This window comes from Lepidochelys kempii, chromosome 3 (assembly GCF_965140265.1).
Source record: "Lepidochelys kempii isolate rLepKem1 chromosome 3, rLepKem1.hap2, whole genome shotgun sequence".
NCBI classification, from domain to species: domain Eukaryota; kingdom Metazoa; phylum Chordata; order Testudines; family Cheloniidae; genus Lepidochelys; species Lepidochelys kempii.
Window position 1 is genome coordinate 29657180 of NC_133258.1, and position 72089 is coordinate 29729268.

A 72089-nucleotide genomic window follows, 5' to 3' on the forward strand; every position below is an offset into this window, starting at 1 on the left:
TGGTAGGACTGCAAGCTTCCGCAGACTATCCCATCATATCTCAGCCATGGCTTAGAGGGATCACAGTGTGGATACCAGAATGAGAGAACAGTTCATTCTTCAGGCCAATTCAACATTTGGCTTTACTGTGAAGAAGGCCACCAAGGGTGCCCATTGTGATGCAGATACCTGCCCACTAGGAACATCACTGACACTGCTAACTTGTTAGCCATGTGATTTGGATACTGGAGTTATGTCTTAAGCCCATGTGCTAGGCTGATACCTTTCAGATTTATACCCCAACTGAATTTATCACCAGGCTCAAGCTGTCATTTAGCGCTAATCCTGCCCTCACCCCTCATCTACCAAGCAGATTCTATATCTTTTTACTGGAGCCTCCCTTGCAGTGGACTGGCAAACAGGCACCATCTCCAGTTTCCTTTCCCTTCTGCCATACCCTGGCAGAGTTACTAAGAGTCATCTCTATTCTTTCTGTTCAAGCTCCCTCTCCTGTTCTGGCTTTATCTCCCCCCCCCCCACTTGTTTTTTTCTGATTATTTTTAGTTGACTTTCTATTACTGGTGTGTTTTGGCTCGTATCCTTTTTGCTCCCCGTATTTCTCTAGCTGGCCACGTGGTGCTTGGGGTTAAGAATGTCCATTGGTGGTGTAGGATGCATGCTCTGTCCCCCGAGCTGAGTGTTGGGAGACCAGAGACAAAGATTTGGCTGCCAGGCTCTTCCTCCTGAGCCTGTAGATCTGGACATGTGAGCTAGTCCTGCCTGTCTGTATAAGAGGGCTCCACAGGTGCAAGAAAGGAAGGCAGGTCTCTCAATGGGCTGTCCACTGAATTACCCATAGCAGCACACATGTAGTAAGTCAGAGTAGATCCAGTGCCGTGATACAGCTCTCCTTACCACCACTGTTTATCTCCTTTCCCTCAACCCCCCATCCCAGCCTAGTCTGGCACCCCAGCCTTAATTCAGTATAGCAGTGTCTGAGCTCAGAAGCTCTAGACTAAAATCACAAGTACCAAGAGCCTGAGAAAGGGGTTTCAATTTTTTAATTTGAGTCTGTGGGGTTGAGAACAGCTAAAATTAATTAAGTAGGTAAAGATAAGGAGACAGTCACACAAGGAGTTTATGAGAAATAACACTACGTGGCTCACTTTTTTTTTTTTTTCTTTTTTAAATCATCACCAAGGCAGCACTTCAATCTTAAAACAAATAAGGATTTAAGTAGATGGATTTAAATCATAGAATCATAGAATATCAGGGTTGGAAGGGACCCCAGAAGGTCATCTAGTCCAACCCCCTGCTCAAAGCAGGACCAATTCCCAGTTAAATCATCCCAGCCAGGGCTTTGTCAAGCCTGACCTTAAAAACCTCTAAGGAAGGAGATTCTACCACCTCCCTAGGTAACGCATTCCAGTGTTTCACCACCCTCTTAGTGAAAAAGTTTTTCCTAATATCCAATCTAAACCTCCCCCACTGCAACTTGAGACCATTACTCCTCGTTCTGTCATCTGCTACCATTGAGAACAGTCTAGAGCCATCCTCTTTGGAACCCCCTTTCAGGTAGTTGAAAGCAGCTATCAAATCCCCCCTCATTCTTCTCTTCTGCAGGCTAAACAATCCCAGCTCCCTCAGCCTCTCCTCATAACTCATGTGTTCCAGTCCCCTAATCATTTTTGTTGCCCTTCGCTGGACTCTCTCCAATTTATCCACATCCTTCTTGAAGTGTGGGGCCCAAAACTGGACACAGTACTCCAGATGAGGCCTCACCATCCAATAAATGGATGCTCACTTATGGAGGACATTTAAATAGCAATATATTCTATTTCATCGTTGTTTTGTGATTCTGCAGCTTCCTTCTTAGCACTTTTGTATCATTTCCCATCTGGGGAATCTCAAAGCACTTTACAAGCATTAAACAACTAATCCTCACATGTCCCCTGATAGCTAAATGTTATTTCCATTTCACAGATGGGGAAACGGAGATACAATGAAGTTAAATGATTCACTCAAGATCACACACCTAGGCAATGAGAAAAAGCCAGGAATACATCCCCAAACCCAAGCCTCTGAATTAATTGACAGGGACATGAAACCTCTAAATAAATTGGTATTGTGATTATTGATTATTACTGTGCTATGGGGCATGGCATTTACATAAATAAACATTGTAGAGTGAAATCATTTCACTTAGGATCTAGTTATTAGGTTTAATTTGTGCTGAAAATACAAAGGATTGTTAACATGGATGTAGAAAGCAATAAAAGATAAGTAGTGATAGTATGTGTCAAGGTTCCTCCCCCACTCTGAACTCTAGGGTACAGATGTGGGGACCTGCATGAAAAACCTCCTAAGCTTATCTTTACCAGCTTAGGTCAAAACTTCCCCAAGGTACAAAATATTCCCCCCGTTGTCCTTGGACTGGCCGCTACCACCACCAAACTCATACTGGTTACTGGAGAAGAGCTGTTTGGACGCGTCCTTCCCCCCAAAATACTTCCCAAAAACCTTGCACCCCACTTCCTGGACAAGGTTTGGTAAAAAGCCTCACCAATTTGCCTAGGTGACTACAGACCCAGACCCTTGGATCTTAAGAACAATGAACAATTCTCCCAACACTTGCACCCCCCCTTTCCTGGGAAATGTTGGATAAAAAGCCTCACCAATTTGCATAAGTGACCACAGACCCAAACCCTTGGATCTGAGAACAATGAAAAAGCATTCAGTTTTCTTACAAGAAGACTTTTAATAAAAATAGAAGTAAATAGAAATAAAGAAATCCCCCCTGTAAAATCAGGATGGTAGATATCTTACAGGGTAATTAGATTCAAAAACATAGAGAACCCCTCTAGGCAAAACCTTAAGTTACCAAAAAGATACACAGACAGAAGGGTAAACCCTCCCCTTTATATTTATGACAGTATGCAAGAGATTGCCTTGTGTGTGATGCATGGGAAATAAGACCCCAAACTAATAAAAGGTTCATACAGCTGATTGCTGAAAATAATGAACGTCAAAAATCTAATGTAGGGCAAATGTGCAGTAAAACTACAGACTGTAATAAAGCCCAAGCGAGGAAAAATAAAAGCTTTACAGTAGTTTTAAACTATAATGTGTCCATATTAATGTAGAAAATAACTTGTTTCTGACTTCCATAATTCTTTATTTAAGACATGGGACTATGAATCGGGACAGTTGGGTCCTCCTCCTCGTTCTGTCACAAGCTTTCTGTGGGACCTTGATTTAGTAAGTCACTTAGTCTGGTTTTCAAAAAGACAGGTGCAAAATTATACACACACAAAATATGTGCCAGTTCCATGCCTAATTTTTGAATGCAATTACTAGGCTCAAGTACACAAATCAAGCAACTGTGTATGCAAATTAAGATTTATAAGTGTCAGTGGCCATTTGCATGTACAAATACCCAGTTTTCAAGCACAATTAGTGACTGTGTGCACAGATTAAGCTCGTGGTGTGCATGCAATCAGGCTCTTAAAAGTGTTGAACCTCATCTGTACACATTCTGTGTCTCCCAGGCATCCTATGAGACCAAATAAACTCATGTAAAGTGCACAGATCTTAGAATGGAAAGTGCAAAATTAAATGCAAAGTAGTAGTATAATTTAAAAGTAACTGACAATCTTTAGGTAATATAATAAGATGTAACCTTCATGACTAATGAAAACACGGTGAATTCTGAATACTTGCAATGAACTGTTCATGAGAAAATGACAACCAAGAAATTATTTCAGAAATTATTCAGAGAATTACATTGAATAACAAATACATCTGAGAAAATTGTGATCTGCTCATGGAACTAACAGGAAAAGAGGTGGAATTAATCAACTAATTATCCTTTACAAATTATTCACCCAGCTCTGCTAGAAAACTCAAAATAGAACTGTGCTTAAGCAGTGTTTGTCTATTATAACATTCACTAGCCTTGCAGTAATTTGAGTTGAGAGATTGTGACATTCTGTTCTCCATTCTCACATAAAATTGTCTTTCAGCAGTACATGTATATCCTCTGCAGGCTTCTCAATGCTTCTCAATGAATGCTGCCTTGGAATTCCTGATTCTCAGACAGTCATAGACTTTTTGTTTTTTACTGTGTAAACAGGGGGAAAAAAGAAAGAGGAAAAAGAGCCTGATCCTTGCTGCTGTTCACTAAATCCTATAGAACTAACAGGGAAGGGAATTCCAGCAGAAGAGTCCGGGGGGAAATTAGCTTACATAAAGGCTTCCTTCTTGGCAGAGAAGCCACCCTGCTCTGTGACTTCTCAGAGGGCTCCCAGCACTGCCAGCAGGAATGTCAGTTTTTCTCTGATTCTGGGACAAGGCAACATTGCAGTTGAGGCAGCAGCTGAAGTGGTTAAAAGGGGTGTAAACAAACAAAAAATCCTCTCATTAGCTCTCTTGGAAATTTCCTGTGAAGTCTTTCAACTGATTTTATTTAATTGCATTGGGCCAAATTTTGTTCTCCGTTATTTCCAGTTTACACAGATGTAACTGAGAGCAGAATTTGATCTACTCTATTTGACTACGCCTAAGAGCTTTTCATGGAAGTATTTGGGATTGTTTATAAAGAAAATCTCTTTTCTCCTTCTATAAGGATCCAGATAGCCGGCTATCTGAGTGATAGAGGGAAGCCTCTAATGTGAAGAAAAGGGGTTCTATGTTTTTCTATGAGCTAGATCCTGTAAGTTCCCTCTATGCTGCGTGGCCGTGTGCAGCTGCCTATTAAGCCCCATGCAGGGACTCAGGGCTGTGGCATGGAGAGATGCCTCTCCCCCAGCACAGACCTGCCATGCCAGGGAGAGGCGCCCCTCCCCACCGGCCCCAGCGCGGACTTGTCCTGGACTTGCCGCCGCCTGGGGAGAGGAGCTCCTCTCTCGGCCCAGCTCAGCCCCGCCGGTGCTGCTGCTGGGGAGAAGCACCTCTCCCCCGGCCCCAAGCTGCTGTGGTGAGAGAGGGCTGGGGGGAGAGTCCTCTCTCCCCGCCACAGCCCCAGGACAGCGTGAACCCCTGAACTCCTCATCCCCAGCCCCACCCCAGAGCCTTCACCCCTAGCCGGAGTCCTCACCCCCTGCACCTAATCCTCTGCCCCAGCCCTGAGCCCCTCCCACACTCCAAACTACTCGGCCCCCCGCCCACCACATGAATTTTATGTGCACCAATATGGAGGTGATGTGTGACACATCACCTCCATATTAGTACCCATAACAAAATTCATTCCGCACATGGACATAAAAAATTAGAGGGAACACTGCGGTGTCACCCTTCCTTATATTTAGTACCTTACTCCACAAGTAGTCCCAGGGAAATCCTTGAAATGGAACACACACACACACACACACACACAATATTTAAGACACTAGACAGAGTTCAATACCATTAAGTTGACGGGCAGAAAGAATAAAAAATTGTCTCTGTTGAAAAATTGAGAGCCAAGCAATAGGCACAGCCAATAGCATCCACGGCTTGGGAGATGGAGCAAGTAACACTAGTGGCCTGTTGCTTGGTGCCTCGTCTGTAAGAATATGTCTACGCTGCAATTAAAAACCCACAGCTGGCACATGCCAGCTGACTCAGGGTTGTGGGGCTCGGGCTCAGGGGTTTTTTAGTTGCAATGTAGATGTTTGGACTCGGCCTGGAGCCTAGCACTGGACTCTTTGGGGTGGGTGTGTCCCAGAGGTCAGGCTGCAGCCCAAGCTGAATCTCTACACTGCAATTATAACAGCCTCTTAGCCTGAGCCCTGCAAGCCCAAGTCAGCTGGCACAGGCCAGCCGTGGATGTCTAAGTGTAGTGTAGATATACTCTAACTGGCAGCTCTGCTCCTTTGTTACAAGACTGGAGTAGTTTGGTAGGGTTATTTGTGCAAATATAGTTTATTTTTGCAAATCAAGCATACATTTTCATTCACTTTTAACATGTTAACCCTTCTGCCTATAGCTGTTGAATGTAAGGGCTGTCACAGAACTGAGCACAAGTCTCTAATATTTATAGGTCTTCACCTACACGAGTGCAGCCCCACTGCTGTTTTGGGAATTGGGACAGACAGAATTTAGCCCCAAAAGCAGTTAAGAAATCCATGACAATGACACAGAGTTTAGAAAGCCTGGGTGTAAGGTGTTCCCTTCACTCTACTAATCTTTCAGAACAGCCCAAACATATGAAAGCTTAATTCTTCAGATATATAAAATGCAGCTGTCAATGGTAAAAGCCAATATTTCCTGTGTTATAATAAAGTCCCTTTCATTTTGACATTCAGCTAGATTTTCCACTTTGTACTGTAGTAAATCTGAGCAAAACTTTCATACAATCAGTCCATTTAGCAACTGGCATGTGCTGAACTTGAAACTCCAGGATTTGAAACCCCTTATCTAACATTAAAAATCTAAGAGAATATTCAAGCATAGCTTCTGCAAACCCATCTACACTGGTACATGTTGGTTCCCAGTTTCTTTGGGCTAATGCTTACAAAACTAGGACTTTGTCGTTACCAGGCCTTCCTCCTTCCTCCTTTTCAGTTGCAGAAGTTCCAGTCCACAATAGCGCTTGGTCTTCTTCAGATGCCATGATCCAAACTGGGCTCTGGAGCAGGCCGATAAAGTGCTCATCGTTGTCACAATGAAGTGCTGTGTATATCGTTTCTCAGTTACAGAACTTCAGAGTAATTTACAAACACATTCCTAGTAATTATTGCAACATAGTAATTTCTAACATTGATCTATGCATATTCATTAAAAGGGGGAGATAAACAGTGGCTTGGTGAGTTGGTGAAAAACCAAACAGCTGGGTTTTTCAATCAGATTTATATCCAGAGTGCCACTAAAGATATGAAAATATAAAATATGATAAAGTCATAATCCATATCCTGAAGGGTTTCTTCAGGTATGTTGGCAACAAGAAGAAAGCCAAGGAAAGTGTGGGCCCCTTACTGAATGAAGGAGGCAACCTAGTGACAGAGGATGTGGAAAAAGCTAATGTACTCAATGCTTTTTTTGCCTCTGTTTTCACTAACAAGGTCAGCTCCCAGACTGCTGCGCTGGGCATCACAAAATGGGGAAGAGATGGCCAGCCCTCTGTGGAGATAGAGGCGGTTAGGGACTATTTAGAAAAGCTGGACGTGCACAAGTCCATGGGGCCGGACGAGTTGCATCCGAGAGTGCTGAAGGAATTGGCGGCTGTGATTGCAGAGCCACTGGCCATTATCTTTGAAAACTCGTGGCGAACCGGGGAAGTCCCGGATGACTGGAAAAAGGCTAATGTAGTGCCAATCTTTAAAAAAGGGAAGAAGGAAGATCCTGGGAACTACAGGCCAGTCAGCCTCACCTCAGTCCCTGGAAAAATCATGGAGCAGGTCCTCAAAGAATCAATCCTGAAGCACTTGCATGAGAGGAAAGTGATCAGGAACAGCCAGCATGGATTCACCCAGGGAAGGTCATGCCTGACTAATCTAATCGCCTTTTATGATGAGATTACTGGTTCTGTGGATGAAGGGAAAGCAGTGGATGTATTGTTTCTTGACTTTAGCAAAGCTTTTGACACGGTCTCCCATAGTATTCTTGTCAGCAAGTTAAGGAAGTATGGGCTGGATGAATGCACTATAAGGTGGGTAGAAAGCTGCCTAGATTGTCGGGCTCAATGGGTAGTGATCAATGGCTCCATGTCTAGTTGGCAGCCGGTATCAAGTGGAGTGCCCCAAGGGTCGGTCCTGGGGCCGGTTTTATTCAATATCTTCATAAATGATCTGGAGGATGGTGTGGATTGCACTCTCAGCAAATTTGCAGATGATACTAAACTGGGAGGAGTGGTAGATACGCTGGAGGGGAGGGATAGGATACAGAAGGACCTAGACCAATTGGAAGATTGGGCCAAAAGGAATCTGATGAGGTTCAATAAGGATAAGTGCAGGGTCCTGCACTTAGGACGGAAGAACCCAATGCACAGCTACAGACTAGGGACCGAATGGCTAGGCAGCAGTTCTGCGGAAAAGGACCTAGGGGTGACAGTGGACAAGAAGCTGGATATGAGTCAGCAGTGTGCCCTTGTTGCCAAGAATGCCAATGGCTTTTTGGGATGTATAAGTAGGGGCATAGCGAGCAGATCGAGGGACGTGATCGTTCCCCTCTATTCGACATTGGTGAGGCCTCATCTGGAGTACTGTGTCCAGTTTTGGGCCCCACACTTCAGGAAGGATGTGGATAAATTGGAGAGAGTCCAGCGAAGGGCAACAAAAATGATGAGGGGACTGGAACACATGAGTTATGAGGAGAGGCTGAGGGAGCTGGGATTGTTTAGTCTGCAGAAGAGAAGAATGAGGGGGGATTTGATAGCTGCTTTCAACTACCTGAAAGGGGGTTCCAAAGAGGATGGCTCTAGACTGTTCTCAATGGTAGCAGATGACAGAACGAGGAGTAATGGTCTCAAGTTGCAGTGGGGGAGGTTTAGATTGGATATTAGGAAAAACTTTTTCACTAAGAGGGTGGTGAAACACTGGAATGCGTTACCTAGGGAGGTGGTAGAATCTCCTTCCTTAGAGGTTTTTAAGGTCAGGCTTGACAAAGCCCTGGCTGGGATGATTTAACTGGGAATTGGTCCTGCTTTGAGCAGGGGGTTGGACTAGATGACCTTCTGGGGTCCCTTCCAACCCTGATATTCTATGATTCTATGATTCATATCCAGCTGTACTTTGCTGTCAGCTGTGTCTGAGGCCAGGTCTACACTATAAACTTATGTAACTTTAGTGCCTTCATGGCCAAGATGGAGTCTGCTTTGCAGGCAGCTCTGGTCAAGAGAAGGCATGGGCAGGAATGCAGCAGGGAAAGACCCTTCCACACCAGGGGCACCTGTTCCAAAGCCCCCGGAGTGAACACACACACACCGGAAGAGTACAATGAATATAGGACAGGGAAATATTTATTGGCAGAGGGATGAAAGGAGAAAAGCAACAGGAAAATATAGGGGTAGTGATAAAACAGGGTTGCATTCAACACAAGGCCCCACAGGCTCAGTGGTACCACAGTCTGAAAGGGCAGACACCAAGCAATGTGTCTGCACACAGAGTTCAGGAATCCTGGGCAAAGATCCAGTCCAGTGGTGAGTCTTGGTTGCTCCTGGTCGTTATTGGCGCCAGTGAACTTTCCCCCAACAAACCTCTCCAGTGCCCTCTTCTGCCACTCTCTGCAAAGCCACACAGTGCGACCACCTCCCCACTTAACTAGCTAACAGCCTCCCTCCTTATTCCCAATGCAAAGTCACAACTCCCAGTTCTCACGGCCCCATGCAGCTCTGGGCATCAGTGATACTGGGTCCAACTCCGGTTTGTCCTTCTCTGGCAATTCCTCCTTGGCACAGTGCTCCTGGCTTTTGTCCTGGGGTGTCCCCGGTGAGCTGCTCTGTCCCTCCCAGGCTTCAGGCAGGTTCTTGGCTCCTTCACTCTGTGAGGTGAGGTCTGTCTGTCTGGAGGTCCAGACACACATACCCTGTTGCTCTCCCATCTCTTTCTGCTCCCCCCCCCCAGCACTTCCTCCTTCTGGAACAATCAGCACTTCCCCCCTTTAGGAAAAAAATTTAAACGGGCATGCTCTTTAAACCCCAAAGGGCTTACACTTCCATGGGGAAAAAATCCACACCCCTAAGTGACTAGTCATAGGCAGAACGAGGTGGGAAGAGGCGGGGTGGGGTGGAGCAGGGGCGGGGCCTTGGCAGAAGGGGTGGAGTGGGAGTGGGGCCTGGGGCAGAGCCGGGGGTCGAGCACCCCCCGGCACATTGGAAAGTCAGCACCGGTAGACACAGTTATACCGATCTAACCCCCCAAGTGTAGACAGCAGTATGTCAATGGTGCGGCTTCCCCTGTCAACACAGATACAGCCTCTTGTGGAGGAGGATTAACTATGCCAACGAGAAAAGCTCTCCCATTGTTGTAGTAGCAGAACAGTGGCGCAGCTGCAGCATTTTAAGCGTAGACCTACCCTAACATTGTGAAGCTTTCATCAAACTAAAGGTGTTCTAGAGAGCCGTTTATATTTAAAAGTATTTGTTCTTTCATATTAAAAAGTGGAAGGCATGATGTTTTCTTTTGAAAAGCAAAAGAAGGAAGTGCTGAGTGAAGTTTGTGCATATATCTGTTCCCAACTTTAAGTCTTGAAAGTACCACATGGTTTTCCTCTTCCTGTAGCTGTCAAGGCAAGCTGTGTATATCACACTGTGTATATTATCCAGATTCCTCAATATGCTGTATGAGCTGTAGGTTGTTTTTCATTTAAATTGCAAATGTACTGTATATAGTAAACTAATATATGTAATGGGAGCTTTCAGATATATGATTTGTGATTCATTCAATTCACAGCATTCAGCAAAGTGACTAATAGCAAGTAGATATGAGACAACAGATCCTACTGTTTTTTTTTTTTTAAAAAAAAAGTTAACCAATGGACTCAGAATTCTAAAGCTTACTTGTCTTCATATGTAGAATATTTAAAGTCCGTAATAGACAATGCATCAAATTCAGCCCTGTTAACACTATTGACTTCAGTGGACTTCTGTCAGGGATGAATTTGCCCCAAATGGACTATAGAAAAGACAAGGCAGATACATTAGTCTAGGTTCTTTCTTGGGTTCCTCAAAGCAGTTCCTTCCAAACACTGTACAATCAGAGTTCTAGCACCAGTCTACAGTCACTGTGGGTAAATCCTTTAACCCTTCTTTATCTCAGTTTCCCAACCTGTAAAATGGTTACAGTATTACTTACCACACCTACATGTGTGAAATGGAATTAAGGTTTCTTGTGATGTGTTTTGACATACTTGGGTGGAAAGTGCTATATAAATGCTACAATTTGTAAGCAATACGGAACTCAGAAAATAATTAATTGGACATCACTTAAGAGCTTTTTTCTTTTGATTCACTAGTTTAATGTTGTTGTCTTTTATGTGAAGTATCTTTTACCCATAAATGAGAGACAAAGTACTGTAACATTATTAAACCATTTTCTTTTCTGAGACTCCCTTGGAAATATTGGCTAAAACCAAGACCTCAAATCAAAGTCTCTTCAAAATTCAGGACCTTTATCTGTGCCCGTACCTACAGTTTGAGTTCTGAGTTAGATTCAAAGCTCAAAAGGGTCTGTTTCTGAATTTCAGTTTGTAAACAACCAAAATATTTCTTTTTATTGTAAAACACTAGCATCTAGGAAACCAATCAAGGATCAGGGCTCCATTGTGCTAGACTCTGTACAGACACGTAACAGAGGGGACAGTCCCTGCTCAAGATTGCTCACAGTCTAAATATCATATAAGATTCATTGTTCTTGTAAAATGCCATTCTAAGAGCAGCTCATCTCATTAAATTGCCTCCATGAAAGATGGTAGAAAACTTGGAGGATGAATTCTCTGCCATTTTAGTCTGAATCTCATGAGAACATCTTTCAGTCCCATTTTCCGGCACACAAGATTTCAGCACCATCAAATCCAGCCTTGAGCCCTATTTCTGATTTGGCCTCAGATCCAAATCTTGATGTAAAGTATGGTCTCCTCCATGAACCTGACTCATTACAGCTGCGTTTTCCAGGATAATGCAGGAGATGTATCCAGTGATTCCACAGGAACAAAAGGAGATCTGGTATCTTGAAGAGTTTGGTATCTGAATTACAATAGAGACTAGTGATGCCAGTGCAGTATGCTAAAAGGTACGTTGAGTGGCAACATGCATTCTTTGAACGTCAAGTGTCTTTGTAAATACATTCAGGTTTTGTTTCACAACCTTGAGCAATTTTTTTTCAGATGATTCACTTGAGCTCATTCAGTGTCATAAATGTTTTGACAATGTGCTTCCCAGCTCTACTGTAGATATCAATCAGATTTGCCAATCATTTCCACGAATACTAAGCTCATTTGATTTAAAAAAAAAATCACAAACTTCCAGCAATAGATGATGATAGAAAATAGCAGTATGACTAGAAATCAGACAGGAGACAAAAATGGGCGAACACAACAGAGGTATATAGAATAAGTGGTTCAGAGGAAGTCATATGGGGAGCTCCTTTTTACCCTTTCTCATACTAGTAGAACAAGGAGACTCTCAATGAAATTGAAAAGCAACGAGTTTAAAACTGATAGAAGGTGCCTGATAATTAGCCTTTGGAACTCACTGCAACAAGACTTTTTTTTTTGCTCCCCTTCCCCCTACCCACTGTCCAGTCATTTGTAGATGTTTAGATTTTATGCTCCTCAGGGCAGAGATCATGCCTTCTTCATTTGGAAAGTAGGTAGCATACTGTAGGCACTACTGGAAATGGATAAAGAATATAATGAGTGAGGTAAAGAAGTTATTTGGATTCAAAAACATATATATGAATAATAAAAATATACACAATTCAGGGTGTGAGGCAACCACTAAATAGGGCTAGAAGAAGCTTCCCCTACAGACATGTTATTGCTAACCAGTTCAGTGTGGGGCTTTATATTCTCAAAGCATCAGGTACTGGCCAGTGTCCGAGACAGACTAAAGCTATCATTTTCCAGATTCAAGATAGCAATTCCTAGGTTTCTATTCTCCATCCTTGCTCACAACCATACCAGGAACTAGTATACATACAGAAAATAAACAAAGACTAGGAGTAAAGTTTATCCTGAGTCTCTGGCCATTCATTTCTCTCTCAAGAAAGTAGTAGCCCATTCAGGGAGTCCTAAACTTTCCAGAGGGTTCAGAAGCTGTGATATTACTATAAACAATAATGATGGATCATTTGTTATGCCCTTGCCATGCATCAGTTTGTCTGTTTTCTGACAGTTAATGACAATCTTTGAGAATATCATTTTCGGTCTTTTTTGGATTAAAATTTAGAACGTCACCTGGGACTAGATACTGTGCACTCTTGCATGGGGGAGTAAGAGTAAGCAAAGAACCCTCCCTCTTGTACCTTTACCAAGACGACTGAGCTTCTGGCACACACAAATAAGCAGGTCTATCTTACCACTTGTCCATCCTCAGAGCAGGTGAGGAGAGGATGGCTGGGGAAAGGTGGGCAATGGGAAGAGCCTGGGCTCCATCTTCCCCCATCCCCGCTCAGTTGCAGGCCAGAGTAGCTGGGCCAGCGCAGGGGATAATTTACTGCTGGTATAGTTCCCTTGTGCCTAAAGTCAGAATGTAGCTCATAATTGCATTAGAACTCAGTGTGCAGATAGGTATAGTAGGAGTCACCTGAGAGTATAGTTGCCACCCCACCTCTAGTAAGAGTACTGGAGTATCATGAGGTAGGCAGTGCTAGTCTGTTAGGCCTTGTCTACTCTGGCAAGTTTCTGCGCAGTAAAGCAGATTTCTGCGTGTAACTCCTGAGGTGTACACACTGCCAAACCACTTAGTGCGCTGAAATTGCACAGTTGCAGCGCTGTAAAAAAACCCACCCCAACAAGAGGCGCAGAGCTTTCTGCACTGGGGCTACAGCACCGCAGTGCCAGTGTAGACACCCTGGTTGATTACAGCATTACGATTAGCCTCCGGGAGGTATCATTGGTCTCTGGTCATTGGTTTGAAATCTATTGCCCTGCACTCAGGTGACCAACCATCATCCCCACCCCATATAGTCCTTTGCAAATTTGAAAGTCACCTGCGTGTAGTGGTCTCAGCGCATCTTTCCAGGTGGCCACGCCTGTTCCACGCACCAGGCAATCCCCCGCTTGGAGCAATGCCGAGCTGCTGGACCTCATCAACATTTGGAGAGAGGAGGCTGTCCAGTCCCAGCTGCGCTCCAGCCGTAGGAATTATTATACCTACAGACAGATTTCAAGATGCATTGCAGAAAGGGGCCATGACCTGGACACACTACAGTGCAGGGTCAAAGTGATGGAGCTGTGGAATGCCTACCATGAGGTGCAGGAGGCAAGCCGCCTCTCCAGTGCTGCGCCCACGAACTGCCGGTTCTACAAAGAGCTGGACGCTATACTCGGTGGCGACCCCAGCTCCACTGCGAAGGCCACTCTAGATACTTCGGTGGCTTGTGTGGCAGTCGAGAGTGGACCGAGCCAGGAGGAGGAAATCTTGGACGAGGATGTGGAAGGGGACCCAGAGGCAGAGGACAACTCAGAGGTCAGAGCTGCATGCAGGCAGGAGCTCTTCTCTACCCCGGAGGGTAGTCACAACTGTCGGAGCTTGGCGAAGCACAAACAGGAGAGGAGGCCCCTGATAAGTGTCTTTGATTTTGGGAATTGCTAAAGCAAGTTGTTGGGGGCAGGAGTGTCACAGAAAGCAGGCTTGTGTCTGTATGATGCACGTACTACCACATGCCTAGTCTGAGCAGTGGAACAGGGTGTTGATCGACTCCCTCACCTCACGGGAATCTGCCTCAGACCTCCGCGAAACTCATGGAGATACTGGGCAATCCACTGCTGCAGGTTCTTTGGCAGAGCTGCTTTGTTTCTTGTCCCATTAAGGGTAACTTTCCCGCACCACTCTGCCATCACTGGGAGTGGGGGGACCATTCCTGCACACAGGTGAGCCACATAAGGGCCAGGGCGGAAGCCACAGTCTTGGAAAAGACCCTCCCTTGATTCCCTGCTCACCCTCAGCTGTGAGATCTTCCATAATGAACATAGCCTGTGGAAAATGTGGGGACAGTAATTATTATAACCCCCCCTGCCCCCAGTGCTGGCTCTCCCCAGAGCCATATGCCCAGTGTAGAAGTACGGTCCGGGAACACTGATTTCCATTGCCCCTGCAGTTATTCACCATTTTGGGAATCTTGTGGCTCATGCGTGCTTGCCTGGGGTCAGCCAATAAGTGACAGGTATGGGAATAGTGGCTGTGTTTTAAATCACTGGATCAGTGTTGTCTGTGTGTTGCAAACAATACTGCTTCTGTAAAATGTTGCATTTTGGCTTCACAGATATGACCTTGGGAGCCCAGCTTCCCTCTTTGTTGTTGCCGGCTGAACGGCTGAGCAGAATTAGAAAGCGGCCACAAAGAACTAAAGAGGATTTTCTGCGTGATGTTATGATGCACTCCGCTGCCTAAAAACAAGAATTGAAGGAGTGATGGGACACAAATCAGATGTCAAGAATTATAACATTCATAAACCAGTCGGAGAACACTTCAATCTCTCTGGTCACGCAATTACAGACATGAAAGTTGCTATATTACAACAAAAAAACTTCAAATCCAGACTCCAGCAAGAAACTGTTGAATTGGAATTCATTTGCAAATTGGATACAATTAACTTAGGCTTGAATAGAGACTGGGAGTGGCTAAGTCATTATGCAAGGTAACCTATTTCCCCTTGTTTTTTCCTACCCCCCCCTCCCCCAGACTTTATTGTTAAACCCTGGATTTGTGCTGGAAATGGCCCACCTTGATTATCATACACATTGTAAGGAGAGTGATCACTTTAGATAAGCTATTAGCAGCAGGAGAGTGGGGTGGGAGGAGGTATTTTTTCATGCTTTGTGTGTATATAAAAAGATCTTCTACGCTTTCCACAGTATGCATCCAATGAAGTGAGCTGTAGCTCACGAAAGCTCATGCTCAAATAAATTGGTTCGTCTCTAAGGTGCCACAAATACTCCTTTTCTTTTTGCGAAAACAGACTAATATGGCTGTTACTCTGAAACCTGAAAGGAGAATGCGGCATGCCAGAATGAAGCCATGAAGCAGCTCTTAAACATTATGGAGCACCAAGCGGACACGCTCCCGGAGCTACTAGCAATACAAACTGAGCAGCTCCATACCCACCCTCCCCTGCAGCCGCTGTTGCAAAACTCTTTCCCGTGCGCCCCCCAGACGCTGCCAACACACTCTTATCAACCTCCTGGCTCCAGTCTGTACCCGCTGCATTCCACTCCTACCTGTCACAGTCCGGCCCTGAGGACCCCCAGTACCCACTGTACTCAACACCCATCCCTCTGCAGTTTAGCCCTGCTGAAGTACAGTACCCCCTGCACTGTACTCCAAAGAACAAGGTTGCATTTGATACCTGGACATACACAAATCTTTAACCATCCTGGGACCCCACCTCCTGGGACCCTCCCTTTCCCCATCCTCCACAGTGCTGATGTGTTTTTTTTGTTTGTCTCTCTCCTCTGGCTGTTGTTTTTTAATAAAAGAATTGTTTTGGCTTGAAAGAAATCCTTACTCCATTAATTGAAAGCAAACAGAGCCCTGCAAAGCAATAGGCAATTTTCTTAAACCGTGAAATACCCACAGTGATCCACAAGCACAAGTTTGTGTAAAACCATCCACAATGTCATACATGTTGCCCAGAGTCACGGTCTTTTGGCACAGGATGCGATTAATGACCCTGCACATTCCGTCAACACAAGTCCAACGGTTTACTTTCCCACTCCAAACTGGTTAGCGACCGATCGGTAGCTGTCTGGAGTAGCCAGCTTCCACAGTGCAATTGCCACGCACTTCTCCAACGGCAAGGCAGCTCTCATTCTTGTGTCCTTGCGCCACAGGGCTGGGGAGAACTCATCACACAGTCCCTTGAATAAAGAAAAGGAGTACTTGTGGCACCTTAGAGACTAACCAATTTATTTGAGCATAAGCTTTCGTGAAGTGAGCTGTAGCTCACAAAAGCTTATGCTCAAATAAATTGGTTAGTCTCTAAGGTGCCACAAGTACTCCTTTTCTTTTTGCGAATACAGACTAACACGGCTGTTACTCTGAAACGAGTCCCTTGAATTTGGCTTTCCTCATCCGAAAGTTCTGCAGCCACTGCTCGTCATCCCAGATGTGCATGATGATGTGATCCCACTGCTCAGTGCTCATTTCCCAAGCCCAAAAGTGGCGTTCCACTGTGTTCAGCACCTTCATGAATGCCACAAGCAATCTCGTGTCGTAGTTACAACGTGGTGAGATCAGTGTCGAATTCCTCTTGCCTTTGTAGTTTAAGGAATAACTCCACTGCCACTCATGAATAGCTCCATTGCCTCTTGTTAGTGAGAGCGAGCAGCATATTGGTCAACAGTGCGGGATCCATTTCTGCAGACCCGAAGAGGCAGTGCACGCAGTACACAAACCATTGAAAGATGGCACCAAATGCGGACAGAAGCACAGAGATTGCTGGGATGCGAAGCAATGCATCATGGGGCGTTGGGACTGGACCCAGGCAGCCCCACAACCCCTTCCGCCTTCCCATAACTCTTAGCGGCAGAAGAGGAAGAGGTGCTCTGTGGGCTAGCTGCTCAGAGTGCACTGCTCCGAATACCGCTGCAAGTGCCGCAAGTGTGAACACGCTATTGCGCAGGCAGCTGACAGTGTGAACACACAACAGCGGTTTCCCTTCAGCGCTCTCTGAGTCGCGAAGTAACTGCCAGTGATGTAACTCTGCCAGTGTAGACATGCCCTAAGTAACACTATAGTAAATGTATCAGTAGACAGAGGGAGAGTAAATATGTGATATTCTGGTCAAGAAAGTAATCATAGCACAAAAAAAGAAACCATCCTTTTCACTTAAAACCTGAACATTTCCTAAGGAAAGGAACTATTTTACCCATGGAAGACTGTAAAAGCATGTCTTAACTAGTTTAATTTATTTACTATGTGTGGTCAAAGTAGTCACAAACGTGCATTCCCTTGCTAATGATATAGATCAGAGTCAATGGTGTTCATGTATTGGATGCTTCATATAAACATTTTATTTAGAATATGACAACAGACTGGAGGAAAAGATTACGTCTTCTGTTATATATATTAGTAATGACAATAGCAAAAGCTTCTGCAAACAAAGATAACATTGAAATAATCCAATTTACAGTATTCAGTGATGTTTCCATGCTTAGCTCCATATATCCCTTTATTTATTAGCAAATCAACACAGAAGATATGTTGATATTTTGAACCCTGAAGAATGAATTCAAGATTTATGGTAGCCATGCTGTTGTTAAGGTATTTAGTGCTTATGAGAAATGTGCTATTTCTATTTGCTATTGCAAATCCTGGTGAAAAATGTGGCACTCTCAGTCTGGGAGTCTGAAGTTTCCTGTTTATTCATAAACCAGGTGACACTCAAACGTCAGTGATGCAATGACCTCTCGCACCGCATCCGCCATATTGTTAGAGTGCTGTACAAAACACACCAATGAAGACAATCCCCGCCCCAAAGAGCTTACAATCTAAAAGAAAGACACAGAGAAGACGTGCTGGGGAACCCAGAGGAGGAAGTTACCCCCATATCTCCCAAGCTAATAGTAAATCATTTCTGGTGGGAATATGGTCATTGGCTGGTAGTATCCATTTAGTCCTTCGCATGTGTGCTTTCCAGAGTGTAAATCAGTCCCACGGTTGGTGGATTTTGCTGTCCTGCAAATGTCTATCTGTTAGGAACTGGTTGTCCAATCCATCAGTTCATTTCAGATAGGCCAGCAAACGGACATCACATAGCAATGATTGTCAGTCACTACTGTCCTGAGACAATACTAGCAAATTAGAAATGAAATGTTCTATATACCACTCAGCCCATTAAAATATAATTCTATTATACCTATCCCTGATGTATTTCTGAGTAATGAGATCAGACAGATAATGCAGCAATAATAATTACACTCTCGTACTAGAGATGGACTAGCCAACCCTGGATCCAAACTCCTCGCTGATCTGTGGAGTGGAGGATTGGAATCTGAAGTTATATTTCATGGTCATGACATACCGTAGTGATGGAGGCCAGGCTATTTGTACATAGACCTGATTAGAGGAAAACTCAAGTCCATCTCTATGAATCATTATTTTATGGACCTTATGCAAAGAAAGGGTCCAATCTTGTGAGAATCTGAGGATTCAACTCTCATCACTTTACAGATTTGGTGCTTAAGCTGCAACAAGACTTCAGAAAACATGAGGTTAGTTTTTCTGTTTTAGATTTGGGAATATCAGCTACAGGAATCTGTTTGGGTTACCACTTAAATGTGTACCTATTGATTTCAGCTCTTAGATTGGTGCTATCTTTTATTTTCCTCCTTTTTCTCCCTTTTCATTGGAACTATACACCTGATTCTTCTGTCTCCGATGGGAAATGGGGATTCCTTCCATGAAAGAATATTGACCAAAATATACCAAAGGTGAGTGACAATATAGAGCAGGCTGAATTGTTCAAAGTTAGCAAGGAAGCTGCTATGAAGGGCACTGGGCAGGCAGTTTTACATGGCCAGCAAGGGTATGTCTACACTGCAATTAGACACCTGCAGCTGGCCTGTGCCAGCTGACTCAGACTTGCAGAGCTCTGGCTAAGGGGCTGTTTAATTGTGGTGTAGATATTTAGGCTTGGGCTGGTGTTCGGGCTCTAGGACCCTGCAGTCCCAGAGTTCGGGTTCCAGCCGAAGCCCAAATGTCTACACTGCAATTAAACAGCCCTTAGCCCAAGCCCCATGAGCCTGAGTCAGGTGACATGGTCCAGCCACAGGTGTCTAATTGCAGCGTAGACATACCCTAAGAGACTTCAGGGGTGGTGCTTCCAAGGAAGGTTCCAGAAGTTTCCAGTGAATTTTGAAATAAGGGGATAAGGCTAGAATTTGTCTCAACATTTCTAACCACAAGCATTAAAAATCATGAGATTGGCTTTAAAATATCAGGGGTTCTTTTCACACGTCTTCTGGGGTTTGAGCTACTGACATTCATGTTTTTGAGCTCTCCTCTGCAACCATGAGGGCTTCAAATTTCTTTTGTTTTAAACAAAAGCTGAGGTTTTCATGTGTTCACATGACTCCAGGAGCTAGGGACCATGAGACCTGCAATAAAATTGTGACACTGCTGTCTGTCTGCAGGGAGCTGAATTCAGATAAGATGTTAAATTGTTGTGCAATTTGAATGTGGAACTTTAGCAATTTGAATTGGTTTAAAAACAAATATATATATATATATATTTAAAACCTTGCACCCCCAAACCCGCACATGCACAAAAGCCAGGAACAATCTGGCTGTATATTAGTAGGCGACAAAATATTATGATGACTATTATTACTAATGTGAACATGTGCTGATTTGAGGGGAACCCAGTGCACAATAGTGGTTATTCAGCTCTCTCTTTTTCTTAAACATGTACAAAATAATACATCCATTTCACAAGCATTTGCTGTGCCCTAATAAATAGTATGTTATCTGGAATTTTAGCACTTAAAAAAATGCAAAGGTTGGTTCAAGAAGATAGTCACATGTGAGGCTTAATTATAGTGTTTTATCACTCAGCAGAACATCGGATGTTTAGTACTGTAGCTGCAGTACTTCTTTTCATGTCATAACAAAGGTTTCCCTCTGATAATAATTACAACCTTGATAATGAAAGGAAAGGCAATTTGTAACTGTCTAAAGAGTTCAGCAGCTAGAGGTGAAATTTGGAAAGAGTCCGTTTCTCACGGATTTGCTCTAAGCTACTGTGTAGGAAATACGTCCTCAAAGCTAGCAAAATTCAGACTAAAGTTAATATCCACATGAAAAACACATTACAGGGCAAAAATAACTAAATAATTATCATACCTTTTAAAACATGCAAAGAAGAGATGATCAAATAAGCAAGCCTACTGCAGAGTAGAGAAGAGTTGTATAGGATCTAATTTGTTCCCAAGTCAATGGCTAAACTACTGCAGATTTCACTAGAAGTAGGATTAGGCCCATTCAAACCAATGTGAATTAAGTTCTCAAATAACATTTCATTAAACATTTTATGTTGACATTCTATAGAAGTGCAGATGCAGTATATCCAAAATATTCTCTGATTTTGTAGTTCAATCAAAAGGGCAATCAAGCTGATCATTACATTTTGTTCTTTATACATCCAAACAAGGAGGGTAAATAACAAGATCTAACCTCTGCCTGTTTTGAAGATTGGTGCCAGATTAATTTAGTTTCCAATCCTCTGTGCTTCCCCAATTTTCCATGAGTTTCAAAAATATTTATCAGTGGTCAGTAAGTTCATTAGCCAGTTTCTTTCACATGTATTATGTGGATCTGTTGATTCTATAAATATATATAGTTTTTCATCTTTTTAAATCTATAGTTATATTATATCCTCCAGATCCATAAGTAGAAGGGATCATAGAATCATAGAATATCAGGGTTGGAAGGGACCCCAGAAGGTCATCTAGTCCAACCCCCTGCTCGAAGCAGGACCAATTCCCAGTTAAATCATCCCAGCCAGGGCTTTGTCAAGCCTGACCTTAAAAACCTCTAAGGAAGGAGATTCTACCACCTCCCTAGGTAACGCATTCCAGTGTTTCACCACCCTCTTAGTGAAAAAGTTTTTCCTAATATCCAATCTAAACCTCCCCCACTGCAACTCGAGACCATTACTCCTCGTTCTGTCATCTGCTACCATTGAGAACAGTCTAGAGCCATCCTCTTTGGAACCCCCTTTCAGGTGGTTGAAAGCAGCTATCAAATCCCCCCTCATTCTTCTCTTCTGCAGGCTAAACAATCCCAGCTCCCTCAGCCTCTCCTCATAACTCATGTGTTCCAATCCCCTAATCATTTTTGTTGCCCTTCGCTGGACTCTCTCCAATTTATCCACATCCTTCTTGAAGTGTGGGGCCCAAAACTGGACACAGTACTCCAGATGAGGCCTCACCAATGTCGAATAGAGGGGAACGATCACGTCCCTCGATCTGCTCGCTATGCCCCTACTTATACAACCATGTATAGCTCTCATTTCTAATACATGAGTAAGAACCACCCACCATATTTCCCTTACCCTCTTTGGGGAGCATTAACTTATTTTGCTTTTTTGTTGCCTTTATCTTTTCTTTGCAGGCCTTAAGAGATTCTATATTCTGGCTTGGTTTCCTCTCCTTTCTTCTATTTCCAGTACAGCTTCCTTTGTATTTTCAGAGCGCTACACATTTCTTTTTGAGAGGAATTTTACAGTTGTGCCTTAAATTATGGTGTCGTGTCTTGACATGTTTCTAGGAAAAAGACTCACAACTCTCATTTTCAATGGTGTCTGTGAAGTAACCGTACGCAGTGGCAGGTGCTACTTGCACATAAAACTGGCTTTGGCCATCTCCTTCAGAAAATGTGTATTCCCTAAGTCTGGCCTCCATCTATCTCTTGATAAGTTCAGCCAGAGTTCTGCTATAGTTAAATATTTATCAGAATTTGTGTCAGTTTTTACAAGACTGTACCTGAATTTCATGTTTAAATAACCATTACTTTGCTTATTAATAGTAAATCATATAGAGCCACAAACAGTTTTGCCTTAGTTCAAGAAAATCCAAAGATATTTGTTATTCAGTGTTGAGGCTGAAAAATTCATCCATAACCCACCACATCATGCCTAGGCATTGGCTGTAGGGCTCTGAAGCGTTGGGGAGTTTTGTATACCACAGAACAAATTCTGGCAGGATGTTGTCTATAAGCATCTGCCAGAAAAACCATCCACAATCTAGGAACACAGGAGAGAATCTGTCCTATCCAATCCTGGCTTCTCTAAGACCATGGACTTCATTGACCCATCCCAGCAGAAATTGGGGAGGGAGATTCCAAGCTGAGGCCTAAAGGTCAGGGGGTGTCATGCACGTGATTTTTCATCTCCATCTTTGACCCAACAATGGTTCTTTTGTGTCCATGCACCCACATTCTTCCACCTGGCAGTATGAATCATCAATCTGAGTGGAGCAGAGATGGTTGGCCAGAGTGGGGAAGAAGACAAGAGCAGCTGGTGCACTGGGCTCATGAAAGGAGAATATGATTCTGTGGGTGGAAGCATGCATCTGTGACCATAGGCCTGGTCAACACTAAAAATTTATGTCAACCCAGCTACATTGTTCGGGGTGTGAAAAATCCACACCCCTGAGAAACATACTTAAGCCAATCTAACCCCGCTATAGACAACCCTAGGTCAACGTAAGAATTCTTCTGTTGACGTAGCTACTACCTCTCAGGGAGGTGGATTAACTATAGTGGTTGGAGAACCCCTCCCAACACTGCAGTGAATGTCTACACTGAAGCACTACAGTGGCACTGCTGTAGCAGTTTAAGTGTAGACATAGCTTTCTTTTTGCTGCATTGCAGTGTTTGCTGTAGATTATCACATATCCATTTGCACCGTAGTCATTCGCACAGACTGCTTTTTAGGTTTTGCATTACTCGCTGCCTCATTACTGTTGTGCACCCTGTATGGTGTGTGCGGCATGAGGCTACATCTGTCATCATAAGCACCCAAGCAGCTGGACAGTGATGGCTCATTTCACAGCGAAGGACTTCACCTAAAGAATGATAGTGCTGAGCAACAGAAATGCAAACATCACATCCCATGGGCACAAGCTTCTATCAGGAACTGCAGCTGAGAAACGGAAAACTGGCAAACACATACTGAAGAGAGGAACAACCGAGGGCAAAACCCCCATGGAAGAGCATGAAGGCAGCACTCAGAGCAGAGTATATTACACACTTCCACCGCCAGCTTTGTGGTAACTGGCTATGGATGTTTTATGACTGGGCAGATTCACTCTGCAGATGCATGAGATCACTGAGCTGTGCTTTGATTATATCCGTGCTTCTGCTAGCTATATACCATCCCTTCCCACTGTGCCTGCCTGTAGTCAATGACTGTCTGCTAAACTCCTAACATTTTTCAAAGAGTTAGTGAGCACCTGGGTCAGTGTCAGCATCTGGGCTACTTCTCTTTCCACTGTGTCTGTACGTGCCCTTTCCATTTATTTTTTTTATAACCTTTTGTTTCCCATGTAGCAGCCACCTTTGACAGTTGTCTGACTCCTGGTTGGGTATGTATAATACTGTCATAGGTTGGGTGTGGTGAGGCAGAGTGGCCTCCTTCCGAACTGGAGTGTGAGGGACCACTGTGCACCCCAAGGTGGACAGAGCCAAGTCCACCCCGCCCCCCTCACCGGAAGTACCAGGGCAGGACAGGAAATAGAAATGGAGAGCCCTGAATCTCAGTTGCTGCTGAGCCACAGGAGACAGAGGTTTCAGAGTAACAGCCGTGTTAGTCTGTCTTCGCAAAAAGAAAAGGAGTACTTGTGGCACCTTAGAGACTAACCAATTTATTTGAGCATGAGCTTTCGTGAGCTACAGCTCACTTCATCGGATGCATACCGTGGAAACTGCAGCAGACTTTATATATACACAGAGAATATGAAACAATACCTCCTCCCACCCCACTGTCCTGCTGGTAATAGCTTATCTAAAGTGATCATCAGGTGGGCCATTTCCAGCACAAATCCAGGTTTTCTCACCCTCCACCCCCCCCACACAAATTCACTCTCCTGCTGGTGATAGCCCATCCAAAGTGACAACTCTTTACACAATGTGCATGATAATCAAGTTGGGCTATTTCCTGCACAAATCCAGGTTTTCTCACATCCCCCCCACCCCCATACACACACAAACTCACTCTTCTAGGGAGCAGATGTCTCTACAAAAGCCCAGCCCCAGAATGGACCAACACCTTGCCATCAGGGGAGGCAGACGAAGACCCCAAGGAGCTGCCGGAGCTACCAGCAGCCAAATACCCCAAGGAGATGGGGGATCTTTGGACCATGGGACCCTACACCCAGACTGTGGTAGGAAGTAGCCCAGGGGGACCAGACTCGAGTCCAGTTCTGCTGCCGGAGTGTGCGTCAGTGTGTTGCGACTGGAATCCCTGCAGACCCAGCAGAGGAACACTCTGCCACTGTTAGGGCCCTGGCCTGGGACATGGTGGAGTTGGGTGTGCCTGTTTCCCCCTACCCTCTGCGACCTCACCCTAGGGGTGGCAGTCCTCCCGCTCCTTAGGCTTAGAGGCCTGCTTTGATGCTCACCCTTGACTGAGACCCCGGACTGCTTTAGTGCTTACCCCTGCCTGAGCCCTAACTGTTTGCTGCCCTGCCCTGCTGAAGGGGCCTGGGCTTATAGACTGCTACAGCTCTGCCTTGAATACATGCCAGAGCCCTAATTGCTTGTGGTTCTGCCCCACCTGGAGGGAGTCAGAGCCCCTCTATAGACTGTTTGTAGCTGTCTGCCCGAGCCAGGTGGCTTCAGGCTAAAGTCTGTTGTGCTTCACCCCGCGCAGGAGACTGGAGCTCTCCCCTATAAGACTGTTACTTGTGGTCTGCCAATAGTGAGGCGGAGTGGCCTCCCTCCCTACTCGAGTGTGAGGACCACTACATTAGGGTAAACCCTTTTGAAGTTAGTGGGTGTAACTGCTGCCCTTCATTTAAGACAGTAGAAACTGTTTGCCATTATTTCATAAAGTGTGTCTCCAAAGCAAACCAAAGGCACATTTCATTGCCCAAAACAAAGGCACATCCAAGGCCACTCAGGAATTTGATATGTGGGCGGGGGAGGAGGGTGTTATCTGGGTATTGTTTTGGGTGTGTATTTGGGGTGGGGAGGCATGAGGGACAAGTGAAGAAGTACACAGAAAGAGACAGCAAAGGACGCTCCAGACACAGCATGGACAAGCATGGTGTGGGACCCTGGGAGAAACCTAGAGAGAGATTTTGGGCTGAGTGCTGGCTGAAAGAGGCTTAGAGCTATGAGTAAGCACACTGTTTCCTGTTGTTGGGTTCCTCCTCTGTTCAGGAAAATAGGACTTTGTATATTTTTTGTAAATGAACAAATTTGCATCAGAGAAATACCTGACTCACCAATTTCTTCTCTCAACTGAAACAACCTACTAGACCCTGAATTTTTGGCTAGCCTCTCAGGACAAAAACTGTGCTGTAAAGTACTTAATTATGTGTTTGCAGACTTCCTGCTCCTCTGTTTTGGTTCCTGATAAAAACCTGTGGTCCATACGATACAGTGTTGACGTTTCTGATGTTCAACACGATCATCCTTTGCATTCTCTAGGTCTGGGCCATCTCTGCTAGATGGGACATCATAATTCAGGTACGAGGGGATGGAGGGAGGATTCTGTAGAACATTGCTGGTCTTTGAAATGGTATCTAAGAGATACATGCAAAAAAGCTGTGGCTTCACACCTGGTATTCAGCAAGTCACAATCCTGAGTAACCTACTAGCAATCTGTCCACGAGCCAGCAGGTCCTCAACCTGTGGGCAGCTCCTCTGTCTTGCCAGATTTGAGAGAGGAAACAATGGTAGCTGCTGTATTGTGGCTGACTGTGTAGCTGACTAGCCCTCCCCCAGCCCCAGGCCATACTGTGTAGCCTCTTGTCTTAGGGTAGAGTAGATGAAATATCACATGGACAAAGGAAATGGATACAAGAGAAAAAAGTAGGTCAAACAGTATCCCTTTAAGTATAAAAGTGAAAGTAAAATTGCTGGTGAAGCTTGTTTTGAGCAACGTGGTAGCCTTATTTGACTGACCAATGAACCTGAGAAAGTAACAGTGAGGCCAATTGCTTAGTTTAGTGCATTATGAAATATCTTATGTGTGTAACACATTATTCTTGTTAGTACGATATATTTAGCCCCACCTGGCATGGCAGTGATCTGCACAGCATTCTAAATAAGTCATCAGCTTTAATAGCAAGGTCACTTTGGAGGAGCTTTGACATCTACTATGAATTCAACAGCTGCTGCAAATGCCTCTGAAAAATCTGGCACCATGGGTGTAAAATGCTAATACACAGAAAAGAAAGGTTTGACAAAACTCCCAGGACTCAATATAAATCCATTCTAAGCCTATGCTGTCACTAAAAACCGCTATAGCGGCACAGCTGCAGCGCTTCAGTGGGGACACTCGGTACAGTGATAGGAGGGGTTCTCCCATCGCTGTAATCCGTCCACCTCCCTGAGAGGAGGTAGCTTGGTCAACAGAAGAATTCTTCCATTGACTTAGCACTGCCCACACTGGGGGTTAGGTCAGCTTAATGACATCTCTCAGGGGTGTGGATTTTTCATAGCCCTGAGCAACGCAGCTGGATCGACCTAACTTTTTAGTGTATACCTGGCCTAAATGTAAGCATGTCTTCTGTAGAGGGAGGGGCCAAATTAATGTGCAAGAATGATACATCCTTGTAGTGGAAAAATGTTCATAATAAAACAAACATTATGCAGCACTCCTAGAGGAACACTCCTCTTCTCTTTAAGATGCACTGAATTTCAGAAACGATAAAGTTGAAACAGACCCCCATAAAGCATACATAAATGTCTAAGGACATTATTTATTAACATCTGTAAATGCATTGGGGATATGGATTATGGCTGCAAAACCAAAATGATGCTAATAAGTTTCCTGGATAGAGTCGGCATATTAAAGACCATGCTAATAAATAATGAGGAGTCCTACTTCGCTTCCATTGATGCCATTGACTCAATGGAAGCAGGATTGGGCCTAATGTACTTTACATTTGTACCGCAATGCTCAATCAATGATCATCATCTCAGAGTACTTCACAGACATGAAGAAGGTCAGATACTGATAATCTTACTCATTCAGTTATTCCAAAAGGTATCCAATTTACTTTAATGCGACAATTCATGGAGCAAGGTGCAACATAACCTGAGTAAAAGTGTCATATTCTGCCCCAGAGTATTACAGGATATTCCCATGGACCTAGAAGTTGCCTAATATATTTCTTAGATATTCTACAATTAAAGGCTAAAGTGTGAAGTCTTCATGCACACAATGGGATTATTTGTGAGTGTCCTCATCTGTGCAAGTAAAGGTTATATGGTCTAACCCTAATTAATTCATTAGGCCTCACAACATCCCTGTAAGGTAGTTCATTATGGCCACTTAATGCTGGGTAAGCATACAGTGCTACTGATCTTTTTGACTCCATGCTACCCCATCTAATGCTAAGGTTCCCTGGGTGGATTCAGCATATGTTCTTCTCAATAGTCCTTTCCTCCACATTTCTTCTCATGCATCTCTCTCTCTTATTTAAGAATACAAACACTCTCTCATCCTACACTAGAAATGTCTGTTTACAGTACTTCTGATGTAAGGGTTACCTAAGAGCTAGATTCTTCATAGTTTTGTGCCCCGTGCCAGCTTGTGTGCTTACTCATTTGCGTTTTCACTTTTTCTCCCCCATATATTTGTTACCTTTGATCAAAAATATTTCCTAAGTGTGCAAGGTAAGATACATATGTATATGACACGATATTGAAAATAAACAAAATGGACCAGATTCAGATTGCAAACAATTGAGAGGTCTAATTTCCTACTATACAGGAAATCAAATTTTCAGCTGTTGTGGGACTCCTGGAAGTCATCCAAATATAAATGGAAGCTCTTAGAAAGAACAGAATGGTTGGCAAGTAGAATACAAATATTTTAAACTCATGTTGTTTGACAATAATGCCAGTGAAGTGTTTCCATCTCAGTGTGGATGTTGCTGTGTTATAGTTCCAGCAATCTAATTGCCATATTCTGTACAAGTTGAAGAATATGAAGCAGAAAATGTAGACAAAATACGAATAAACTACATTGCTTTAGCCTTGACTTCCCAACAAAGAGATTAATCAGGACATTTCTGTGGAAATAGAAATGATCTTACCCTTTCTGAGACATTTCTTAATTCCTAACCATGAGCTCAGTCTGGTTCTGAAAGGAAAACTCAAGGTAAGGGTCATATGGAGTTAACGGGAGTCACATTGTGGGAAAGAGGGACTGTTATCCACTTCTGAAATGCAGTCCCCTTTTGGGTGAAGCATGACAGTTTTCTAACAGCACATGACATTTTAGGATAAGAACTGGAGAATACTGTGTGTATAAAGAAAGCTACAATAAATGGAAAAAGAAAATTTCTTAAAGGTTAACAAGGCATTTTCCTGTCTCCAACACATACTGCACTGCACGCTCGCACGTTGTATTCCGCTAACAAAATAAGCTGTAGCAGCGATACAGTTTAAAGTAAAAATAATGAACTCACTCTGCAAAAGGCACCTGCTGTAATCAGTAAACAGACTAAATGGACAGCTGGTTCTCTCTAGCAACAAATTATGTATTTTTACTTTACTTGTTTTATCCTCAATCTTTTCTTACACCTCTCATAGAACTGATATCAATATGCATATGAAACAATGAGAGAATATGGGCCTGTGTTTCTAATTTGTTATACATCAGATTTTTTCATGGATATTTCCTACAGGAGGTTCCTAGGAAATTCCAGTATGTCAGGGTTTCCATATGTACTTTATGCACACTTTGATAAGTGTAAAACTCAGTAAACAAAGAAATGCTCTGGAACTCAGTAATTTCTTGAGAAAATTAAAAATACTTAGATTTGTCTCAGAGTTCAGTCAGATACATACAATCTGCTTCAGTGCCTGGATATTGCTTTATAAACCAGTGACTGAACTTCCTGGCAACACAATTCAAAGTGCATTAGCTATTACTCCTCCCAAACTGGACAGTATAATGGATTGGATATTTATCTCTAGCACTCCAGTTGAGGTCCTAAATTAAATTAGTTTGCTCTTGGATCGCATACATTCTAAATTATTAGTCCACATTGAAAAATAATCCCACACGCTTTCTTTTGTGAAGTTTGGAATAACATTTCAAGGGTACTTCATTCAGCTTTCTACCTGGAATCAGTAGACACTATAGACACCCAATATATCTGAAAATAAACCTTTTGGTATCTCAAACTCAGTACCCAAAACTGAGGCACGGTAAATTTAGAACTTTTTTTGAAATGTTGCTCTTGACACCTGTATCCCTCAAGATATCCATCTGGTAAATGGTTATAATGATATTTACCTATTTCACAGAGGGGTGGTGAAGGTTAATAAATGTTTGTAAAGTGCTTTGAAATTGCAGGATAAAAGGCACTAAGTAAGTATTACTACCTGTTTGAATTTTGTCTAAATTCCGGAAAACTTGCTGGAATCCAAAAACAATTTTTTCCATTTCTTCTCATATTGTTAACCAACAAATGTAATCTATAAGAGCTTGTAATCGGCTGCCAGTATTTATCTGAAACCCACAGCGTAGCTCCAATTCAGCAAGATATTTAAGCATGTGCCTAACTTAAAGCACAAGCAATCCCGTTGACCAAGAATTAGTGTCAGTAGAATCTGTGGGAAATTACCTCTAATTCTGAATAATTTATTTACCCCAAACATATAAAATCAATTGCTTAGCAAGTTGTTTACATAATTTTGGGTAGTTTTAAATAAAACTGACTTTTTATTCTTCTTGCCTTTTATTTTTAAAAAGTATCCTTCCCCCCCTTCCTGGGATCTTTATTCATTAAGATCTTCCATCATCCCAGATCTTTCACTCTCCCTCCACTCCCAGAGTCCTGTGCTGAGGACCAAAAATGTAAAGGCACCACAAAGAATCTGATAGCTGAATCTTTTAAGTATATTGAGATGCATTGGGAATTTATCAGCAGATGGAGGGTATCTCAAAATACCTTGTTCCCTTATACGAAGATGTCAAAAATTTATCAGAGGGCATGTCTTCTTTAGGACTCCCAAATTTGTATGCCAGATCCCAACTGATTCAGAAAAGACTCCATTGTCCCATGCCCACACTTCTGGGCTTTTAAGAAGTTATTATGTTCCTGCTTGCCACCTCTTGATGTAGCCACTGAAAGTTACAAAAGCTTAAAAACATAGCATAGATTCCACGACAGTAATTACTGCTCTTCTTGGGCTGAGCTCACAGAAGGAGCTTGTGAGTCAGCCAGTGAATTACTTCCGTCCTACATAGGGTAAGGTCATTTTTAAAAAGGAGGGAAAGGGGAGCATTGGAGCTTTGAATGACAGCTGGTTTCTCTTCCTCAGCTTCTCAGTGATGTAACTTGCATCATGGGCTGGAAATACTGAAGGGCTAGAAAATTCATCACAGAGCCAGCTCTTTTATAGGCAGAGCACATTCTCTAAAGGGTGTTTATTGGCTAATCCACATAGTCTATGTCTAGTAAATATGCTTGCACAATAAACTAAGGAAAGGAGTACTTGTGGCACCTTAGAGACTAACCAATTTATTTGAGCATAAGTTTTCGTGAGCTACAGCTCACTTCATCGGATGCGTACTGTGGAAAATACAGAAGATGTTTGTTTTTATACACACAAAGCATGACAAAATGGGTGTTTATCACTACAAAAGGTTTTCTCTCCCACCACCCCACTCTCCTGCTGGTAATAGCTTATGTAAAGTGATCACTCTCCTTACAATGTGTATGATAATCAAGGTGGCCCATTTTCTCCCCTGCTATTACCAACAGGAGAGTGGGTTTGTTTGGGGCGGGGGAGAGAGAGAAAACCTGGATTTGTGCTGGAAATGGCCCACCTTGATTATCATACACATTGTAAGGAGAGTGATCACTTTACATAAGCTATTACCAGCAGGAGAGTGGGGTGGTGGGTAGCGAAAACCTTTTGTAGTGATAAACACCCATTTTGTCATGATTTGTGTGTATAAAAACAAACATCTTCTGTATTTTCCTTAGTACGCATCCGATGAAGTGAGCTGTAGCTCACGAAAGCTCATGCTCAAATAAATGTGTTTGTCTCTAAGGTGCCACAAGTACTCCTTTTCTTTTTGCGAATACAGACTAACACGGCTGTTACTCTGAAACCTGACAATAGACTAAGAATTCTGAACTCTGGGAGGCTGATGGGCATAGTCAGTCATGGCAGCAAAGTCTCCCAGGCCTCACTGTATTGCTTATTGACTAGTCTTGGGCAGTTGCCTTGGAGAGCTTTAGAGTTGTGTCTACTCCATCAGTTATGCTTAACCATTATTTTTTTATCTCCTGAACTAAGTGACAATACTGTCCTCCCCTGGTTTTCTTCGTATCTGACTCTTCCTTCTTCAGAGCAGGACCAGCACAGCGGGGAGGAACAATCTGTTTATAGTCTAAGGAGCTGAACAGCTTGCAGCCTCCCCACTTTGTACCAGGAGCAGCCCTGGGAGTGAATGTGTCTCTACATCATATAGTAAAATTTCACTATTGATTTTAATGCAATCAGGATGTAGCTCTTATTAATTAAGGTCAGTTCCCCATGTTTCAGCTGTGAGTTGTCAGGTGGGTGTTTGGTTTGAATAAGAATAAATCACCACAAGACAGACAAAAACAAGCCCCCTCTAGTGATTAAAATGCTCCAGTCCACATTTCCTATGATTTTTAATTCACCAAGCATTCAAAAACCTGCTAATGGTTTGTTTAATTTCATAACATTTGGACATCTGAATATTTGGTTTCCTTCCATTAATTTTTCACAAATGCACACGCGTGTGACATCCGCTCACCCAAATATTTAAAAAAAAGAACAAAATCACATATAAACAAATCAGGCTATTTTTTCTAAAGCCTGGGAAGAAAGACAAAGAGATTGTTCTTTTTATCTCTTTTTAAAATACTTGGCGGCACCAAGAAAGTATGGTGACAGGCATTGTAACATTGACTAGCTACTTACTTCTCAGAGACTGGCCCCTGAATACAGTACTTATTGGAATGCTATCTGAAATCAGATGGACTGATCTGAATATTCTGGCACAGGGCTCCTGCTTGCATTCCCATTAGGGAGTTCTTCTCTGGATTTGTTCAAGTGATCTCTGTCTCCATTATGTAAATTGAAGACACCATACTTACATGTGCAATATCAAATGTTAAGAAAAATGGAATGTACAGAAGTCAGACATGCTCTGTTTATTTTATAATGAGAGTTGATGAAGTGAATGTGAAATCTTTGTCTCTTAATAGATTATCTATACAAGTAGTTTGCATGCTTTTCCATTTCAGATCCAGAGCCCATATAGAGTTTCTTACAAGAATCCATGGCTGGTTTTGGGAGGGGGTTGGAGGGTGTTGTTGGATAGGAAAGAGGAGTTGGAGTGCCTCTCTCTTCCCCCTACCCCTCTACACAGCACTCATCCCTGGGGGAAGCATCTCTGGTTACCTCTTAGTTTCTGGACTGGACTGAATGTGTTGGCTTTTAACTATGAAGCCCTATAAATGGCTTGGAACCTTCCTACTTGAGAGACTGGTTCTCTCCTTATGCAATATTGCCCCCATTGCAATAGGTCAAGTTCTGCCACCTATATCTCCTTCCATTCAAAAGAGGGGGCTGGTGGAAGGCACTTGACCTATCATAATGGTGGGCCCCTCATCTCTGGCAGAGGCTTTGCCTCTATCCTGGAATAGCCGAAGTCTGTTGAACTTCAGGGCACGCTGCCAGGTGCATCTATAGCTTGTCTTCGCTGCAGAGTTAACTGACAGTCTTACTCAGGTGTTTCTCCTAACCCAGCTCCTGTCCATACACAAAACCATGACACCTGAGTGTGGTGGTGCTTTACACCTTAGCTAGCTGGCCTGTCCTAGATATAGGCAAAAGCACAGGTGCTGCTCACACTTAGGCAGGTAGTCCACCACTTTGCAGTGAGGATGCAGGCTAAGTCACTCATGTACTGAGAGTCCTCCAGTGCCTTCCTGCAGTTGCCCCCCCAGGTGTCCTAAAGGACGGACAAGTTCTCTCACAGTTCACCAGGACAGAATCATAGAGCAGCTCAGCACATAAAGAACTAGAAGATAGGACTGCAGAAGTCCTAACACCTCACAAAAGTGAGTGCAGCCCCAGTGTGGGCCCAGTTGAGTGGACGTACACCTGAACTAGGCTAACCGAGGTGCCATTCACCCGAGTTAACTCTGCAGTGAAGACTCACCCTATTTGTGCAGGCTGCCCATGAGGCTAGGTTTTGATGGGGAAGAGAGAAGTTTTGAGGAATTTTTCCCTGAGAGGAAGTATTACCCAGTGGTTAGGGCACCTGCCTGGGAGTCAAGATACACAGATTCAGTTCCCTGCTCTGCTACAACCTTCCTTGGGGACCTAGGGCAAGTTTACCTACTCTCTCTGGGCCTCAGTTCCCCACCTGTAATGTCAAACTTCCCTAACTCACCAAGATGTTGTGAGGATAACTACATTAGAGATTTTGAGGTGTTCTGCTACTGGAAGCCATTGAAGTACCTTATGTTAGCAGCTTAATTTTTCTTTCTTGGGGATTGGATAGGTGCCCTTGTTACTTTTGTACACAAATCTACAAATAAAATCTTTTGTGTGTTCCAGATGCCTTACCAGCTTTTTACTAAACCTAGTACAAAGGGGCAGATTTACTTTTAGAGAATTCTGCCTTACATAGGTCATAATTTCAAGGTAAGGAAGTAGCAGGGGTCCTCCTCACAAGAAATAAAATGAATCTAACATTTTAGTAAAGGGCAAAATGCTCAAAAGAGCCATTTGACAACTAAATAGGCCAGGTGTTAAGGCTGCTGCTGAACAGATACCAGCCTCAGTAATGTGTATATTCTAAATATATAGCTATGCCCAACATAACTTGAGTAGTATCAGAAGGATAAACCTACCATCATCTGAGAGCAACTTAGCCCTATATTGGTCAATCTTGGCAACAAAGTAGCATGAACATGGTTCTCAGCCATCATTTGACAGACTGGTGTCAGGACACACGATACCAGTTTTAAAGCAAAACTAAAAAGCAACAGGATGGTTTGGTTCTCATGAGCCATAATATTTGAATAATATGAGGACTCATGGTTCCCAACATTTCTATTGGGATGTCTAATATCTTTTCCTATCTGGAAAAGCACAGTTAACTCAGATACTCTTCGCTGATTCTCCGCTCTCTAAACCAGTCACCTTCATCTCCCTAAACTGCTTTGCAGACTGAAAATGTTTCTCCTTCTTGGATACTAGCAAGCCTTGAGTCACCATGCTTTGGGCTGACTGCCTGGCAAAGGCATAGTCATGTCATTTCTGGTACATGTAGTTGAGGCTCCAGTGCCTACTTATGCACAAGTTTCTTAGTGGCATATCACAGCCCACCATGCCCCTTCTGCCAGGCACAAATGGCTGGGGAGAGCTCAAAATGCATAGAGCCGTTTGTGCTCGTCACAGATACAAGTGGCCATAACTGCACAGAACCTTTGCAAACTTAGCCTTGCATGTCAAGTCAGCACATTTCACAAAAAAGTGCAAAATGAACTTACAGTTATACAAACAAATCCAAGATTTCTTTTTAAAATGTTCATAATTAATGGTTTGCATCTGATAAAGGTTTGAGGGGACATTGGTTCCCCTTCTTGGGCTATTTCTCAGCCCATCTTTTGGGGTAAGTCTTCAGCACACCCTGGCCTCAATATTCCTTATATTGGGCTTGCATACCCCTACCTCAGGGGCTGATAGGAGAATCCAGGCCCACCTTCCATTCTGGGTGCTGGCTCAAGGATGCTGTATTTAGCAGCTACATCTGTTTCTTCAGACTTGCTGCCGTTTCCCTGGGCTGCTTCTTACTTTTAAGACCCCCTTGTGCTGCTGCTCCACAGCCTATGTTTAACACAACCTCCCTTTGGTTCTCAGGCCTCTCCCTAAGCCCTCTCAGCTTCTACTTTCTCTGCTAGGATAAAAATCCTTCCACCCCTCTCAGCTCTAGAGAAGTGCTTTTACTGATCCTATCTCAGGGCCTCCCACACTGGAGCCTAACCTGCTCCTGAAGAATTCTTCCTCTGTTGCTTTTCCCCCTCACTGCATCCTTTCCCCAGGGACCCTAGCAGCTTCTCCTAGGCATCTCCCTGCTCCTTATAGACCTAGCTCAGGGCTTCCACCACAGGAGCCTATGCTGCTTCCTACAGGACTTCCAGCCTATTTAAGTCCTAACTCAGGGTATTTACCAACAGGAGCCTAACCTAACTCCCTATATGCTTCATCTCTATAGGAGACCCTTGCCTTCTACAGGTCCCAGGGAGAAAGCACTCTTCTATTTTATCTAGCCTAGGTTTTCTCCTCCCAGCCCCTTATAATGGGTCCTAATGTGCCTAATGGGTCCTTAGCTAGTTCTGCCCCCTCTGGCCAGTAGGCAATTAGTTAATCACCGCCCCCTCTCCGGGAGTGGCGCATGACTTAGATTGAGGTTTTTTCCCTTTCTGGCAGGTGATGGAAGTCAGCCCACCATCACACATCCACAAAGAACACCTGGACAGCTTTGTTTGCACTTTTATAATAAAAATTCCAATGGCAGGGCTCAAAGGCGTGGAGGGATGGGTTGTCATTGTTATCATTATCTTGAGTTCTACTCTAGTTCACCACACACAGGTATTTAAACCGTGTGTGAGAATGCCTCTCTCTTGAGCTAGAAAGTTAGAAACAATAGGACTCTCGGCCCAGCTAAATCAGACTCTAAGCCATGGAGATTTTCAGTTGTTTTCCGATATATTTTGCTTGTATTTGTGTTGGAAATATCAACGTCAGCCCTCACAAATCCTGAGGAAGACAACTTGCTATCTAGGTGTTTTCTTTCCTGCTGCACTACTCCACCAGCTTGAAAAGAAAAGCTCTCACCATATTCAGTGATGCCAAATCTCATTACTTTATTGTGACTCTTGTCAGACTTAGTGTTTTCTGAAAGCCCCAGCTACTGAAACCAAGAGATTGATTGAGAGTCTCAGCTTTCAGTTTTTTGCAAAGTAAACCAGAATATTTGAAAATATGAAGCAAGTGTAGCCTAAAGCGCCCAGAAACAAGACGACAAATTAAAAGAACCCACAATGTATTATTTTAAAACAGTCTCATGATTTTTAAGACAGTCTCGTGATTTTGGGGGGGTTGGGAGTACTGCACATTGCAAGGGCAAATATCCACTGCATTAATTTATCGCTACCTTTTGCTCTTCATTTCTTTATAGTGTTCAGCACTTATTAAGTATTGTTACATTTTTGTTGTACTTTCCCCTAACAAATACTCTCATACAGACAGGATAGTGTACACCAGAGGTGGGCAGACTACGGCCTGCAGGCCACATCTGAACTGTCCCTGCCTGGCCCTTGAGCTCCCAGCCGGGCAGGCGAGACCCTGGCCCCTCCTCTGCGTGTAAGGGGGCGGGGGAGTGGATAGGGGTCGGGGCAGTCAGGTGACAGATAGCAGGGGGGTTGGATAGGGGGTGGGGTCCCGGGTGGGGGCGGTCAGGGGACAAGGAGCTGGGAGGTTGGATGGGGTGCAGGTTCTGGGGTGGGGGGGCGGGCAGGGATGGGGAACGGGGGGGTTGGATAGGTGTGGGAGTCCCAGGGGGCCTGTCAGGGGGCAAGGGTGTGGATAGGGGGTGGGGCAGTCAGAGGACAGAGAGCAGGGGGGTTGGATAGGGGGTGGAGTTCTGGGGGGGGCGGTTAGGGGCAGGGGTCCCGGGTGGGGACAATCAGGGGACGAGCAGCGGGGGAGGGTGGATGGGTCAGGGGTTATGAGGGGGCCAGTCAGGGGGCGGGAAGCGGGAGGAGGCAGATAAGGGGTGGGGGCCAGGCTATTTGGGGAGGAATACACAGCCTTCCCTACCCAGCCCTCCATACAGTTTCAGAACCCCGATGTGGCCCTTGGGCCACAAAGTTTGCCCACCCCTGGTGTACATCAAAGTCACAATCAAAGTGTTAGTGCCTTTTAGTGTATTTAGTTGCTCAGTTACACATAACCCGTCATTAATACTGTTGTCATAGGACAGAAACCCGTGAGCAACAAGCTTGATGACCAATGACCAAATATGTAACTAATTTTTAAATTCAGAACCAAAAGAAGGAAATACTTTTTTATTCAATGTGTGATTAAAGTGGGGAACATATTGCCACAGAAAGTCAGTGAGGCTAAGAACTTAATAAAATTCAAAATAGGACTGGATATTTATATGCATAAAGATTGTCCAGAATTATGGGACTCCTCTCATGCTGAAAATGAGGCATGTGTTTAAGCTGCTTACTGAGCTAGGTCCAACTCACTTGTTTTTCATCAGATTCTTTATTAGCCATATTATTAGAACTAAACTGAAAACCGCCCATACTCTGAGTGAATGGCTTGTCAGCAGCCCTAGTTTAAAATATGTTTGCAGAAATTGTTTGTGCCAGCAGTTTCTAAGCTGAACTCCTCCTTGAAACCTAAATGAAGACCTGCTTAAAAACTGATGATATCATATGGCCCTAGAATAGGTTTTCTAATATCTAATTATCTCATTCAAACCTCCTACTTAAATACTTTATTCCTAAATTTTTAAGTGATTTAATAATACCTTTGAGCTTTGTTAACTGTTTTATATACCTGGAAATAAGAGAGGAGATTAAAAACTGACTATTCTTGAAGCAGCATTGTCTAACATGGTGTGGTTTTAGCTCCAGTTTGATAGCATTAGATATAAACTAAGTTCTACACAATGCAAGGTACAGTACTTTACTCAGAGCCAAATTCTAATGTGATGGTGCTGAAAATGTGGTCATTTTTGTGTTCTTCATATTTCTCTTTTTTGTGATTCACAAAAACAATACTTTGTGTTAAAATATGCAAAATTGCATGTTGTCTCAGTAAAAATGGGCCTATTTCAGTTTAAAATTAAAATTTTGCAGAAATTACAGTTTGATTGTGAATATTTTAAACTCCTCTAATCCAAAATCAATATCTGAATTAATATCCATATCATACAGGGGTTTGGGGTTTTTTTTTAAAAAAATTAGGCTTAGCTGAAAATGTAGGACTAAAATAAATGATTTTCAAAATATACAAGAAACAAACAAACAAAAAGTACAAATAATCTCAAAATGCATGGATTGTATGTGCTCCCTGATCACCATAGTACCTGAGTGAGTTTCTGAGTTGTTTACAGTAATTTCCTCCACGAACAATCAAACTTACATGCACAGGTTCTCCCTATGCATCCAAAAGCCCACTGATTTTGAGTGCTCCAAGAATCAGGCATGGACCCACAATGTACTACCATTTACCATTCTAGCCAAACTGAACTAGAATACAAGAGAAACATCAATTCAGTGCAAAGCAGAGATGACTTTTAGGTATGTACAAGACAGTACAGTGCTTAATTTAAAATGAAACAGATGCCAGAGCTGAAACTGGGCGGCCAGAGAGTGGCAGCTGCTGGCTGAGACCCCAGAGGTGCCGGGGCTATGAACTGCCAAGCCTAGAGGTGCCAGGGCTGAGTCCTGGCACAAATTAATCACTGAGACAGTATAAATACTATATGTTAGCCAGATCAGTTTAAAAGACACCATTTCCTTGACAGGAAAATGAAGATAAGAGTAACAAGACATCAAAATGCATTAATTGTGAACTGCTATTTAATATTCCAGTGAAGTGACAGATGAATAAAGACAAAACCACATTGCTGCTAAAAGTAACCCCACATAATTACAGCTCTGCAGCTGTAATTAAGGTGTTCAGCATTTTAAAAGTATATCGGTTTTCAATGCAGTGCCTGCCTGCGTGGCAAAACTTACTGTGACTTCTGAGCAAACACATTTTTGTTCTAATTAAGCTGCCTTTGATTTGGGAGACAGAGCATTTTCCAAAAACTTAAGGCAGACCATCAAGTTGGCATTATGCAGAGAGTAAAATTCTATGACCTATCACAGTGAAGATACAAAGTACATGGTGTCAGCACCACTTCAAACAGTGAGAATCAGCGTTCTTGCCACATTATGCAAGTGGTCTTTTCACATGTAAATCCTTTCTGTCTACTATTGATTAAATTAACATACTTTGGGTTTAATTCTGATCTCACTTTCCCTTCTGTAATTCTGGAATTACTCCTTGAATGCAGAATCAAGCCCCCTTATATACTTCGGATAGGTTTGGTATTGGTTTCATTTTTGGGCAAACTGTGCTCCATTTACTGCAGTGAAGTTCTCCAAGAGAGGCCCCTAACACTGGTGAAATAAGAGTTAGTGTGATTTTTAGCTGTGAGCTAAAATTTATATGTCCCTGAACCTAGTAGGTAATAAAAAGAGCCTGTTCCTACAAAAACAAAGAATACACTAAATTGAACATTTCTAGATATGACACGGCCATTTGCTAAAGCTTCCTACAGAGAACAAGAGAGGGTCTTTATTACACTTGTCGCTACAAAGTGTTCTTGTTTCAGAAGAAGTTCAAGACAGAGAAAAAAATTAGACAGAGAAAGATAGAGGCAGAGAGAAGGGAAATACAACACTCAGAGAGGGTAAGAATGTCAAAAGAAGGAAATATGATGGTAACTCAGTACTCAAGTGACTGTCTTTGCTTTCACTATAAAAAAGTTTGTTTTTTATGTCAGGTAGCTATCTCAGTGTAAAATTCTAGTGGAGACAAGGCACTGTTGTTTTTATCTTGACGTAGCTAGTCAAATAAACCCTAAACCTCCTACCTGGGGTTGACCTCAACGAGCTAGATTGAGATAAAAACTATAGTGCCTTGTCTCAGCTAGGCTTTTATACTGAGATAGCTACCCTGATGTAAAAACACACCTTTTTTATGCACTGAAGATATCACTAAGGACAAGAACTTATAATGGTTCAAAATATGATTGGACCTTTAGATGGATAACAGGAATATCCAGCTGTGTTAGTAAGAATTAAAAACGGATCAAAGAGTTATGGAGGGGCTATATAACTTCAGAGCATAAACAAACCTGGAGGTTAAGAAGAAAATTTCCTTGTGGGCAAGTTCCATAATTGCTTTCTGCAAGGGTCTTGCACCTTCTTCTGAAGCTGTTAGTCACTGTTGGTGACAATACACAGGACTAGATAAACCACTGGCCCTTTGTTTCTTTATGGCTCACCCCCTCTATGCACACATTTCAGATTTCTTGAAAATAAATAAACATCAGACCAGGGTAAAAATACATTAATGCAGAGTTAAGGTTCCTTGGTGGTATGTCATCCCTTGCAAAACATCAACTTCAGCAAAACTCAAACTTTAAAATAAGGAAATGCACAGTTAATGTTGCATGGGCAACCTTAACTCTGTCCTCTTTCAGCAAAGCCTCAATACCCCCGTTAACACACTATCTCTACTCTGCCAACCCCACAGTTGCTGATCTTGACGGTGGAAATGCTCTCAAATCCCCTTTCAGAATGGGTGGATGGGGGAGTGGCTGCAATACAAACCCTCTGGCAACCTCCACCTGGAAGATTTTCTCTTGGAGACCATGGCAAACTGGAGCAGGTTAGAATAGCTCACGGGCTGTTCTAACCTGTGCCCAGGTACAGGCAGAGAACCAAGGAGCTATAACCAGCTCCTTGATGCCCCCATCCTAAGGTGTCAATCTAGACTATGATTCTGATATATTATTAGGCACCAAAACTCCTTCATTCTTCAAAACTGGGGGTCCCTAGATGAGGCTATTTGTTTGCTGCCTTCTCAGACTCAATGTCTCTCCATTTTTCTCTGCAACTCAAGTTAGCAGAATTTTCTTTAAACAAAATATTTTATTCAGGCTATTTTTCTCAGTTGTGCAACAATGACAGCTCATAACTGGACCAAATGTAAAATCTGGTGGTACACTTACAGTAAGTAATAGGCTGATGGGCCATCTGATTTCTGTATCATATTCCTGATTTTCCTCCCTTTATCCTTCCCAATTCAATAGACAAGAATAAACACCAGGAGTGAAATCTTGCCCCTGTTAAAGACAATGGGAGTTTTGCTATTGACTTTAGTGGGCCAGGATTTCAGCCCATATCTTTTCTTCTTTGACTTCATATGCTTAAAGTTAAATACATGGTACATGTTTTTCCAGACGAGGGCCTAAATAACGAGTGGCTTTGGTCTCGCTTTGATAAAAAATTAACTTTAAACGGTTTGATCCTGATGTTCTAGCCACTTTCAACTCTTCGTAAGTATTGCTTTTCTATTTGTAAATTAATCAGGGAACATCTTGACTCAAAACTAGAGAACCACATAGTTCCCAAACTCTGGAATGTTGAAAATCCAGATCTGAAATCTGTAGTTTAGAATCATCTCTAATAACATTGCCAAAATTGTAAATACCTTGTTATCTGAATGTCATTCCATGCATGTTAATTTTTATCTAGTTTGGTAAACAAGAAGTTGCAAGTATAACAACAGGCTTACTGCTAAAAAGAATAGATTTGTATTATGTATATTAGCTGTTAAGCCATCCATGGTGCAAGTTAATATTGAGATTCATACATTCCAAGGCGAGAAGGGGCCATGGTGATCATCTAGTTTGACCTCCTGCATAACAAAGGCCATAGAACAACCCCAAAACAATTCCTAGAGTAGATCTTTTAGAAATCCACCAATCTTGATTTTAAAATGGTCAGTGATGGAGAATCAACCATGCCCCTTGGTAAATTGTCCCAATGGTTAATTACTGTCAGTTAGAAATGTATCCCTTATTTTCTGTCTGAATTGGTCTAGCTTCAATTTCCAACCATTGGTTCATGTTATATCTTTCTCTGTTAGACTGAAGAGCCCACTATTAAATATTTGTTCCCCAGGGTGCTAAGATTTCCAGATTGGTTTAGAAGGAAAAAAACTTTTACATTTTCCAAACAAAAGATTTTTGCTACTTGATAAACAAATGTAAGTGTTGGATCCATGTTTAAACTGTGAATAAAAAACTGTTTCACACTACCTTCAAAAAAAATCGATTTCATTTTAAGTTGTAGTTTTACATTTATGCTTTTTAAAAGAAACTGTTTGAGTTATATGACAGATCTGGGAATAAATCCCTGACCTCCATATTCCGAGCCTTGTGCCTTAAGCAAAAATATGTATCTTATTTTCGTAGTGTAATTTGCAGGGGTCATAAGTAGAAAAGCTGAATGCTGTACAACTGACTCTGAACCATTTAACTCCAATTAAAACAATGTCCTCCCCAGTTGTGGAGAAATGCAAGGAATCCATTAAGGATTCAGAGTCGGTTCAAAATAAATGAACAACATCTTAATCTGGCTTCAAACCCAGTTGAATTGCCATGTGACCCTAGTAGCAATTGTCATAATATGTGGAATTAGACTCCTTCCCAAGCAGGAGGCATTCATTAGAGAAAACAGCAATAACTACAGAAAGACAGAGAGGCTTCCACACAGTTTGAGTTCTAGCTTTAGAGACTAACCAATTTATTTGAGCATAAGCTTTCGTGAGCTACAGCTCACTTCATCGGATGCATAATGTGGAAAATACAAAAGATGTTTGTTTTTATACACACAAATTATGAAATCTGTGTGTATAAAAACAGACATCTTCTGTATTACTCATTACTCATTCCAGTTACTCTTTGTTTGCAGTTGTTTAGTCAATTATATATCCACTTAATGGTAATTCTGTCGAGCCTGTACTTCTCCAGCTTACTTATTAGAATGTCATGTGGGACCGTGTCAAAAGCCTTACTGAACTCCAGGTACATTATGTCCACTGCATTCCCCCTATTCACCAAATCAGTTTCCCTGTCAAAGAAGGAGATCAAGCTGGTTTGGCATGATTTGTGCTTGGTCAATCCATGCTGGCTGCCAGGGATCACTCCTGCATCCTCCAGGTATTCGCAAATTGAATGTTTTATACATTGCTCTAGTAGCTTCCCAAGTACCAAAGTCAGGCTGACTGGTCTCTAGTTTCCTGGCTCCTCCTGTTTCCCCTTTTTAAAGATGGGCACTATGTTAGGTCTTCTTCCAGGACCTCTGCTGTCACCCATGAGTGTGTAAATATTATTGCCACTGTTGCCAAGATTTCTTCAGCTAATTCCTTCAGTACCCTCAGGTGAATAGCATCCAACCCCGCTGATTTGAATTAATTCAAATTGCTCAGAAGATTTTGGACGTGGGGTTTTTTTGTGGGGGGTGATGTTGTTCCTACACGCTCGTGCTATTCCCAGGTATACTTCCTTGATGACATGCCCCTCGTTCTATTTCCTGTAGGTATCCCTTTTAGTTTTTAGATAGCTAAAAATCTCCTTGCGCAGCCACATCTTTCCTCTGTGTTGGAATAGCTTGATGTTGAACTTCTAGTATTACATCTTTTAATAACTGGCAGCCCCCTACAACTCCTTTTCTTCCTAATTGGTCATTCCATGAGACCTGGCCTACTATTTCTCTGTTTCTACTGTTTCCATTCATCTTAGCCCAAAAGGTTAAATCTAACAATTTAACCCTTCAATATGTAGGCATTTCTTTGTCGACTACCTGCGTCACATACAATGGTGTAGTAATACCCACACCACATGCGATCTTGAGCTTGTATCGGGTCTAACTTTTTTAAGTATTAATTTAGAAACTGAACTGAAGGCTCGGCATCCATAATCTAGAAATGGCAATGTTAGTGCCCTACACAAAACTGCCCCCCTTCTGGGCTGCCTGACTCTCTTTTAAATTCCTCCTACAGCTGGAGCAAAGCTCTGCAAGTGTGGTGGGTCAGAGTCACTTGGGCCCAGAATTGGTCTTTAATCATTTCTATCCCAGCGTGGGCTTTATCCACTCCATCACAAGTAGCTTCTAAGTTAGACATTTCTAAATTAGCAGGTCCAGGTAACTTGCATTCAGGAATTTTAAAAGAGCTGGCTGGGAGCTCACTGTGCCATTAATGCTGATTTTCATTAAGTCTTGGAACACTGGGGAAGCTCCAGAAGACTGGAAGAAAGATAATGTTGTGCCAATATTTACCCAGGTCATCTTGTTTACCCTTTTTAATTATAGGCCTGTCCAGTCTACCTTTGGTCCTGGGCAAGATAATGGTGTGACTAATATGGGACTCAATAAAAAATTAAAGGAGCGTATGTGAAGGATCATGCCCTCATACTGGTATGGAAGAGGCTAATGAGCTCCTCTGGGCCTGTTCCATCCTAACAAGATGCACCTGCAAGGCTTGGTCAGCCTGGAGGAGGAGGAGATTAAAAGGGGGAAACTTATCACAGGAAGGGATGTTGAACAGGAAGAAGGTTGTCCCACCCAGAGGCTGCTGGTAATAGAGGTAGTCCAGCCAAGAAGGAGACAGCCACAAGATGCACTGCTCCTGAAACAAACTGCCAGCAAAGCAATATACCCCAGGAAGAAGGGTAGACGGTAAACCCCACAAAGGGACAATACACTCCAGGAGACTGAGCCCTTACAGCTGAATCTCTAGGGGCTGCCTGAGGGACTGGTCCTCTTTCTAGCCAGATCCCCCTTGTCTTGCAAGGGGAAGGAAAGAGGACGAGCCAAGCCTCTGCCCATGGGCAGTTGCCCTCAGAGAGTTTCCCCCAAAGGCTGCTAATTGGGGGAGAAGAGAGGGTAAACAATGGACAGTGGGTCCTTGAGGGGCCAGGGAATCCTACGTCCCTACAGGGTAATATAAATAATGCTAAACTAAAATAAATGCCAAACTAAACTAGATCCTGTCAAACTAACTTGATATCTCTCTTTGATGAGATTACAAGTTTCATTGATAAAGTTCATGGTGTTGATATAATATATTTAGAGTTCTGTAAGGTATCTCTTGACATTTTGATTAAAAAACTTGAGTGATATAAAATTAACATGGCACACATTAATGGATTAAAAATTGGCTAACTGATAGGTCTCAAAATGTAAATGGGGGAATTGTCATTGAGTGTGTGAGTTTCTAGTGGGGTCCCACAGGGACTGGTTCTTAGCTTTGTGCTATTTAACATGTTTATCAATGACCTGGAAGGAAAACAAAATCATCAATGTTAAAGTTTGCAGATGACACAAAAATGAGGGGAGTGGTAAATAATGAAGAGGACAGATCACTGATACAGAGCAAACTGGATTGCTTGGTAAACTGGTCACAAGTAAACAATATGCATTTTAATATGACTAAATGCAGTGGTGAGCTGGAGCCAGTTCCCACCAGTTCGCTAGAACTGGTTGTTAAATTTAGAAGCCCTTTTAGAACCGCTTGTTCTGCAAGGGACAAATTTAAATTTAACCGGCCAAAAGTGGCACCTTAAGCGCCAACTCCATGGGTGCTCCAGCCCTGGAGCACCCAAGGGGAAAATTTGGTGGGTGCAGAACACCGGCAACTCCCCTCCCGGTCCAGGCCCCAGCTCACCTCTACTTCGCCTCTGCATCCTCCCATGAACGCGCCGCCCTGCTCTGCTTCTCCACGCCCCCACCCCAGGCTTCCCGTGAATCAGCTGTTCACACGGGAAGCTGGGGAGGCTGAGAAACAGGCTGCGGCTTCCCGCTAAGGCCCAGGGAGGCGGAGGTGAGCTGGGGGGGGGGGGCGCGAGGAAGGCCGCTCGCACCACAGCAGGTAACCTGGGGGGGGGGCACGCAGGGGAACCGCTCCCTGCCCCAGCTCACCTCCGCCACCCTCGGCCTGAGCGGGAAGCCGCCTCTTGCTTCTCAGCCCTCCCCGGCTTCTCACCACAGCTGATTCGCGGGAAGCCGGGGGGCGGAAAAGCAGAGCAGGGTAGTGCATTCAGGGGAGGAGGCGGAGCAGAGCTGAGGTGAGCTAGGGCTGGGTGGGGAGCTGCCGGTGGGTACTCTGCACCCACCAAATTCTCCCCATGTGTGCTCCAGCCCCGGAGCACCCAGGGAGTTGCCGCTCCCCCTCCTCCTCCCCCCCAGCTATGCTCCCCTGTTCCTAGGAGCCAGAGGACCTGCCGGATGCTTCCTGGGAGCTGCCCCAGGTAAGCACCTCCGGGACTCCCCACCTTGCCCCTTGGCAGGTGCCTCTGGCTCTTAGGGGTGGGGTGGGCACCCACTACAGTGGCCCACGAGACCCTCCTGCCCGATTCTGGGGGCAGTCGGGGGAAGGGGAGGGGGGTGGATAGGGCTGGGGGGGCATCAAGGAATGCAGGAGGGGTTAGATGGGGCAGGATTCCAGGGGGCGGGTGTCGGCAACGACCCCTCATGGGGTGAGGAGGGAACCCCTTGTTAAGATTTTGGCAGCTCATCACTGGCTAAATGTGAATGTATACATCTAGGAACAAATAATGTAGGCTATACTTACAGGATGGGGGGACTCTATCCTGGGAAGCAGTGACTCTGAAAAAGATTTGGGAATCATGCATAATCAACTGAACATGAGCTCCCAGTGTGATGCTCTGGCTAAAAGGGCTAATGCGATCCTGGGATGCATAAACAGGGGAATCTTAAGTAGGAGTAGAGGGGTTATTTTACCTCTGTATTTTGGCACTGGTGTGACCACCAGTGGAATTTCCATCCCACCATCAATCTCAGCCTGGACCAGTCCACATAAGAGACCCACTTCCTGGACACTATGGTGCTAATAAGTGATGGTCACATAAACACCACCCTATACCGGAAACCTACTGACCACTGTTCCTACCTACATGCCTCCAGCTTTCATCCAGACTACACCACACGATCCATTGTCTACAGCCAAGCTCTAGGATACAACTGCATTTGCTCCAACCCCTCAGACAGAGACAAACACCTACAAGATCTCTATCAAGCATTCTTACAACTACAATACCCACCTGCTGAAGTGAAGAAACAGATTGACAGAGCCAGAAGAGTACCCAGAAGTCACCTACTACAGGACAGGCCCAACAAAGAAAATAACAGAACGCCACTAGCCATCACCTTCAGCCCCCAACTAAAACCTCTCCAACGCATCATCAAGGATCTACAACCTATCCTGAAGGATGACCCATCACTCTCACAGATCTTGGGAGACAGGCCAGTCCTTGCTTACAGACAGCCCCCCAACCTGAAGCAAATACTCACCAGCAACCACACAACAGAACCACTAACCCAGGAATCTATCCTTGCAACAAAGCCCGTTGCCAACTGTGTCCACATATCTATTCAGGGGACAGAATCATAGGGCCTAATCACATCAGCCACACTATCGGAGGCTCGTTCACCTGCACATCTACCAATGTGATATGTGCCAGCAATGCCCCTCTGCCATGTACATTGGTCAAACTGGACAGTCTCTATGTAAAAGAATAAATGGACACAAATCAGATGTCAAGAATTGTAACATTCAAAAACCAGTTGGAGAACACTTCAATCTCTTTGGTCACTTGATTACAGACCTAAAAGTGGAAATTCTTCAACCAAAAAACTTCAAAAACAGACTCCAACGAGACTGTTGAATTGGAATTAATTTGCAAACTGGATACAATTAACTTTAGGCTTGAATAGAGACTGGGAGTGGATGGGTCATTACACAAAGTAAAACTATTTCCCCTTGTTTATTTCCCCAGCCCACCCCACACTGTTCCTCAGACATTCTTGTCAACTGCTGGAAATGGCCCAACTTGATTATCACTACAAAAGGTTCCCCCCCCCCGCCCCTGCTCTCCTGCTGGTAATAGCTCAGCTTAAGTGATCACTCTCGTTACAGTGTGTATGGTAACACCCATTGTTTCATGTTATCTATGTATATAAATCTCCCCACTGTATTTTCCACTGAATGCATCTGATGAAGCGATCTGTAGCTCACGAAAGCTTATGCTCAGATAAACTTGTTAGTCTCTAAGGTGCCACAAGTACTCCTTTTCTTTTGTGAATACAGACTAACATGGCTGCTACTCTGAAACCAGTGGAATAATATGTTCTGGTGCCCACAATTCAAAAAGGATGTTGATAAATTTGAGGGGGTTTGGAGAAGAGCCATGAGAATGATTACATAATTAGAAAACAATTATATAGTGATAGACTCAAGAAATTAAATCTATTTGGCATAACAAAGAGAAAATTAAAGTGTGACTTGATCACAGTCTGTACGTAACTACATGGGGAACAATCTACCAGTGAAAGGTATAACATGATTCCATGGCTGGAAGTTGAAGCTAGTCAAATTTGTACTGGAAATTGCATACAAATTTTGAACAGTGAGTGTAATTAACCATTGGAACAATTTCCCAAGGGTCATGGTGGATTCTCCATCACTGACCATTTTTAAATCAAGATTGGATGTGTTTCCAAAAGATATGCTTGTTGGAATTATACTAGGGAAAGTTCTATGGCCTTTGTTATACAGTAGGTGAGGTCAGATGATCAAAATGGTCCCTTCTAGCCTTGGAATCTATGAAACTATTAAAGATTAACCTCATTTTACAGATGGGGAACAGAGGCACAATTGATTAAGTGACTTGCCCCATCTGACACAGAAAGTCTTGCAGGACCAAGAATTGAACCAATGTCTCCTGGTTTGTAATCCAATACCATATTTCCTCAACTCAGATGGGTAGAAGTTTTGGGCCTAAATAATAGAAATATGAAATTTGCACTAAATCCTATCTTAGTAATTTAGGGACAACCTGTGACAGGATTGTGATCACATTTTGGGGCCTTTAAAATAGAATATTTTTAATATGGGTGGTTAGTACCAACTGTTCCTCTCAGATATACTGGAGGTGATTTAAAATCTTTATCAGCAGCTTATCTTTATTAAAGTGGTTTTGTAATCTCTGAGTCACTCTTCAAGACTTCCGGCTATAGATTTTATGGGCTTTGATCAACATTGTTACTCTATCATCTCCACAGAATTGGACACTTGATAAATTACAACTGAAAGAATTGAGAGATCATTAATAAATGATAAGAATGAGTGGGCAAAAGTTAACCCTAAGTTAATTTTCCTGCACTCAGAATCACATTGTCTCTTTCTGTTTTTCTTCAAAAGTTTAACAAAAGTGAGTGAGTTCTGTGAAAGGTCCCATACAGTTTTTTTTTTTTATCAACAGAGCAGTTAAAGGCCAGGCAAGAGCAGTTCAAACTTTCCCATTGTACCCCAATCCAGAATGACATCTCCCAGGGAGAGAGCAATACATTCTCAATGTAATTTCAATGTTCAGTCTCTGCTGAGACTGCTAACTGGTGCCAGTCATGGTGGTTGGTTCTGTGATGTGGAGGACACTGACCTAATAGGAGCCCAACTCACATTACATGGGGAGCCAACCAGCCATCAGATGGTAATAATTTCCATGGCAGAGAAAGGCTACACAGGAACTGATTATCTTTAAGATTATGCATAGCTTTAAGAATATGAGTCAATGGGACTATTCATGTGCTTAAAAATACACAGTGCTTAAGTATTGTGCTGCACCAGGACCCACATCCTCAGTTACAAGCCCCTGAACCATTCAGTCTCCTGTTTCTATTTAGAGGGTGGGGTTGTTTTTCATTTTGGATGTTTTCATTAATTGTGGGGGAAACACTGTTAGACTTTAAAGGATCACATCTTGGTCTATACTCTATAGCCATGGAAGGCCTCTGTCTTGCTTGTCTATGGCATGTGGGTGGGGAAGGGAACATTCCTGGAACCAATGCAATGGATGCACAGCCTCTATATGTTGCAGAACAGAGCTCTGTGGGTCTCCTAAGATGTCACGGCAGGTGGGATTCAATGTGGGACAAGAGCTGTAGCAGGGCTAGCTGATCCCCACAAATACATGAATACACTGTGCGCTTCCCTCTGGCTAGAGCTGGCTGGGAACTGGCATTTCTGTTCAGTAGGAAATTCTGACATTTCAAAGTATTTCCAAATCAGAATGAAAAGACTATTTTTTTCCCACAAAAATGAAAACTCCCCAAAAAATTCATTTGGGGCATCTAAAATGTTTCATGTCAATAGTCTAAATGTTTTGTTTTCACTTTTATATTTTATTAAAATATTAATTATAAGCTATCTACATATGTATAATAAATTAATGTAACAATAGCTAAATGAAATGAAGCAAAATGATAAAGTGGAAACAAAACCTTCTGGTGTTGCTGAAATTAAATGGTTTTCCTGCATCGAGAATCTTGTCAAAATCAACATGTTCCCACAAAACATTTCAGTGTTGATGAAACTGCATTTTCAACAATAAATGTTGCCACTGAAAATTTTTCGACCAGCTCTACCCTGGCAAAAGGGAGGCAAGGGCACCTGGACTGCAGATGCTACTATTGTCTTTAGTCTGGCCCCTACGCCCAGGGAACAACCTTGCTGCATGAAGCCTTGTCAATGCAGTGCAAGAGGATTTGCTGCAAAACATACAAATAAAAGAAAAAAATATTTTCTTGATAAAAATTGATAAATTCTCTGTTAGAAAGCAGATTGATATTGTGACGGGTTCGGTCACAGAGACCCCCTTGGGACTGTCACCTGATGTGCTTGAGACTCCCCCTGAACCCTTTTTCTCTGCCAGTTTGGGCCTCCAGAACCCTGCCTTGTTGACCCAGACATGCAAGCCTGCTGCAATACAGACCCAGGGTCTGAACCACGCTCCCAAAGCTGCAGACTTAACTGAAAACAGCTTAAGAAGTGCTCCTGTCTCCAGCACCCAGACACCCACCTCCCAATGGGATCCAAACCCGATATAAATCCATTTTACTCTTTATCAAGCTTATACAGGGTAAACTCATAAATTGTCCACCCTCTCTAACACTGATAGAGAGATATGCACAGCTGTTTGCTCCCCCAGGTATTAATCACTTACTCTGGGTTAATTAATAGACAAAAGTATAAAAAGTAGGATTTAAGTGGTTTCAAGTAATAACAGACAGAACAAAGTAAGTTACTAAGTAAAATAAATCAAAATATGCAAGGCTAACTTAATACCCTAAGGATCTACTTACAAATACTAACTTCTCACTGTAGATGTTATCTCAGAATGTTACAATCCTTTTCAGACCAATGTTGTAGTTTATGGCCTGGGTCCAGCAATCACTCACACCCCCGTAGTTACAGTCCTTTGTTCCAGTTTCTTTCAGGCATCTCTTTGGGGTAGAGAGGCCATCTCTAGAGGCAGCTAAAGACCAAACGGAGAGGCTTCCAGGGCCTTTTATATTCTCTCTCTTGTGGGCGGAAACTCCTTTGTTCTTCTATGCAAAATCACAGCAACAAGATGGAGTTTGTAGTCACCTGGGCAAGTCACATGTCCATGAATGATTCAGCTTTTTGCAAGCTGATGCCATTGTTTACATGTTAATTTGAACATTCTCAGGAAAGCACCGCGGTGGATTGGCGTCTCCCAAAGTCCATTGTAGTTAAATACTCACACTTACTTGAATAGCCCCTTCACAAAATGTTGGCCAAACCTCCCTTATGTGTTTCCTACAGCAAACACTTCAAATACAAGCATAGAGCCAACACTCATAACTTCAGGTATAAAAATGATACATGCATACAAATAGGATGAATATATTCAGTAGATCATAACCTTTGCAAAGATATGTCACATGGCATATCTAGCATAAAGCATATTCCAGTTATATTATATTTACACTTATAAGCATATTTCCATAAACATACAGAGTGCAATGTCACAGATGTGTTGTGTTGGAGTGGAAGAGGAAAGAAGAGAGCAAAAGCCAAAGCTGAAAATGTCAGATTTAAAATAAATCTAGCCTTGCAACTTGAATTTCAAATTGTTCCATAACACTTCAGTAATACTCTTAGCAGTAATTAGGTTCTCCATTGTTTGGAGTCAGTGGAGAATCTCTTAATATCCTGCAATTTATCAGTCTAAAACTAAATAGCAATGATAATTCTCTTCATGTGAAATAAAGTTATAATTGTTCAAGAAAAGGCAAAATGCATTAGTAATTCACTCTGAACGCCAGCATCATTATTATCAGGATATCATTCAGTAATTTGCTGATGGAGCATTGAGATTACTGCATTAAAGAGCTAAAATATTGGATTAATAGACCAACTCTATTCTTCTCGTAGTGAGCAATAACAGACATTCTATCGAGTCTCCAGATTACGCGTCTTGGGGTCTCTTTGTTCCATCTCTGGTGAAGAGTAGAGCTTTCATCCATTTGTAATATCTAAGGGCCAAATTCTGCTCTTAGTTACAGGAGTGTAAATTCAAAGTAATTCTGTTTTTCAGTGGAGTTACTCTGAATTTTCATAAGTGTAACTAAGAGCAGATTCTGACTGCAGAATCAAACTGATCCTGAGCAAGAAAGGAGTAAAGGCACTTTATTATAGCTACAATACTCTCAGCTGACCCCCACATAATCTATCATTTGCAGGGGTGCAGTAAACTCCCTCCTCCCTACACCTTCCCCCCACTTAACTAAAAAGTAAAACCTTTTAGGGTGGTGACTGTTTTAAATAGAGCTGATAAGTTCTTGAGGATTCCCAGGCAGTTGAGACAGTCAGTCAAGACAGTGTTATTGTCAAGGGATTGTCAACACCATGTCCCCCAAAGGAAGCCAACCCAAGGGAGAGAGACTGACTGTGTTTGCACATGTATTTTGCTTTCTGTCAGTGTCCACCAAATAGTCCCGATGAATAATTTTTGGCCTATGAGCTGTTCACTTCAACCGTTTGCAATTTATTTGTGTTGATCACCTATGGTACATTTCTGCTCCTTTTTTTAAAGCAAGAAATTAACAAATATTGAACTTAGGCATGAATTTGTGCTAAAAATTGTGAGACTTTTGAGATTCATAAATATTTTCAAAAATGCACAGCAGTGGTCAGAACAGTTACAAGTAGTGAACATTGTAACAAAGCAAACTCTAAACTTATTAGTGAAACTATGCATAAATCAGAGGGGGTTTTATGGTTGGGTGGTTTGGATTTTTTTATTTGTTTTTACGATTCTCATTACAAGCCTCCTTTCAAGTCCCCATCCAGAATCAATATTTTAGAATTCCATGGTATGACACATCTGTAAATCAAATACAGGTCCAAGTTAAACAACTGCTGGTTATTCATACTTAAGTCAGTTTGGAATGAGAGAACAGTGTCTTCTCTGAAGAAAACAAGGCATTACATTTCTGTTTCTGTTTCAATTTTTTGAAATAGAAATTATATTCTTTCACTAGTAAAAGATGAATCTGCTGACATTCACCATTCACAGTGGCTTCTCCTAATATCTACAGATGAGGCATTTTGTTTTAAAGTAGCACAAGGAAGTAAATCTCTTTTGTCCTTCTCCCCTTCAAGCCTCATCAGTTGGTACTGTAGCACCTCCAGGCAGCCAGATCCCCATTTGTGTTAGCTGAGGGTTACTACAAAAGCTTGTAGAAGCACTATTCATTTTGCTTCATTGATCATGACAGTAAAACAGAGAATCAGTCACACAGTTAGTACAGTAGAACTTCAGAGTTGCGAACTAACCGGTCAACCACACACCTCATTTGGAACTGGAAATACACAATCAGGCAGCAGCAGAGACCAAAAAAAGCAAATAAAGTACAGTACTCTGTTAAATGTAAAGTTCTAAAAAATAAAGGGAAAGGTTTTAAAAAAACATTTGACAAAGTAAGGAAACTGCTTCTGTGCTTGTTTCATTTAAATTAAGATGGTTAAAAGCAGCATTTTTCTTCTGCATAGTAAAGTTTCAAAGCTGTATTGAATCAGTGTTCAGTTGTAAACCTCTGAAAGAACAACCACAATGTTTTGTTCAGAGTTACGAACATTTCAGAGTTGCGAACAACCTCCATTCCCGAGGTGTTCATAACTCTGAGGTTCTACTGTATGATGTATCCTATTTTGTGGCGCGTGAACAACCTCTTAAGGTATTCCAGCAAGACATGAGGCGTCTAGGCACGAAGAGGTGTTACACTGAAAACTTTGTTTCAGAAACTAATACAGTGAAACCTGCCTTAGCGACCACCACTGGAGAGTGACCACCTGTCACAAGTGACTACTTGCAGTGGCCACAGAACACCACTGGTCTCTGGTATACAAACCTTTGAAGAGAGACCACCTCTTAAAAGAGATCACTTTTGCTAACTCCCATGAATGGTCGCTCTTGGCAGGTTTTACTGTACATTAACTGGATGAGCAACAGCACTCAAACATATCCCAGACTTATTATTATTTATTTCTGGTAGCTTCCACAAAGAAAGCGGCACAATCCCTGCCTTGAAGCGGAGATGACAGTCCAAAGACAGCCAAGTAGGTAGGGGAAAAAGAAGCAACAGCTCTACAGTTGTTAACAAAAATTTATATCAGTTCCCTCCTCAGGCATGGCATAGTCAGTCAGCAAGTTTCCCATGGGCATCACAACAGTGGTGGGCCTTCAGGAAGCTCTTGAATGAGGAGAGGGGAAGGAAGGTATTGCATTGGTCAGTATTAGAGCAGTTGACATCAAGAAGATAAAATGGGGAGGGAAAAGCAGCTGTAAAATGCTGTGAAATGCATTTGCTTTGCTCCACGGGAGACAAGTTTAAGGTAAACCATAAAACATCAATAGCACAGTGTTTGGGAGATCAATACCAGAGCCTGTGCTCTCCTCACTACTGTGGGGGATCAGAAGCCAGTGGCAATGGAACAGAACTGGAGAGCAGAGAGTTTGCCATGCTCCCTTTTCTCCTCCCCACTCCCTCTGAAGCCCATCTAATCACAATTGCACAAAGCTGGAGTATGCTGGTTGAAGAGCATGCTCTGCTATTGAGGCCATCCACAGGCAGGGCTGGGGAGCAGCGCTCTCTACTTCATGGTATCCTCTGAGCTGGAAAGATAGCTGTGTGGGAATTAATGCTGCTCCAGGTGGTGTTAACTCCTCTCCACAACTCTGCCCCCCCTTGGAGAGGGAGGTTTTCAGAGTGCACGCAGAGAAGCCACTGGCAACACAACTCTAGAGGAAGCTGCACTGCCATGGTGTGGGGAGTAGGGGAGGGAAGAGGAGCAGTCATCACTGCAGACAGGTTGTCATAGCTTGGGGTTGCAGCTGCTTTTCATCTCAAATTACAGGGATCCACAGCTTTCAGATGCTGTGCCCCCTAACTCTCCCTCAGTCCCCTCTAGCCTTTCCTTTCTAAGCCATCTGCCTCCTTCCCATGGGCTTTACCACAGAGGGGTATGAGATGGGCCTAGGCAGTATGTGTATTCAGCCTGAACCCCGCATGGGGAAAAATCAAGCTGTTCTGAGATTTTTGCTGCCTTTCCCCTGTGGTTTCATAGCAGTTATCTGAGACTCTAATTAATCATCAGTGTGTTACTATGGTTATTTCTCATTATTCTTCTGTCCTAAAATAGGAAATTAACCTATATTTATTTTTTAATCTACTGTTGACTAACAGACAGAGTTAAGGGAGGGAGACAACACAGACAGATCAGAAACAATCTCTCCATCAAGCTGAAAACAATTGAACCAAATCAGCTGGGAGGAAGAATTTAATCAGAATGTGACTGGGAGTTGTTTAAGAACACTTTGCTAGATGCCCAAAAAGCCACAATCAAGGAAGAAGTTAAACTTTACAAGTTAAAAACCAATGGTTTAGAGAGGAAATGAACGCAGCTATAAAAATAAAATTAATAATCTATAACACATGAATGAAAAAGGAGGTAATAGTGACAAATAGAAATCAGAAACTAGGAATTGTAGAAAATTGAAATGAGAAGCAAAGGGACACAAGAAGAAATCAATGGCCAGCAGAGTTATGGACAATAAGGAGTTTAAGTATAGTAGGGAAAAAAAAGAATCTTGACAATGGTCCATTACTTGATGAAAGTGGAAGAATCATCAATAATACAGAAAAGGCAGAAGTGTTCAATAAATTCTGTATCTGGTAAAGAAACAGATGACATAATCAAGTTATATAATGACAGCACTCTTTCCATTCCCTCGTATCTTGGGAGGATGTAAAACAGCAAATACTAAAGATAGAGATTTTTAAATCAGCATGTCCAGGTAACTTGCATCCAATGGTTATGAAAGAGCTGGCTAAGGAGCTCATTAAACTGTTAGTGGAGATTTTCAATGAGTCTTGGAACAGAAAATTGGAGAAAAGCTAATATTGTACAAATATTTTAAAAGGTTAACAGGATGACCTGGGTAATTATAAGCCTGTCAGTCTGGCATTGATCCCAGGCAAAATAATGGAGTGTCTGATGCAAGACTAGATTAATAAGACTTAAGGGAGAGTAACATAATTAGTGCCAAACAACATGGGTTTATGTAAAATAGATCCTGTCAAAATAACCTGATTTTTTTAAAGCGATTACAAGTTACATTGATAAAGATAATAGCATTGACTTCTGTAAGGCATTTGACTTGGTATAGCACAACATTTTGTTAAAAAAATTAGAACTACATAAAATTAACGTGGCACCTACTAAATAGATTAAAAGCTGGATAACTAATAGGTCTCAAAATGTATTTGTAAACAGGGAATCAATGTTGAATGGGTGTGTTTCCAGTAGGGAACCGTAGGGATCAGTTCTTGACCCTGTAATCAATGACCTGGAAGGAAACATAACTGAAAATTTGCGGATGACCCAAAAATTGGGGGAGTGGTAAATAATGAAGAGAACAGGTCATTGATTCAGAGTGATCTGGATCGCTTGGTAAACTGGATACAAACACACAATATGTATTTTAGTATGGCTAAAAGTAAATGCATATATCTAGGAACAAAGAATGTAAGCCATACTTACAGGTATCCTGAGAAGCAGTGACTCTGTAAAAGACTTGGAGGTCATGGTGGATAATTAGCTGAATATGTGCTCCCCATCTGAAGCTGTGACCAAAAGGGCTAATGTGATCTTTGGACACATAAACTGGAATCTCACGTAGGAGTAAAGAGGCTATTTTACCTCTATATTTGGCACTGGGGTGACTATTGCTATACTAGTGTTTCCACTTCTGGGGTCCACAATTCAAGAAGGTTGTTGATAAATTAGTAGAGCCATGAGACTGATTATACTATTAGAAAACATGTACTGTACTGAGAGTCAAGGAGTTCGATTTATTTAGCTCAACACAAAGTAGATTAAGGGCTGACTTGATCAGTTTTTCACATCTCTGAGCACCGTAGCTATGCGAGCCTAACCCCTGGGGAGACATAGGTTGGTTCACAGAAGAACTCTTCCATTGACCTAGCTCAGGGAAGTGGATTACCTACAGCTGTGTTTCCCAAACTTGGGACGCCGCTTGTTCAGGGAAAGCCCCTGGCAGGCCGGGCCAGTTTGTTTACCTGCCGTGTCTGCAGGTTCGGCCAATTGCGGCTCCCACTGGCCGCGGTTCGCCGCTGCAGGCCAATGTGAGCTGCGGAAAGCGGCGCGGGCCAAGGGACGTACCGGCAGCCATTTCCCACAGCCCCCATTGGCCTTGAGTGGTGAAGTGTGGCCACTGGGAGCCGCGATTGGCTGAACCTGCGGATTCGGCAGGTAAACAAACCAGCCCAGCCCTCCAGGGGCTTTCCCTGAACAAGCAGCAGCATCCCAAGTTTCGGAAACACTGGCCTACAGCAACGCTGTCACTGTAGGAAGCATCTGCACTATGGCACTACAGCTCCCATTGGCCAGGAACGGGGAACCACGGCCAATGGGAGCTTTGGGGGAGGTACCCGCAGGTGAGAGCAGCGCACAGAGTCCTCTGCCCACCCCCTCCCCCAGAGGCCACAGGGACATGGTGCCGTCCACTTCCAGGAGCAGCGTGGGGCCAGGGCAGGCAGGGAGCCTGCCTTAGCCCCTCTGCGTGCTGCTGCCACCCCGGAGCCGCTCAAGGTAAGTGGTGCCAGGCCAGACCCCGCACCCCAACCCCCTTCTGCACCATGCACCCCAACCCCCTGCCCTGAGCCTCTTACCCCAGCCCTGAGCCCACTGCCTCACCCCTCCTGCACCCCAACCCCCTGCCCTGAGCCCCTTCCTGCACTCTGCACCCCTCCCTGCACCCCAACCCCCTGCCCTGAGCCCCCTCCTGCACACCGCACCCCCATCCCACACCCCGCACTTCCTCCCACACCCCAACCCCCTGCCCCGGCCTTACATTCGTGGCCCTGCATGCAATTTCCCCACCCAGATGTGGCCCTCAGGCCAAAAAGTTTGCCCACCCCTGGTACAGACTAACAGTTATGTTTAAAACATACGAGGTGAAGGTGGTTTACCTTAACACCCTTACTACAAAATCTAATCCATCCACTGGGGGGACACTCAAATGCTACACTTAGCTAGGAGCAGCTAAGACACTTTGAAATTCAACTGTCTCTGCTAGGAGCTAACTGGTATTTTAAAACATACTAATTACAATGTCTGGCTGACAAAATCCAGGAAAGGCAACTTCATGGGTTCGGACACATGGAGAAGATTAATAGATTCATAGATTCCAAGGCCAGAAGGGACCATTGTGATCATCTAGTCTGACTTCCTACATAACACAGGCCATAGAACTTCCTAAAGAGAATTCCTGTATCATACCTTTCAGAAATACCATCCAATCTTGCTTTTTAAATTGTCATATTTAAAAATTGTCTGTGATGGAGAACTCACCATACCCCTTGGTAAATTGTTCTGTTGAATAATATATGCTGGCTAGCATATATAATTAATAATATGTATTGTCTGCAATATACATATATATGCACACAAATAGCATTAAACACAAATATTATAGCAGCTATCTAGCCTAAATACTCTAATCCTGTTCACTTACGCTAAGTATCCCATAACACCTTGCATTAACTAAAATAAGTTTTGGCTTAAGTAGATAGGAAAGCTGTCAGGATCAGGACATATAAACATTTTTCCATAGCAACAGGTAGGGAGTTATTCTGACAAGCCAGTACTGGAATATCCCAAAGGAAGAGGACAAGATATCCCTGGTACAAACCTAGAAGGTACCTTCATGGACCAGTACCTGGATCAGGAAAGGAACAGAACAACAAGTTAAGGAACTGGGACAAACTGAGGGGTTAAATTTTAGTGACATATAAAGAAATGTGTAACTTATAAAATCATCCTATAAATGCTACCAGCTGAAATGTGTAACTTTGGAGCACACCTTCTATGTAAAGTGAATATAACAATGCTGCATAAGATGGCTTCCTGGAGACTGATATTGTATAGAACCTTGTTCCTGTACTGTGTTACAATTGGCTCATAGCAATAAACCTGACTGACCTTTGTTATTTGGTCTCTTGAGTATATTTCATAATGAACGAAAGGGTGGCCAAGCAATTGACTATACAATTTACCACCAGTTCAAATAGTTAATTACCCTCACTGTCAAAAATTTATGCCTCATTTCCAGTCTGAATTTGTGTAGATTCATGGATCATGTTATTCCTTTGCTAGATTGAAGAGTCCATTATTAAATATATGAAGATACTTATAGACTGTAAACAAGTCGCCCCTTAACCTTCCTAACTGTCAGGGTGGTTAAGCACTGGAATAAATTGCCTACGGAGGTTGTGGAATCTCCATCATTGGGGATTTTTAAGAGCAGGTTGCACAAACACCTGTCAGGGATGGTAGATAATACTTATTCCTGCCATGAGTTCAGGGGGCTGGACTGGATGAGCTCTCAAGATCCCTTCCAATCCTATGATTCTCTGATTCTCTGTGTTAGACTCAAAGAGTTCAATCTATTTAGTTGTCACGAATGACAAGGACCTGGTAAAGTTAGCATGGGAGGAGAGGATGGTAAGAAAGAAACCCCAAGGAAAGCTGAGGAAGTGATGCATGGATTGCATCAAAGAAGATGGTAAGCAGGTGGACCTTATCATTGCCTCAGGCAGATGAAGATCGCAGATGCTTGCATGATGATGACCTGGCCCAAGATGATGGGATAAGGAGACGAAGAAGTACTCACTTTCCATGTGAAGTCCAAGCCTCTGAGTTCATGCAGCATCCAACTAGTGCTTAATTTGTGCCAGGGAGGAGCTTTGGCACCTCTAGACTTGGCAGTTCATAGCCCTGATCAATACTGCTGCATCAGTTATGAATGTAAAAAAATTACTTGAGTCCCAGCACCTAATTGCCTGAGCCCTGATACCTCTTTCATTACAAATTAAGCACTGCATCTAGCACACTGCGCCCTGATCTGATGGGGCTTCTGTGATACACATAGTAAATAAGTTTCTCTGAATATTATGGGCTCTTTCTCCCTCTTTTTCATTACGTGGAAGAGTCAAGGGAAAATAAATTGTGGATTTTTTTCTGTTTTCTTTCCCATTTGGTTCTCTAACAGTTATCAGAAATTCTAATTAGTTTGTTGCTATGGTTATTTCTCAGTATTCACTTTGTAGGCACTACAATACCATGATGATGGGCATGAGGTAAGAACCTAGATAGATAAGGAAAATAAGTACAGAATGAAGCCTCCAGTCTGTGGCTTGATGGAAAAGTCCTGTTATTTAATAGAGAATGTTATCCTTGCCATAGGACTCCATAGGATAGTTAAAACCCTTTAGAAAGGACCTCATTCTCTATTTAATTATAGAGACTTTCGGAATGTATTTTTAATCATTTATTAATTTATGAATTAATCAACATTAGGAGATGAGATGGTACCATCAGTGCTACACATACATTTATATCATCTCAGACCTCTCCCCTAAAATATATACATCTTCTTTCAGCAGTATAATAGGCCTTTATATAAACTGCAATTACTTATAGGGAGATAATAAACCATTTAATTCATCTTTGTATTCCAGGTGACTCCAGATTAGAGTACTGGTTTTTGGGGAGTGGGGGATCTGCATCATATGATTATCAGCACTCAGAGCATGATTGTAGATATTGGGACTAAACAGCAGGCAAGTGCTCTTTATCTGAATATGAAATAAAGAGCAATCAGATTTCTAGAGGAGTCTTTTTGTCTTCCTTGTCTTGTTCTAACTTGATGAGTCAACTTTTCCATTGCTACCACCTGCCAGACCAATGAGTAATTGTTATTTAAATAGCTCTTTTCTCTCTCATTTTACTCTAACGTGGCCCAAAAACTCTATGGCTATTCTGATTAGATGAGAAACTAGGATTTAAGATTTTGCTCATGCAGTAAAGCCTACAGTTTGGATTTAGAGCCTACAGAGCCTATTAGAGCCTACAGTTTGGATTTCCAGTCCCCGTTTTTCAGGGGCCAGATTCTCATCAGCTACATCAGTACCAAACAGTGAGTTACTTCAGACTGATGCAGGTGTTATTGAGAACAGAAGCCAGCCCTGTGTTGTGTAGTAGATGGCCATCACAGCAGATGCACCCAGGAGTTTGAAACACGTTTTTGTTTATTTGTTGTCTTTAAGAAAATTATATTCATTCATGCAGCCGAGCAGTATGAAAGTTCAAAAGATAAAAGGCATTTCACTCTGCTCACCATGCCCCAGTGTGGAAGACCAGGATCCAAACTAATTTTAAAGTTCCTAACTCAAATAATATTCTCTCAACCCATAAACCTCTACAGACCCTTTCATATGAAGTGAAACTTGAAAATCTGTCTTTTCACAACTGAGTAGTGAAAAGTCCACATTTACCTGGTGCAATTTGTTTTTAGTAAGCAAAGTAGCTTACATTTTGACAGTTTGATATTGCTCACACCCTGATTTTACACCATGTAACACCATTGACTTCAGCAGAGCTACTTCTGATTTAGGGCCGAATCCAAAACCTGCTGACTCAGTGGGAGTCTTTCCATTGACTTCAGTGGGCTTTGGATCAGCCCATTATACCTACGTATATCAGAGCAAAATCAGGATCTCAGAGCCTGCTTTTCATTTAGTATCTTAAAAGTTGTGCCTTGCAGTGGAGATAGAGGGCAAAGATCCCATTGTGTTGAGGAATAAATCAATCCAGTTTAACCAACAAAGCCCAGATAAGTGAGAGTGACTAAAAATATACCCATCTGTGGTAACTGCATGCCCAAAAACAAAGGGAAGGGGAAAAGTGCTCATGTACCACCGTATGAGTATGGTGTGAATGCCTCGATAGATATTTTCCCACATAAAAGGGGATGGAGAAGTGGAAAAGGAGACAACCAAGTGTAATAGGAGACCAGTAAAAAAGAATTTGATTTCTCATTCTAATTACACTAGAACAACCCTCAACACCAAGTCTCTCACTAGCAATTTCCTTTGAAGGAGCAGGAATTGAGCACATCTAATTGCAAAGGTTCTTTTTTTAAATTGCAATTCAAATAACTATTGCAAAAAACTCTACTCGATACATTGCAGTGTCTGGATTGAACCACTAAATGTCTTTTTATTCCCCTTACCCTGCCACATCTCCCAGCTGCCCTAAAACTCCATGTATCTCAAACAGTTCAGTCGCCTGCAGCTTCACAAACACCTCCCCCCTCAGAAACCCAGATGGTTCCAGACTGGTGATCCAGATAATTCAGCTAAAAGGTCATTCTCCTGGCCATGCTACCTGCGCCCAACGCAGCAGAGAAGTGCTAATGCTGTTTATTTCAACCAACAGAAAAGTGTACAGTAAAATACTCTAAACCAATAACCAAGCAAAGATATTTTTAGCAATTATGAATTCTCAGCAGCCAGATTGTTTCATTTTTCCTTAGAAATTTTTAATAAGTGATTGCAGTGAGTACAGGCAGCCAAGAGTCACGTGTCCTCTGTGCTATGTGCAATGGAGGCAAGCTCAGTGGAATGGTATATCTCCCTCTGTCTCCTGAGGCCGTAAAATCTTTTCTGTGTGAGACCCAGCTGAAGAAAATTGTTGATGCTCACTACCCAATGGCGCTGGGGATGAGGGGTTTGGGGTGTGGGAGGGGCTCAGGGCTGGGGCAGAGGGTTGGAGTGTGGTGGTGAGGGCTGTGGGATGGAGCCAGGAATGAGGGGTTCAGGGTGTGGGAAGGGGCTCTGGCTGGGGCAGGGGATTGGGGGACAGGAGGGGGTCAGGGTTCTAGGCTGGGGGTGCAGGCTCTGGGGTGGGGCTGGGGATGAGGGGTTTGAGGTGCAGAAGGGGGCTCTCAGTTTAGGGGGGCTCAGGGCTGGGGCAGGGGGTTGGTATATGGGAGGAGGTCAGGGCTCTGGGCTGGGGATGCAGGCTCTGGGGTGTGGCCAGGGATGAGGGGTTTGGGGTGCAGAAAGGGGCTCCAGGTTTGGGCAGGGCTCAGAGCTGGGGCAGGGGATTGGGGCGCAAAGTTGCGGTGTAGGCTTACCTCAAACAGCTCCTGGTCAGCAGCACAGCAGGGGTGCTAAGGCAGACTTCCTCCCTGTCCTGGCACCATAGACCACGCTGCACCCCAGAAGTGGCCAGCAGCAGGTCCAGCTCCTAGGCGGAGGTGTGCAAGCAGCTCTGTGTGGCTCTCGCCCATAGGCACCGCCCCTCCCCAGCTCCCATTGGCTGGTTTCCTGCCAATGGGAGTGCGGAGCCGGTGCTCATGGAAGGGGCAGCCCACAGAGCCCCATGGCCCCCCTGCCTAGGAGCTGGACCTGCTGCTGGCCACTTCCGGGGTGCAGCGTGGTGTCAGTAGAGGTAGGGACTAGTCTGCCTTAGCCTAGGCAGCACTGCCGGTGGGACTTTTAACCACCAGGTCGGCAATGCTGACCAGAGCCGCTGAGACCCAGTGCCTTACATTCCGCAACCCAGTACTGGGTCATGACCCACAGTTTGAAAACCACTGCCATAAAGAAGGGGAGAGACCACTCTCTCAGGCATCATCATCACCCCACAGTGGGCACCACTGCTGTGAGACTACTGTCTGCCTGTATGAAACTACTCCTGAGGTTTCTTGATTAATAACATTATCTGTGCTTGATGGGATTTATATTAGAGGATTAATGGTGGGAGACATGTTCATGCTGCAGAAATATACAATTTGGAAATTGTTCTCAGCACACTAAATATTTTTAGGTGAGATTTTTCCAAAGCATCCAAGTGACTTGGGAGCATGTGCTCCCTAATCACATGGGAAAATCCCATCCTTACTACCATATCACAAAATGCTGTCAAACATACCAAAAAATTGGCCCATTTTTAGAATAATTTATATTGCCATTTCATTTCAGATTCTCTGCTTGTTCCTTCTGTACAGCAGCCAAAGAAAATCACCCAGTTAACTTTTCCTGGCTGTCAGTGTCTTGAGAAGAATGTAACAGGCAGGCAGTGTTTGCCTACACCACCCTCCTCTGTTAGTAGATGTTTATCTTGCTGGGACAAGGTTAAGTGGGTCCTGCTAACTCTGAGGCAGGTAGCTCATTACTCTAACAAGATATAAAGGAGATGGGCATGCTTCTCGGGGGATGGGAGGAGAGAGAGAAACATCTGTCAGGAATGGTCTAGTTATGACATAGTCCTGCCTTGAGTGCAGGGGACTGGACTAGATGATCAGTTGAGGTCCCTTCTATGAGTGGAGGCTGGGCAGGTCAGCCTGGAGAGATTGCTGCACTGAACTTTATTGTATTGTTAATTTGTGTGTTAATAAAGCCAGCCCACTGGAAGGATGTGAATTTTTGACTCTGCAGTATGTGAACTGTGTTTTGAAAGCAGATTGGAAAAGGCACCAGTACATAAAATGGCTTTAGTCATGAGAAATATAATTAATACAGCACCAAAAGAACAAAAATAAAGTGGATCTGAACCAATGAACTCTTAACATCTCAAGCTTACAGTATACACCAGGCCACTTCTGGCATATCTATTGTTTATAGCCTTTGTACATGACAAAGAAGCAATTGAGGCTGTGATGAATCTTAATCCTGTAGCTTCCACCCAGTAATTAACTTGTGAAAAGTTATGTTGGGTTCCTGTAACCTTAGCAAAGAGGTTTGAAGACTAGAGGTTTAACAAGAAATCTGTTTGTGCTGACTTTGTTTGATTACTGCAATCTGCTGTAGTGACCCATGTGAGATTGTAAGGAGAGCAGAGGTTTGATTGAGTGTGTAATTTATCCTTCAGTGTTGCCAAATCAAAACCTGCATTTAGTTTAACAAAGCAAATAGCATTTTCTTCCTTTTTAAATTTTCTCTTTTTTGCTCAATTTACTTTGTGTTAATTTTATTGATTTGTCAGCCTCATTCTGAAGTCTCTATTCAGGCAAGACTGCCCTCAACTTTAGCGGGAAGGACTGTAGCATCGGGACTTATGAATAGATGAGATTCCTCCATTGGATATAGGACAAAGATAGAGCAAATAAAGAAGGTTTTGTTTGGTGTGGAAAGCTGGTGGCCATATGGAGTGGTGAAGTGAGATGCCCCTGTGAGGCACAAAGACCCGGTATACACTACAAAGCTTTGCCAATATATTTATGTCAGCTGGGGTGTATGGAAAAAAACACACCCCTAGCTGTCATAGCTATGCTGACAAAACCCCCAGTGAAGATGCAACTATGCCGACAGAAAGCTTTTGTCAGCATAGGTAATGTTGGAGGAGGTGGTGTAGCTATGCTGCCAGAACTCCTTCCGTTGGCATATGTGCCGTCTCCACTATGTGGCTCTGCTTGCATAGCTATGCCAGTGTAGGCTCTGTAGTGTAGACGTGGCCAGCACCTTCTGCAGAAAGGAGGAGGGGGCAGTGCAGCAATTTTTAAAAGGGAACCAGGGGATCCCTATAAAACCCTGCATCCTTTTCCCATTGGCACCAAGAGGTCCCTGAATCTCCCATCTTCAGGGAGCTGTTTGCAGAGAACAGCTGGGTATGCAAAGTGGGTTCTAATGCACTGCTCTGTAATCATGATAGGACTGTGGGAATATGAGGTGTTGCAGGTTGGTGATCAGTCAATAGTGGGAATTCCCCTTGGGGAGAAGTGCAGGTGGAGGCCTGTAATTTGGAACACGTGCTCACGCAGACTTATCCCTGAACCGTGACCATAGAATAAGCAGCCTGAGTAGATACATTAATTTTATTCTAATCATTGCCCTCTATCTTATAAGTATCTTCATCAAATGTATATTTTTTCCATGTTGAGGATTCTGTAGTTCTCTCAATTAAAATATTGTATCAAGCTTGAAAGTCATAAATCCACACCGTGTAGAGGTCAAGCACAGGAGTTTATTACGTACAGCACTGACGGAGTGTCACCTTGCTTATTAGGCTCAGAGACACTGTCAATTAATTGATTCCAATGGAATATATGGATTTTCCATGGACGGGGGAAAGTGACGGGGTAGGCAGTCCCACACCCCCGGATAGGTTTAGCTGAAAGACATGATAGCACAGTAGCCAATGGTCAAAGGTTACATAATGTCTTCGCCCATGGTCTCAAATAGACAAATTAACATTTACCATTTAATTAGTACTTTAATAAATGTATTAGTATAAAATATATATGTTGAATTCTGATTTGGGGTCCATAGGAATGAACTAGCTCCTTTGATTGTCCAAAAGATACATATCTAGGGGTAAAAGCAAAAAAACAGTGAAAGTATATGGCAATAGAGATTGTCTTTCAAGTTGTTCATTTGTGTTTTAAGGCAGGCATTGGTCCCTGGGAAAGGGTGGTGGGAGGAGGCCATATCTTATACTTATACTTTCATAATCTCAAGGTTGAATGTGTGGGAAAAACATCTCCCTACAAAAAAAACTAACACTACCAAAAGAGGGCTTCTTTGTTCTATTTTCAACTTTAAATAAGACACAATTATTGCCCCAACACATGGTGTTTTGCTGACCAGGCATATCTTAGCAAAAGCAAGGTTATCTTTGTTTATTCTGCTTTCTCTTAACTATTGCTAGGCCTCTGACCCCTTGACCCAACTCTCGAGTTTGGGCCTGTACACAAATCCATACACCAGGTTATTACATTAGCAATGAATTTTAACCCTTCAAAGCTTTTAACCACTTTCTACTTAGAATCATAGAATATCAGGGTTGGAAGGGACCTCAGGAGGTCATCTAGTCCAATCCCCTGCTCAAAGCAGGACCAATCCCCAATTAAATCATCCTAGCCAGGGCTTTGTCAAGCCTGACCTTAAAAACTTCTAAGGAAGGAGATTCTACCACCTCCCTAGGTAACGCATTCCAGTGTTTCACCACCCTCCTAGTGAAAAAGTTTTTCCTAACATCCAACCTAAACCTCCCCCACTGCAACTTGAGACCATTACTCCTTGTCCTGTCCTCTTCTACCACTGAGGATAGTCTAGAACCATCCTCTCTGGAACCACCTCTCAGGTAGTTGAAAGCAGCTATCAAATCCCCCCTCATTCTTCTCTTCTGCAGACTAAACAATCCCAGTTCCCTCAGCCTCTCCCTGATACTTCCCTCCGTGATCATGCACCATCATGCACCTGCCTTGCCTGTCCTCTTCACAAGTCTTGTCAATGCAGAGGTCAGCACTGGTCTCATCTCATCTCTGTCTCATGTCATCTGTAATAATCTTCCAGTATCTCTCTACCACCTCCACTGGCCTGTTGTATCCCATTTCATCTGAACACTATTTCTATTGTGGTAGCATCAAAAGACCACACACAAGGGTCAGGATCCCATTTCAGTAAGCCCTGTACAAACAAACAACAGAATTGCTGCCCGAGAGCACAGGACGAGCTATTTAGATAATACACAGCAGATTGATAAATACAGAAATGAGGAGAGCAAGGGAAAAGTAGAGACACCTGCATTTGCATAAATCCACAATTACAGGCGACTGCCAGTCTAACGTCAATTTTTCTCATCCCCCTCATAATTACGCTCTTTGCTGTAAGGTGTTGCAGGTGGGTGATCCAGTCAATAATGGGGTGAATTGCAGATTTCCCCTCTGGGAGAAATGCAGATGGAGGCACTATTCTGTAAAGCATTTTAGGATGCCCTTTGTACAATAGTCATTAAGCCAAAGAGAGCCATATGATTGTATTGTAATACTGTTGCCTTGAGCAGAGCCCTGTAACAACTTGGAAAAAGCTGAGCTCCTTTCTGCTCCCATTGTTATTCCTCTTCCAGAACAGTAAATGTTAAAAATCTGCAGTTTTGTTTCAGATAATGAATTACCTTATCTGGAAGATGTCAAACTCTTAAGTTATGCTTCCTTGCACTCTCCCTGGTGTTAGCATTGCACTGTAAGAAAGGAAAAAAGAAAAGGAGTACTTGTGGCACCTTAGAGACTAACCAATTTATCTGAGCATAAGCTTTCGTGAGCCACAGCTTACTTCATTAGATGCACCTGGTTTCCAATTTCTGGTTCATGGAGAACTTTGACATTTTGGGTTTCTCATTCCAAACTGGAACAAAACAAATTCTGAAATCACAAAATTATCCGTGAAGTGGAATTACTGCTCTCTGCCCAGTTCTAGTTACGACAAATTTTACCCTTGACAATGGTTCTCACAAAACATTCACTCTGCTATAAGCATGGAACATGTTATATCAGAGTGGCGATACATCTTGTTGAGATATTGTGTAGCTATAAAAAAAAAAAAAAAACATTTTGACTGACATTTAAGGCATCCTGACCTTAAGGCATTTAAGGTCCTCAGGGCACTGGGACATCAAATGAAAAACTGGGATATATATTCATCACTTTATGCAAGGGGAAATTCAGACTGACTCTTGGACCTTGCTACTGGAATGGTATTCAAGTGGCTTTGCATATTCTCTTGAACCAGTCCTGCATCAGGGACTTAAATAAATCTGCAGGGAGAACTGCATTTGTGTCTCTCCCCACTTGCCTCCTTTTAGCTCTTCTCCCTTATGTATATATATTTTCTCATTTCTGCCCCCCACCCCAACCCTCTATAGCAGCGATGCTAAAGGGAGGGGTGGGGGAAGTTCTAGGCATTCGTTTTTCCAGTAACCAATTTAGGCATAAAACACCTACTGGCATTTTATCAGGGAATGGGACAGGTTCAGTTATCTAATTACCCATGTGTACTTTTCAGATTCCTCTGGGATTGTCTACTTGTAATATCCTCTATCTCTAAATGAAACGCCAAAGAAATTATGTCTTGTAAAATGCACCCAGCTATTATCAAAACCTAAATGTTCCATTTCTGTTGCTTCTTTCTGCCATGTGGATTTTTAAAAATGTATTTGTATTGTCTATCTGGAAAATGGCCATATCAACGACAATGAAAACCACACAACTAATCTTTGCCTGAAGATACACAAAGCTTACCAGTATCTGAACTCTCCCTATAACTGTAAAAAGCAAGAATATTAAGTGGGCCTTCCCGGCTTGGAGTTTATTTAGTAAATAAGGAAGTTGTCTGAAATTGTCAAATTTAGGTTCTTGCAACATGAACTTTAGAAACTAAAATATTCAAATATGTCACCTTATTTTTAGTTAAGGTTGAAAGTGAGACAAATGGCAGGAATATCTCAAACGAGTTTACAGTAATTTGCCTTGGAGCAAATTGCTATTTATTTGCGAGCTCATTGGCACAATTTTCCTTTTTCCTCCCTCGATGTGAAATACACCCCTGTGCACATGCCAGAGAAGGGCTATGCACCACTTGGATTTATCTACATTGCAATCAGGAGGTACAGTTGCAGCATTAGTAGATACACCCAAAGCTAGCTTTGATTTAGCTAACAATAACAATGTCTCTGGAGCAGCAGCAGCACTGACTAGCGTAAAGCATTATAACCCCAATCCAGGACCCTTTGTACATACTGTACTTGAGTGGCTAGCCTGAGCTGCCATCCTGCTCAGTCCCACATAAGTTCTTAAAATAGGGGTTAAGAGGGATTTAAGTAATGCATAAATCTTGTGCGGCCCAGAGTCTGGATTCTGCTAGGAGCTGCGCGGCTTCTGGGAGACACTGAGAATTCTTGACTCCTATAGTCACAGCACTAAGGATGCTCAGTACCTTTTAGGATCAAGCTAATCATGTCAATGCAATGTGACTGCTGGCTTAACATGGGTTACTTTCCATAGTATGAATCTCTGGCAGACAACTCATTGCTATGATGTCCTGTTTATGATTACCACCGTAGAAGCTCTAAGAGCTAGAACCTCAGCTTGTGTAAATCAGAATTGCTTTATTGCCTTCCATGGAGTAAAGCTAACATGGTTGCAGCTACATTTTCAAGTATCTCTGGAATCAGGACTAGTAAGATGAATTTTGTATTGTGTATTACGAAGTGTTACAACAAATAAACTGGAAGATATAATACTGTACATAAGTGATCCACTTGTTAAAAGAAGCAAAAATAAAAGGTTACTGTGAACAAATATAAAAAGGCCCTTGAATTACAAATAGAGACAGTTATAATGGCATTACATTTTCAAGATGTCCTTAGAAGCCACTTTAGATGTAGGCATTGTAACTGTTAAGGCTTCCATGGAATAGTAAAAAAATGGGGAGGAGATCAGCTAGATATTTATCAGTGCCTTAGCACTGTCATAAAATACTTGCAATAAAAATAAATTAACCCATATCTATAATATTCCAAAACCAAAAGATTTTACTTCAGAAGGCAGTTACATTATTTTTAGTACTCAAGCATTTAAATGCAAGGAACTGAACAGTAAACAACATGACAAATCACACACTATCCACATAATAGACATTCTTACCAATCTCAACACAACAATCTGAATTCTGGACTCTGGATTGTTGGGACTTCAGGTTTTTTTTTTAATTTTGGTTATCTTAACATATCTAATTTTTTTTCTAAGGGATACTTTTGATTTAACAGTATCAATATAATTCTCAAAATAATATTCTTAAATAATGTTTTGGTAAAAGACTTGTACCTGCTGTTTCTTGAGAATAATGTATGAAGTTTAATATGACATGTAAAATATTAATTTATAAGTAAAATTATGTACATGGATTTGCATTTCAGTCAGATGCATTAGAGAGACACAAGATGGGTGAGGTAATATCTTTTATTGGACCAACTTCTGTTGGTGAGAGAGGACCTGAAGAAGAGCTCTGGGTAGCTTGAAAACTTGTTTCTCTCACCAACAAAAGTTGGTCCAATAAAAGATATTACCTCATCCACCTTGTTTCTCTAATATCTGGGACCAACACGACTACAAGAACACAGCTTACATCTACAATTCTGTTTTTCAGATGAGTTTTACGTTGTAAGTAAATATTGAGATTGCTGATGAAAGAATAGTACTTATTTTGAGTCAGAGCTGAGTTGTATTGTAACAAAATATACACCTCTCTCTACATGTTAAGAATAATGTTTGTTTATAGTGTGGGTTAGTGCCGTGTTTCTCAAATGTGGCCACCATGGTTGCTTGCAGCCACCCGGGGCTTTTTTTGCAGCCACAGCCTTCTGGGCAGTGATTGGTGGGGGGGAACAAAGCAGTGGCCCCTCCACTGGGGCTGGCAGCAATGCTTAGGCCCTGCCCCCCTCTGCGATACTAAAGCTGGAGGAAAAGGCAGCCAGTGATTTGCCCATCTTCCAGGGGGCAGTGGGGTTGGGCTTCAACCCTAAGGTGGCGGGTGGCAGACTCCAGCCACGGGGCTCCACCAGGCTCCATTGGCTGACCACAAGGAGGCAGGCTCTGGCCCCATGCTCACCCATTGCCCCGGCCCCCACTGCCTCCATGCCCTTCTCCCCACCCAGGGCTTAATTTATATCTGGGCTGGCTGGGGCTGAGTACGTCTGCTGTGAAAAGTGATATTTGTAAGTTTGTTAATATCATTTTTCACAGCAAACTTAGTAGCTAGCAAGTCGTTTTTTGTGTTTTTTTTTAAAGAAACAACAAGAAAAAAAGGACAAGAATGTGCAAAGCACCTTATTTCTGTTTCTATTCTGTTTAGGTCCAGTGAAGAATAAAGACAACTTGTACATTATTTTTATTATTGAGTCAGGAAAAAAATCCTACATAAATAAATTACAATGCTTTGGACATGTATGTCAGCATATTTATTTGTTTTTCCTAAAGTTAATTAAGTATTTTAGGGGGGGAAAGTGTCAGTGTGGCCACCAGCAAGAGTTGGTGGCTGCACACCGAAGCCACCAA